The sequence below is a fragment of the Salmo salar genome, chromosome ssa09 (assembly GCF_905237065.1).
Source record: "Salmo salar chromosome ssa09, Ssal_v3.1, whole genome shotgun sequence".
Lineage (NCBI taxonomy): Eukaryota > Metazoa > Chordata > Actinopteri > Salmoniformes > Salmonidae > Salmo > Salmo salar.
Window position 1 is genome coordinate 118,589,617 of NC_059450.1, and position 72,089 is coordinate 118,661,705.

The 72,089-nt window shown below is 42.2% G+C and overlaps 1 protein-coding gene across 3 annotated transcripts; it reads right to left on the minus strand.

The window, feature by feature from the left end:
- Nucleotides 1-1,041: 1,041 nt before the first annotated feature.
- Nucleotides 1,042-36,438, minus strand: LOC106612693 (echinoderm microtubule-associated protein-like 2). Of its 3 annotated transcripts, none has more exons than XM_014214108.2 (22): nucleotides 36,273-36,438; nucleotides 20,919-21,125; nucleotides 18,490-18,622; nucleotides 18,120-18,224; nucleotides 12,286-12,308; nucleotides 9,469-9,598; nucleotides 8,869-9,018; nucleotides 7,963-8,032; nucleotides 7,556-7,666; nucleotides 5,712-5,807; nucleotides 5,348-5,482; nucleotides 5,117-5,216; nucleotides 4,777-4,931; nucleotides 3,831-3,956; nucleotides 3,494-3,625; nucleotides 3,190-3,257; nucleotides 2,898-2,986; nucleotides 2,632-2,729; nucleotides 2,441-2,528; nucleotides 2,250-2,345; nucleotides 1,762-1,892; nucleotides 1,042-1,533 (listed from the first exon to the last, which is right to left on the minus strand). In XM_014214108.2, exons 1-22 carry the CDS (start codon nucleotides 36,343-36,345, stop codon nucleotides 1,408-1,410), a joined length of 2,442 nt encoding a protein of 813 aa, XP_014069583.1. In that variant the 5' UTR covers nucleotides 36,346-36,438; the 3' UTR covers nucleotides 1,042-1,407. The 3 variants fall into 3 exon arrangements, with proteins under 3 accessions (XP_014069583.1, XP_045580349.1, XP_014069586.1); XM_045724393.1 differs by lacking the exon at nucleotides 36,273-36,438 and adding an exon at nucleotides 23,138-23,224; XM_014214111.2 differs by lacking the exons at nucleotides 18,120-18,224; nucleotides 18,490-18,622; nucleotides 20,919-21,125; nucleotides 36,273-36,438 and adding an exon at nucleotides 16,680-16,934.
- Nucleotides 36,439-72,089: the final 35,651 nt, after the last annotated feature.

Below are 72,089 nucleotides of genomic sequence, written 5' to 3' on the forward strand. Positions count from 1 at the left end.
GGAGGGAGCCGCTTGAGGCGGCCCGGAAAGAGGCAGAATAGTGTTCCCACACACCAGGGCTTCGACACAACCACAGCAGCATCAAAGATATGCACTTTCTCTTTGAAGATTAAAATCTACTAACCTTCCTGCTTGAGCTTGGGTTTGGAGAGATCCGGTTCACATAATACAGTACAGCAGGGTTTGGTATATGTAGACAGTCAACACACAATGCCCCACAATTTTCCTGTTTGTTTTCAGGAAAACATGGGAATGTTTTCAAAACGATGAGTGAGGTATTCTGAATAGTTGACAGATTAAAATTTGAAATGGGACAGCAATTACTTTGATGCACAAATAGGACTGCAGAGGTTTTTGATGCAAAGCACTTGAAAGTGCATTTGCCAACTATGACCTTTAAGTGTTTTGAAGTACTGAGTAAAATAGGATTCCAAATAGTCAGTGATCAAAAACATTGTCTGTTTACCTAGGGGTTACAGGAAAAAAACATGACTTCATCCATACGATTGAAGCACAGAGGGCAAAACAAATAGGATCCTGAGGAGACATGAATACTGTTTCGGAGGTTTACTATGACCTTCTTCCTCCTTGCTAATCAGGCACGTGTTGACAGTTCACCACCACATCCGCCTCACTACCAATAACAACAGGTTAGGCCTTCACCCTTCAAACAAATAGGTTAAAAAGGGATGTTATTGTTGTCAGCATGTTGACTGTCTAAAGAGAACATCAGAAATACACAGCAGGGGTCGCTTCTGAAAATACAATGAAGTACGTATCCTCTAGGCATGTGGAAAAAGCCTAGGGTGTAAATTGGAAACTTCTGTATGTTTCATTGGTAGGAAGTGATACGAGTATACTGTAGTAGATGATTGACTACATAACGGTAGCGCCAAAGCAAGTCAGAAGACCAGAAATGGTTTGCAATTGTACATTAAACATCATTATTTTAGCATTACCTTTTAAAGTTGCTGTTCACCGTTTGTATCACTGCCTCTGGTAAACAGCTCAGTATCAGAGTATCAGAGTATTCAAACATGATTGGGTTAGAAACTTTATTAACAAAACGAAGGCAAAGCACAGCTTAAGCTTACTCCTAAATATGTATTAAGTGCTAGGTGTCACACCACCACATTACAGTTAATATTAGAATACCACAGCCACTCAGATATACCTTTATAGACCTTTGCAACATAAATAGCAGCTACAACTGTGTTTAAATAGCCTTAAAATAGTCTCGACATGCTTATTCTCTGAAGTCAGTGCCCACCTAGTGGCACCTCAGGACAGTACCATCAAACGTATGTGCAGAGAGGAGAGGGTTAAAGGTGGGTGTTTTTATAGGCACAGCATTGCTGCCCCCTGGTGGGCAGGAGGCGACGGTGGAGACTGATGCAGCGGGGTTGTCTAAGCGACCACCCACTGGAGGATGCTGGTGTCCTTCCCTCCGGTGGAGATCAGGTGACTGTCGTCGTGGAGAAAGGCAACGTTGGTCACATGGCTGCTGTGGCCACCATAGGTATGGCTTGGGGCCTGCATGTCGTGACAAGGAGGGAGAAGGGAGATGGACACATAAGTAAACAATTAATCCACTGAGGGAAAAATCCTAATTTCCACTTTAATAAAAAAAATGTTTTATTGGAAGTTAGGATTTCCCCCTGAATGATTAACTTACATATGTTTAGATGCAAACAGGTTAACTTAGGTGGATGAGAAAACACTCAAATAAAGTGTATAAGATGTAAATGATGACAAGCGTACCCTTGGCTGGGAGCAGGGGTTGGAGAACAAGTGCACTTTGCCAAAGTCATCAGCAGAGGCCAGCAGGGAGGAGTCATGTGACCTGCACACGGCGTTGATGTCCGTGCCGTCAGCACCGTCAGGCCAAACACCTAGATAGAACCAGTGATATAGCAGTAAAACAAAATAGGTGGGTAAACTTTTTTTTCCCACCGGTCGCGGTGGTAATGCTTAAGTTCCTATACTTTCAATGCATACTTCCGCAAAAGGTGGGTAGACTGTTTACTTGCGAACCAAACCAGCCCAGAGGCAGGAAACAAGAGACTTCCACTTGATACAACTGCAAAAACTAACAGCTCCATTTTAAAGTGATTGGACTGCTGTCACAATCTGCAATTGCTAGAGTGACCTGAACTGACTGTAAAGAACTCAGTGAGTTACAGTTGAAGCATATAAGTTTCGTTTCTTGGATTTGCCATCATTACCCCAAACAGGAAGTGGTAACTCACCAAAGACGCTGAAGCCTAGAACACAAGTGGAGGTTGCCCACTCCACATTACGAACTAGATCCATGCTCGTCACATGTTTGCCGCTTGAAGCTTCCCCTTTACCAGAAACAGAAGACGAGCTTGAATGTACCACAACACTACATAGACTACAGTTATAGACAGAGTTATCCGTTTGGACAAAAGAGGCTCACAGAATAGGATCTCGTAGTCTCCTGAGTTGGTTACAATGTATTGGCTGTCGACGGACCAATCCAGGTGGGTGACAAAACTGGAGTGACCCTACGGAGGAAAAAAAGTAAAGAAAGCACAAAAATGTTAGTGTAATAGTTCAGAAAATAGAGGGATTTAATTTTCCATTAAAGGGATTGCCTTTCTTACTTACAGTGCATTTCCCCACGCGGCTGTACTTCTTGCCATTCTCCATCACAGCATAGATGTAAACAAAGTTGTCATGGGAACCTACGGCTAGGAAGTTTCCGTCTAAGAGCAGGAGAGTTATTTTTTTGAGATTGGGGATGTAGGAGGTGGATAAGAATACTGTATAATCCTGTACCGTTTTGTTCAGACTTATTGGAGCCATTAAAAATGTGTATATTTAAGGTGGGATACACAGTATTATATTGTAAATGACGGTGTCTTGTACAGTACCTGGGGAGTACTTGATATTAGAGATTATCTCGTTGCCATCAGTGTGCATGAACACCAGGTCTCGGGTGTCAGCGTCCAGCACCAACCACCTACAGACACACAGACAGGATGAGGAAGTATACTGTAGGTGAGACCATTTGATAGTATCAGGGGAATGACACCATGTACTCAAATTCCATACCAAATCCTTCATCCTGTCTAAATGAATTGGGGACATGTGCCGTTAGCGTTTCATTGTCCAATAAGAGACGATTGGTAAGCCAATGTGTGAGGGTCTGAGGATGTACAGTACCTTCCTGTCATGGTGCCCACTGCCAGCACAGCTCCACTGGGGTGGAACCCTGCAGAGCGCCCTGGGTCCTGGGGAATGGAGGGAGACATGCAGGATCAGCAGGGTTGCATGGTGCACCATCACATACAAGACACTAAGTCTGGACACTTACTATGGACTGATGTAAATTCACTAAACAGCTAGATGTTGTTTCAGGTGCCTTTGTCATTTCAGCAGGACCAACTATGTCAAACTACAACTCTCTTCTTGAAGCTGGTGTATATTCAAGAGACTAGCTACAGAGAAGAGTCGGAAGATTGAGAACCTCGATGGTCTTGCTCCAGAGAGGCTGATGGGAGTTGGCGTCCCATAGGTGGACCTGCTTGTCCTGGCCACAAGTCACAAACTGCTCCATGGAAGGATGGATGTCCAGACCCCACAGCTCATCTGTGTGACCCTGAGAGATTAAGAGAGAAGGCAAGAGAGGTGAGATTTTGAGAAAGGGTATTGCGTGTGCAGAAAAAGCAAAATGGAGACAGTTGAGGAAGAATGGTAAGAGAGGAAGGGAGAGAAGAGAAATATGGGGGTTATAAAACAGATATATACTTCCTACTGATGCGTAGGAAATAACTAGTTACAGTGGAAATTGAGAGGTTGTGTACCTGTACTATAGGGTTGAGTGTTTCAGGGAAGGAGCCTGTAAGGATGGTGTTCTTGGTGGTCCCCACTAACAGCTCCCCCTGCTTCCCCTCAGTCACGGCTCTCACTGGCCCAAACGCCTCAGGCACCTGAGAGAGGACATACGACAGCAACAAGCATAAAACTATACATCTCATCTGTCATTCTCAAGTTGCATTACGACTACCCAAAAGACACCTACACTACCGCTCAAAAGTTTGGGGTCACTAAGAAATGTCCTTGTTTTTGAACAGACAAGTCCTCAACTGGCAGCTTCATTAAATAGTACCCGCAAAACACCAGCCTCAACGTCACCAGCGAAGAGGCGAATCCAGGATGCTGGCCTTCTAGGCAGAGTTGCAAAGAAAAAGCCACATCTCAGACTGCCCAATAAAAAGAAAAGATTAAGATGGACAAAAGAACAGCCCACATCTGTAGTCCTCATGCCTCCTTGCAGCATGCCTAAGGCACGTTCACACAGATGAGCAGGGACCCTGGGCATCTTTCTTTTGGTGTTTTTCAGAGTCAGTAGAAAGGCCACTTTAGTGTCCTAAGTTTTCACAACTGTGACCTTAATTGCCTACTGTCTGTAAGCTGCTAGTGTCTTAACGACCGTTCCACAGGTGCATGTTAATTAACTGTTTATTGTTCATTGAACAAGCATGGGAAACAGTGTTTAAACCCTTTACGATGAAGATCTGTGAAGTTACTTGGATTTTTACGAATTATCTTTGAAAGACAGGGTCCTGAAAAAGGGACATTTCTTTTTTTGCCAAGTTTAGTTAACAAACAGTTGGTCTTTGTAACCGTCATGTGCTAAGGAAACAGTCAAGGGAAGTGATGACCTCAGCAGTCTGGATTTTGGCTCATATAGAGTACAGCATGTCCTTATCTGCATAAGGTTTACTCATCCACACCCTCTTCCCTCACCTCCATCTCACTCTGCTTGTTATAGTCGTGGTCCCAGAGCACCATCCTGCGGTCCTTCCCTCCGCCGGACACCAGTGTACCATCCTTCAGCACACACAGGGAGAAGATCCCGCCCTCGTGGGCCCTCGCCACCACCTGGCTGATCCGGTTCCCACCTGTCAATCACAAACCGCTGTCAAATAATATGCTTCAAGGAGGGACGTTTGTGGACTTGTGTGATTGGTACTTTATTCTTAATAAATTGCTTTCATGAAAGTAATGAAATGGATGTGTGAATTGAATGACTGGTTGCAGAGCACTAAGTTACAGTGGCTGAAAAGGCGATTGTCTTCAAACAGACCTTTGGCCCAGACGTAGATGTTCCCACTGGAGTCTCCTGTGATGGTGTCTCCGTTCTCAGCAAAGGCCACACACAGCACGTACTTGGGCTTCTCGTTTTTCTGGGAGAAAAGGTTTAACAGTTCTGTTATAATTCAATAATTACTTTGTGTACACAATATAATATTATTTTACAGTTATCAGTTGTAACAGGAAACAGAAGTTAACAGTTGTATTTCGGTCATCCACATACCTCAAACAGCCCCTGGCGCTTGGTGAGAGTGTTTCCGTCCATGGTCCAGAAGTTCAAGTGGGACTTCCCACAGGTGACGATCAGGTTGGCGTCCATGGGGTGGAAGGTTGCGGCCAGCACTGAGTCATTGGAGCACTGAAGGGGATGAGGGGAGACAATGGTGACTGACAATGGTGACTGACCGCACCACAGACTACAACCCTTACTCATACCCAGGCCTACACTGCTGACGCCTTCACTTCTCTTTATTTATGATAAGTGATCAATCAAGACTAGTCTTTATTGCAGTGATACACCATGAAATACTAAGGAAAGCAGCTCCCCTCATGCATACTGTAGTATATGTAGTCTGAGGATTCATCACCTTCACATCCGCCAGCTGCTTCTCCTTCTGCCAGTTCCACACAGACAGGGTGTGGTCATTGGCATCGTCGACGGCACAGAGATGAGCACCACCATTCTGTTGAAGCACAGGTATTTGTCAGCACTACATACATAACATTAATACACACACACTCTCATGTAAATAAATGGCTCTATTTGTTTCAGACAATTTATGGATATTTAACATATAAAAGGTGCATTCGAAAAGTATTCAGACCTTGACTTTTCCCACATTTTTACATTAAAGCCTTATTCTAAAATTGATTAAATTATCCCCCCCCCCCCCAATCTACACACAATACCCCGTAATGACAATGTGAAACAGGTTTTTAGAAATGTGTGCAGATTTATTAAAAACAAAAATATCACATTCACATAAGTATTCAGACCCTTTGCTATGAGACTCAAAATTAAGCTCAGGTGCATCCGGTTTCCAATGATTATTCTTGAGATGTTTCGACAACTTGGAGTCCACCTGTGGTGAATACAATTGGTTGGACATGATTTAGAAAGGCACACACTTGTCTATATAAGGTCCCACAGTTGACAGTGCATGTCAGAGCAAAAACCAAGTCATGATGTTGAAGGAATTGTCCGTAGAGCTCCGAGACAGGATTGTGTCGAGGCACAGATCTGGGGAAGGGTACCAAAAAATGTCTGCAGCATTGAAGGTCCCCAAGAACACAGTGGCCACCATCATTCTTAAATGGAAGTAGTTGGTAACCACCAAGACTCTTCCTAGAGCTGGCCGCCTGGCCAAACTGAGCAATCGGGGAAGAAGGGCCTTGGTCAGGGAGGTGACAAACAACCCGATGGTCAGTCTGAAAGAGCTCCAGAGTTTCTCTGTAGAAATGGGAGAACCTTCCAGAAGGACAACCTTCTCTGCAGCACTCCACCAATCAGGCCTTTATGGTAGAGTGGCCAGACGGAAGCCACTCCTCAGTAAAAGGCACATGACAGCCCACTTGGAGATTGCCAAAAGGCACCTGAAGACTCTCAGACCATGGGAAACAAGATTCTCTGGTCTGATGAAACCAAGATTGAATTATTTGGCCTTAATGCCAAGTGTCACATCTGGAGGAAACCTGGCACCATCACTACGGCAAGGCATGGTGGTGGCAGCATCATGCAGTGGGGATGTTTTTCAGGGAGTGGGAGACTAGTCAGGATCGAGGGAAAGATGAACAGAGAAAAGTACAGAGAGATCCTTGATGAAAACCTGTTCCAGTGCTCAGACAGAGGCGACGGTTCACCTTCCAACAGGACAACGACCCTAAGCACGCAGGAGTGGCTTCGGGACAAGTCTCTGAATGTCCTTGAGTGACAGCCAGAGCTCAGGTTTGAACATCTCTGGAGAGACCTGAAAATAGCTGTGCAGCGACACACCACATCCAACCTGACAGAGCTTGAGAGGATCTGCAGAGAAGAATGGAAGAAACTCGAAGCTTGTAGCGTCATACCCAAGAAGACTCAAGGCTGTAATCGGTGCCAAAGGCTCTTCAACAAAGTATTGAGTAAAGGGTCTGAATACTTATGTAAATGTGATATCAATATATCTCAATATTTTATTTTAAATTTGCTAACATTTCTAATAACCTGTTTTTTCTTTGTCATTATGGGTTTTTGTGTGTAGATTGATGAGGAAAAAACGATTGAATCCATTTTAGAATAAGGCTGTAACGTAACAAAATGTGGAAAAAGTCAAAGGGTCTGAATGCATAGTATGCTGCCCTATTGTCATGGAACATGCTTTCAAAGTAATAATGAATGAATATGAATTACTTTCTCAAAGTTAGGTCTGTAATCACGTTGTGGAGTGCTTACCGACTTGGAGAAGGCCACACAGGTGACCGCCCGGTCAAACACGCCCATCCCGATGACATGCAGGGTATTGAGACTGACCGAATCCCACACACGCACATGAGGAGGCAACAGCTGACAGAGAGAGAGTGTGGGTGTGAGAGAAGGAAATTGAATACAGTGCTGTCATGTATTACAGTGAAATATATAAGATGGTCATAAGAGGACATAACAGGTCATTTCTTCAGAATGTGTTGATTTTAAATGTACCTTGCCCTCTAACAGCTGATAATGAAATTAAGGAAAGAGAGAGAAAGAGAGTGGGTCCGAGAGAGAGAAATTGGAAACACCGCAGTCATGTACATACTACTGTGAACCACAAGATGTCATTCCTTCAGAATAGAAGAAAAATGTTGATTTTTAAAATGTACCTTGCCATCTTTGGAGGTTCCAGCGACTTGTCCAGTGGCTATGGTGACCATGTCTGGATGGATGCCTAAGCTGCCAGGGAAGACGCACAGTGACAGTGTTGTGGTCGTAAAGCTAAGCTAACCTTTCCCACTGTCCTCTGGGGACTTCTTGTTTGTTTTTCAGTCTCTGTACTCAATGGCCTGTAATGCAGTCTACGTCAACTCATATATTCCACCCTTCATTAGTAAGTTAATAATACTTCAAAAAGCAAATAATGGGCCCTACAAACAAACACACTGGTATAAAAGGCCCTTGAAGAAGTATAAGTGTTGTGACGATACATAACTTTCATGAACGCATTTGCACATTTTGAAGGTAAATTCGACGTTATTATAGCCATACTGAAAACATTAGTCTACAATACAACTGAAAAAGTATGCTGGTCAGGCATATCAAAGAGTAGGCTGTAGCCCAACATGTATGAAAATGATACTGTGCAAGTAGGATATTACCATATACAGCCCAACCTTTGTTTGCACAGGAGACACTGCCTCAAACAGGACCTAATTTAAATAGAGTTAGTTTATCCTGAATCAATGTGTCATTCAAGGAAGATCTCTTTGCACAGTAAGCCTTGGAAAATTCAAATCTACCTTGCCCCGGTTTCAATCAAATGATAGCTGATGATTATCAGATGAAACTGTGAATGCCATACAGTGAGCAATCACATTTAGCAAAATGTATTCCAAATGAAACCTCTTGCCCTTTTGCGAAGCCTATCACGTGCATTGCGGCATCACCCTCTGCAGTGAAAGCTAAGGCTAAGAAGAAAAGGTAGATTTCCTGAAGAAAAGTTGTGCTTGCGCCAGTCAACCAAAGGTTATAGTAGTGGGAGATGCTGAACCAAGCACACTAACTAGCCTTACCATTTGACATCGTCGTTGTGGCCCAGGTAATGTCTCTGCTGCTGTTCCTCCACATTGTAGAGCACCACCACGGAGGCATTGAAGTAGACTATCTCCCCTGTGGGGAGCAGGTAGAGGTTGGAGCGGCAGTCTCTGCCCCTGTACCCATACCTGGACAACCGAGGGTTAAGGACCACAACAGTAATCCTGTCTGAACAACCATAGTGCTGAACAGTAGGAGGCTAATGCCATCTCAGAACTTATGGGAGGTAAGTACAATACAAACCAAAGACGTTACTCTCCAGGGGCCATAAAGTCAAACACAAGTGATCAACTATACAAAATAGTAAAGTGGTCATATATTCTTGTGTGACATCAGTAATGAAACACTGAAATGTCCTTTCTCAAAATGTGCATTATACTTCTATAGCCATTGTCCCAAACCATCTGGGGTGTAATCATTAGTCCAACCCTAACAAACTGAAAATGTGTAACAAAAACAAGTTTATATTGGAAAAATTCAGGTAGGTCTCTTCCTGTTTTGTTCTGTTTAGTTCCTAGTGAATACACCCCTGCATGCCTAGCAGCACTACTCTCTGTTTGTCAGTCACAGAAGGATACACCCACTGCAGTTTCAGCTTGTGCTCAGGCAGCGCCCCCTTGTGGTCCAGGCTGTAGCTGTCCCTCTTCTGGTCAGGCATGTGCATGGTGACTGGCCGACCCCTCAGGAACATCCTCACATAGCCATCCTCTGACACAGGAGAGGGGGCGAGATAAGAACATGAAGGTGAGGGATTTTTTAAATATTTATTTTTATGGTGAAACACTCTATACCGTTCCTTGCAAGCATGATAGCGTGTATGGTAGGTAGTGAAATGTAACAGCCTTTTGAACATAAGCACTCAAAGAAATTCTGTTCCCCCACCCATGTAAGAGGCAGGACTTGTGCATTGAATCACTGAAGCAAAACACAGTGAATTCAGAAAGTATTCAGACCCCTTAACTTTTCCCACGTTTTGTTATGGGTGGCAGGTAGCCTAGTGTTTAGAGCATTGGGCCAGTAGCCGAAAGGATGGTAGATTGAATCCCCGAGCTGACAAGGTAAAACTCTGTTGTTCTGCCCCTGAACAAGGCAGTTAACCCACTGTTCCTGGCTGTCATTGTAAATAAGAATTTGTTCTTAACTGACTTGCCTAGTTAAACAATATTAATTACGTCACAGCCTTATTCAAAATGGATTAAGAACAAAAAAAAACTCAATTTACACACAAAATACCCCATAAATGACAAAGCGAAAACAGGTTTAGAAATTGTTGCAAATGTATTGCAAATTTAAAAAGTATTTCAGACCCTTTATTCAGTACTTTGTTGAAGCACCTTTGGCAGCGAATACAGACTTGAGACTTCTTAGGTATGACACTACAAGCTTGGCACACCTGTATTTGGGGAGTTTCCCCCATTCTTCTCTACAGATACTCTCAAGCTCTGTCAGGTTGGATGGGGAGCGCCTGTCAGGTTGGATGGGGAGCGCCTGGTCTCTCCAGAGCTGTTCGATCGGGTTCCATTCTGGGGTCTGGATGGGCCAATCAAGGACATTCAGACACTTGTCCCAAAGCCTATCCTGCTTTGTCTTGGCAGTGTGCTTAGAGTCGTTGTCCTGTTGGAAGGTGAACCGTTGCCCCAGTCTGAGGTCCTAAGCAAGTTTTCATCAAGGATCTCGCTGTTTTCATCAAAGATACTCCGTTCATCTTTCCCTCGATCGTGACTAGTCTCCCAGTCCCTGCCACTGAAAAACATCCCACAGCATAATGCTGCCACCACCATGTTTCACCGTAGGGATGGTGCCAGGTTGCCTCCAGACGTGACTCTTGGCATTCAGGCCAAAGAGTTCAATCTTGGTTTCATCAGACCAGAGAATCTTGTTTCTCATGGTCTGAGAGTCCTCTAGTTGCCTTTTGGCAAACTCCAAGCGGGCTGTAATGTGCCTTTACTGAGAAGTGGCTTCCATGTGGCCACCAGCATAAAGGCTTGATTGGTGGAGTGCTGCAGAGATGGTTGTCCTTCTGGAAGGTTCTCCCATCTCTACAGAAGAACTCTGGAGCTCTGTCACCTCCCTGACCAAGGCCCTTCTCCCCCAATGGCTCAGTTTGGCCGGGCGGCCAGCTCTAGGAAGAGTCTTGGTGGTTCCAAACAACTTCCATTTTAGAATGATGGAGGCCACTGTGTTCTTGGTGACCTTCAATGCGGCAGACATTTTTGGTACCCTTCCCCAGATTTGTGTCTCGACACAATCCTGTCTTGGAGCTCTACGGACAATTCCTTCGACCCCATGGCTTGGATTTTGCGCAGACATGCACTGTCAACTGTGGGGCCTTATATAGACAAGTGTGTGCCTTTCCAAATCATGTCCAATCAATTGAATTTACCACAGGTGGACTCTAAGTTGTCGAAACATCTCAAGGATGATGAATGGAAACAGAATGCACCTGAGCTCAATTTCAAGTCTCATTGCAAAGGGCCTGAATACTTATGTAAACATAGCTAAGATTTCTAAAAACCTGTTTTCGCTTTGTTATGATGAGGTATTGTGTGTAGATGGATAAAAAAAAGTGGAAACGGTCAAGTGGTCTGAATACTTTCCGAATGCACCGTATATAGCTTTAGTGCATGTCATTTCAAACTGTTCTAAAGCTTTGCAGATTTTTTTTTATTTCAGGCACTACAATTACTCAGGGTACCCCATAATACCGTCTCTCTTGGCTGACATGACATATAAAAACTAATTGCGGTTATGGTTTGCATTATAGTGCTGCGGCTGCTGTGAGTCAATTGAGCTCATTATCGGAGCAGTGTGCTGTCCTCTCTGGCTCTGACCATGCAGCTCTGCGGTCCCTAATCATTTACCCAAGCACTCAGAGGACAAGGGAAAATGCAGGTAATTGGCTTGTTAAAAATGAATACAGCCCCCAACAATAACAGACAGGCTATTGGTTGTTGTTTATTGGACATGTTCATTCTTTACTTCAGTGCTCCTGTTTCATGGATTTCCGTGTAGTAACCTGGGCAATGCTTATTTGTTATGGGGCGGCAGGTAGCCTAGTGGTTAGAGCGTTGGACTAGTAACCGAAAGGTTGCTAGATCGAATCCCCGAGCTGACAAGGTAAAAATCTGTCGTTCTGCCCCTGAACAAGGCAGTTAACCTACTCCTAGGCCGTCATTGTAAATAAGAATTTGTTCTTAAGTGACTTGCCTAGTTAAATTAAAGTTACATAAAAAATTAAAATGCTCAGTGCCTGGAAATTATGTTTTTGTTTGCATATAATGAATTATCTTGCTAGGTACACTGTATTCTTTAGTCAAACTGTGAGGTATAAAAAGGGTGCCGAGTATGGTAAAGGAATCACTCACACGCACGCCTGTGGCTGTGCTAAGACGTACCTGCATTGACAGCGCATTCTTTGCTGAAACAGAAAAAAAGAGAAAAGAACAGATATCAGTGGATTGTTATACACATCAAGGTGACTGTTAAAACAGTGTGAGCAGTCGACGTTCCTGAGATGCAGTTTAACTCATGGTGTTGCTGCAATGGACTAAATTATTCAGTGACCTCATCCTTTATTCCTGACCGCCTACTTTTTATTTATCTACATTAGAATTACAGTAGAGCCCATTTACCAGCTCCACAATGCACGTTTAGCATTATTCAAATAGAGCTGCAAGATTAAAAGCAATAGTTCATACCGTAGCGCATATAGACAACATAACCATATTACATATAGTATTCACAGGCGCAAACAATGCGGAAGGGAAATTACTGTATTCATGATGTGTTAGGGGTAGCCGTAAATACAACTGGTGCCATGCCGAGAAATGAAAAACAAGGAGAGTTATTGTGAGAGAGAGAGAGTGGTAGAGAATTAAATACAGAGCAAGAGAGATACAGAGACGACACGACAGTCAATATCCTATAGAGTGGCCTCTCCAGCACCACCCTACAGCAGCTGAAAAGTAATGAGTTTCTGTCAAGGCCACTGACAGATTGCCGAGGTAGGACAGTTTGAGAGTACCATGGCAACACAGTCACAGGAGTGATGATAAGCAAGATAAGAGAGACTCTAGGAGAAACAATCCCTCTCAGTTTGTAGGGAACATGAATTGCATGAAATAGCCATGAAGGCCATCTTAACCATCTGAAAGTATAGTGCAGTAGGTTTTTCAGTATGGAGGGAGACTGTGTATACAATTACAATACTACTGAAGATTGTTCTTTGACAGCTTGCTTTATTCATTCTTGCTATTCAAACTGAAAATGTATTGTAGTACATTCGGGACAATAAAAAAAAGTTTGGATACTCGCAAGGCACAACACACACCAAGTACCAAATTTGGTCAACAGACTGAGGACATAAAAGGGTGAAGTAAACAGTGAGGATTTTATATTTCTGTCCTTGGCAGAGCATTCATCCACTACAGTGTATTACATCTGGAGACTGGTTGTTTGTTGGGCAACCAGAGACAGCCGGGGAAGGGCTCTCTTTAAAGTGGCCAAGAAAATACCTGTTTGTCTCCCTGCCTGCTGCTTTCAAAAAGAGGAGAGGCCCTGTTGTGTCCAATGAGAGACACTGAAAGATCCAAAGCCACAAAGGCATTTACTTCGTAATTATTTATGATCCGTGTGTTTCTTTTCAAATCATTAAAACAAGTAACAATCTGCAGCATTTTGTACAAGATAGTTACTTATTATGTTGAATTCTTTGAAGTAAGTACCAGAAAATACTCTATCGCCTAGCATCATTATCGAGTAAATTCCAGGTGCTACTGCAACACAGAGAACACATCCAGAACGGCCTTCTGTACAGATTGTTGTAGCGTTACATCATTTTGAATAGACTTCAAAGAGCAAGACTACATTCCGCATGGAAAACGAGAGGACATGGAACGTGTGATACGATTGTGTTGTCTCAATTAGTAAAATACATGCATGTTGGAGTCTGTACTGATGTGGCCCTGTCCGGGGGTATCATCGGATGGGGCCACAGTGTCTTCTGATCCCTCCTGTCTCAGCCTCCAGTATTTATGCTGCAGTAGTTTATGTGTCGGGGGGCTAGGGTCAGTCTGTTACATCTGGAGCATTTCTCTTGTCTTATCCGGTGTCCTGTGTGAATTTAAATATGCTCTCTCTAATTCTCTCTTTCTGTCTTTCTCTCGGAGGACCTGAGCCCTAGGACCATGCCTCAGGACTACCTGGTATGATGACTCCTTGCTGTCCCCAGTCCACCTGGCCGTGCTGCTGCTCCAGTTTCAACTGTTCTGCCTGCGGCTATGGAACCCTGACCTGTGCACCGGACGTGCTTGTTGCACCCTCGACAACTACTATGATTATTATTATTTGACCATGCTGGTCATTTATGAACATTTTAACATTTTAACATCTTGACCATGTTCTGTTATAATATCCACCCTGCACAGCCAGAAGAGGACTGGCCACCCCTCATAGCCTGGTTCCTCTCTAGGTTTCTTCCTAGGTTTTTGGCCTTTCTAGGGAGTTTTTCCTAGGGAGTTTTTCCTAGCCACCGTGCTTCTTTCACACGCTTTGCTTGCTGTTTGGGGTTTTAGGCAGGGTTTCTGTACAGCACTTTGAGATATCAGCTGATGTACGAAGGGCTATATAAAAATTAATTTGATTTGAACAGTTGTCTAGCATAAAGCAAACAGAAATTGTGGCCAATAATGTAGTGGTCTTGCAGTTTGAGTGTTTCAGGCAATTACTGGATGGTGTTGCAGCAGCGGGGAGAGTGGTTTTAGTCAAGATCCTGTGCACTCAGACAATACGGCTGAGATTTTCAGAGCAAATTAATGCTAGGCACTCAGTGAGCTGTGTTATCCCAGCAGCGAAGTGATTGAGAGCCTACTGTATCAAACACTGTATGACAAGTCAGCATAGAGAGATAGAAAAGTGGTCAAACAGGATATCATGAGCTCTTCCTCAACCAGTATTTGCCTGCGTTCAGACCCCTGAATCAAATTTGCCATTCAAATACATTCAATCTGTTCCTCGTCCTCAGGCTCAGCTATACCATCGAGCCAGTCTGCAATCAGGGTGCGTCAGTCGATATGTTTAATGCACGTGGATGAGCAAAAGTGCTAATCAATAGTCATTCTGCAGAGCAAGAGGAATCAGTAATCCAAACCAGCCACACACGATCACAATGAAACTGAAACATTGCAACAGCGAGGGGGGAATGTTAAAAGTAAGCCCCTCTCTGTCATAGAAAATCAAGCCCATGTGGGAAAAACGCCCATTCTTTTTGGTTTGTTGACTCACACACCCGTAATGTAATTAGGATCTGCCCAAAACTGGAACGGGACAGCGCTCCCACTAGCCTATTCATAGACGCCAACTCTAGTGTCTATTCACAAAGGTATCTTCAGATCAGGGGGTTTAGTTAAGAGCCCTGATCCTCTGTCAACGTTAACACGCATCGCTTGCGATACAGTTTTGGTAACATAAGGACCTTATATATGCTATATCAGCGAAAAAATTATAATTTAAAAAAAAAAGGTCGAATTACTACACACTTTTATAGGGTCACCACGCACCCATACTTCCATGTTACAGCACTCGTTTACAGAAAACAGAGGGAAGACACCTGTGCTAAATCAACTATCTGCGTCTCTGAACACCTGTGTGTAAACAGAAGACAGACAAAACGTGTTGTCACTGAAAAATACTGTCAGCTGCAACTGTGTTAAAACCGGTTCAAACAGTGTACAGTGAGTGTTTTGTGAAATAATTTTGAGGTTATATGAAAGTAGAGGTATTTATGATTCTAGAACCGTAACGCAATTGAGAATCGATTCACGTCTAGATGGAGTATTTGGTTGTTTTGGCTTCCAGAGCCAATTCACCCTTTAAACAGAACATGTAAGGTCCTTGGACTAAGGAGTACTGTTAGGCTCCTTTAGTCCAATATTAAGCTAACCTGGGACCATGTGAACTACAATCCCTACACTGTTAATGTTTAGTAACGTTAATAATCCTCGCTTGCAATACGGTTTTGGAAACATAAAGCCCTCTACTTTCACATCAAATTAAAATAATTTCACAAATGCAAAATATATACTTATTGTACACTGTTTTAACACAGTTGCAGCCTATAGTATTTTTCAGTTACAACCCTTTTCTGGCGTACTTTTTCCGTTACACACAGGTGTTCGGAGCGTGCTAGAAAGCAAATTAGCACAGGTGGTCGCCTCTTTCTTCCGTTTGTCTTCAGTAATCAGCGCTGTAACATGGAAATATGGTAACCATAACCCTAACCTTATAAAAGGTGTGTATCAATTTAACTTTAAGCTTTTTTGAAAATAATTTGTTGCCGATATGAAAGATAAGGTACTTTATGCTTCCAAAACCATACCGCAACAATATGCATTTAGACCAAACGTTGTGGCTCTTAAAGCGCCAATATGTTACTTTTTGGGTGACCTGACCAAATTCCTATAGAAATGTGAGTTATAGATCACTCATTGAAAGCAAGTCTAAGAAGATATGTTCTCTGTGCAAACTATTGGTTTTTTTTCTACCAGGAAATGGCAGAGTGATTTCTGCATATTGCACCTTTAACAGTTTGTTGTAAATCACAATTGACCTTTGTTCTGTGCTGCCCCTCCCAAACCCCACTGAAAATAAAACCATCAAAAGGTCTGCATGACCACAATTTAAAAAAAAGTTACTGCTTCCTGTTGGAAAAAACGATCCATCCACTCAAAATGGCTTTTTAAACAATCTCCTTCCTAACTGAAGACTGTTTAAGTATAAAGCATTCCTTTACCTGGGTGATCTCTTCATGGTAACTTTTCCGTTAGGTAACAGCACAGTGTTGGCAAGGTGGTTCACAAAACAGAACCCTGTCGACAACTAACAGGCTTCCTTGTTGATTCAGTTAACTTTACTGGGCACTTTTTCCACCAATGGGGAGGCACTTCCTTACTCTGCTGGACCTCCCCTCTGCTCGGTAACCACACCTCCTTTACCTACACCCCTGAAATTTGACACCCTCAGCAGAGAGCTCATTGAGGGAGGAGGGAGTGGACGAGTGACTGTATCCATCTGTCTTTCAAAGCTTAATAGCACCTCTATAAAACCAATCAGATATTGTTATCTACTATTCAAACAATGAGCAGGTGTGGGGTGTTTATGTTCGGTACAAGCAACCAACCATGCATTTGACTGTGAATACACTGTTCCATCTTCCTTTATTAATCGACTGCTGTGTTCACCATTACTTAGATGTATGTCAATAATGATGCTGTTAAATACAGTAACCTACATAACACTGGACTAAAATGATGGAAGTACATGTTAAAACACATCAGCAGATCTGTATTTCTATACGTATGTTGTCAACATAGAGAGATCATATCACCTCCCTCCCTGGCTGTCTCCTCTCCTCCCTAGACATTACACATACACGAGTCTAAATGATTCAAGCCAGTCTAACATACAGCGTGCATTCACATGCTCTCTCCACAGAAATACAACACCACGGTGTTACACAGCAATGCATCCGTGGTGCATTCCCACAAGTGTTTAATGATCCTTTGTCATCTGATCTGAACAGCGAGAGGTTAAAAACAACGATCGGTCTACTGATCAGAGTGTCCTAAATTGGACAACAACAAAACCACACCGAGACCTTGGGACCTCTACTGTCAGAATACAATGTCAGCCCGAGGAAGAGCTGGGAAGAACACAGACACACACCATATGTCACCTGTCTGATCAAAAAGGGAGAAAGAAAGGGTATTTACAGTATATCTGGCAAGGGAGGCAGATATGGCTGCTCAGTATGTGGCAAGCGGTCTTGATATTTTCCCCTGAGATCAGAGATGAGCTGTACACCCATTCTCAGATGTCGGGTCGACTGTACAGATGTATATGAGGTATGCACAGATGTATATTAGCACCGACGTAAGCTACGGCTACAGATGCCTTGTGGATAAAAGAGGGACATAGTTAAGTGTAACACTGAGCGGCCTAAGCATAAACGTACAGTATGTGAGAATGCAGTGCTAAGGTGCTCCCTGCTTTGGTCTTCTCTAGCCAATGACTACATCATTGTCAGTCAGAGGGGTTGCTTGGCTGCACACCATGATCTCTCATTTAGCCAGAAAGAGCAGGAGTGATTGCTGTGTCAGTGTTTCGAGGTTTAGCTGAGTCAGTGTCTGTGTTGAGAGGGTTAGCGGTGTCTGTGCTTGTTTCAAACTGTCACCTGCTCCTGCCACATGCGGAGCTGCTGGATGAGGTGGTTCTGCTTCTGCTGTCAGACACCGTCTCTCTCCTGGCCGTGGAGAGGCGCTCCGTCGACATGCTCTTCCTGGTGGGGGAGGATAGGTGAGAGGGGGAAGAAGGAAGAGGGAGAGGAAAAAGATGAGAGGTGGAAAGAGGGGGAGGGTGAAGAGTGAACCAGGGTATTGAGAGGGATATGAAAGGCAAGAAATGTCCCCAGTCATTAGTTTGCAGTGCCTACTCTACAGTAGATGCAATGCCACACTGCCACCCTAAGGTTGAGTTTGGAAATGCACATTAGAAGTATACCAAGAAAAACAGTATTAGATCCACACATTCGGACAATGTCTTACCTTTTGATTGACAGCGACACTTCCTTTTTGGGAGAAGAGGGGGAGGAAGGGTATCCCCCCATACGTTTCTGCTGGACATAACCATTGCTGAGAGTGAGAGGCTTGGATGGTAAGGCTTGCAGGAGTTGGCGCACTGGCATCAAGAGGGAGAGAAGAATGGTTCAGTAAACAGATGTATGTTATTGTAGTTTTTCAATCAACACTGCAAATTCTTACCAAAGACTAAATACAGTACATGGTTTATCTCCATTGCAAGTCTCATCTTTAAATACATGTAAAAAATATATATAGTTTCCTGATCTTTCTTATATCAAACTTCCTTTAGATTTAAAAAATAATTTTTATTATCTGTTTATCCATGTATGAAGCTGTTATTCAATGCGTTTCTATGGGCCAAATTAAATGCTTAAATCAACAAATGTTTATATATATTTTTTGATACCTTAAGCTGATTCCAAATCACATAGCCAAATGATCCTTGGTATGACCATCTAAAAACAATTCCCCCTGGCTGGCAACCAACACTCTCCACGCCTTGTGCATCAGGTTTATAATGCAACATCCTCAGTAGAAGTAGCCTCACATATCAAGCTTCTAGACTCTCCTATTACAGCTAATACAGTTGAAATCGGAAGTTTACATACACCTTAGCCAAACACTTTTAAACTCAGTTTTTCACAATTCCTGACATTTAATCCAAGTAAAAATACCCTGACTTAGGTCAGTTAGGATCACCACTTTATTTTAAGAATGTGAAATGTCAGAATAATAGTACAGAGAATGATTTATTTCAGCTTTTATTTCTTTCATCACATTCCCAGTGGGTCAGAAGTTTACATACACTCAATTAGTATTTGGTAGCATTGCCTTTAAATGGTTTAACTTGGGTCAAACGTTTCAGGTAGCCTTCCACAAGCTTCCCACAATAAGTTGGGTGAATTTTGGCCCATTCCTCCTGACAGAGCTGGTGTAACTGAGTCAGGTTTGTAGACCTCCTTGCTCGCACACACTTTTTCAGTTCTGCCCACAAATTTTCATTAGGATTGAGGTCAGGGCTTTGTGATGGCCACTCCAATACCTTGACTTTGTTGTCCTTAAGCCATTTTGCCACAACTTTGGAAGTATGCTTGGGGTCATTATCCATTTGGAAGGCCCCATTTGCGACCAAGCTTTAACTTCCTGACTGATGTCTTGAGATCATGTTGCTTCAATATATCCACATAATTTTCCTTCCTCATGATGTCATCCATTTTGTGAAGTGCACCAGTCCCTCCTGCAGCAAAGCACCCCCACAACATGATGCTGCCACCCCCGTGCTTCACGGTTGGGATGGTGTTCTTAGGCTTGCAAGTCTCCACCAAAAAGGAACTTTGACTATACAACTTTGACTATACAAGAAAGAATATATCACATATGGAAAGTGAAAAAATAAACAGCATTTGTAGTTGGTCCCTTTAATTTAACAATTTCTCCACAGAGGGTTAGTTTTCATTATGACCAAACAGTTCTATTTTTGTTTCATCAGACCAGGGGACATTTCTCCAAAAAGTACGATCTTTGTCCCCATGTGCAGTTGCAAACCGTAGTCTGGCTATTTTATGGTGGTTTTGGAGCAGTAGCTTCTTCCTTGCTGAGCGACCTTTCAGGTTATGTCGATATAGGACTCGTTTTACTGTGGATATAGATACTTCTGTACCCGTTTCCTCCAGCATCTTCACAAGGTCCTTTGCTGTTGTTCTGGGATTGATTTGCACTTTTCGCACCAAAGTACATTCATCTCTAGTAGACAGAACCCGTCTCCTTCCTGAGCGGTATGACGGCTGCGTGGTCCCATGGTGTTTATACCTGCGTACTATTGTTTGTACAGATGAACGTGGTACCTTCAGGCATTTGGAAATTGCTGCCAAGGATGAACCAGACATGTGGAGGTCTACAATTGTTTTTCTGAGGTCTTGGCTGATTTCTTTTGATTTTCCCATGATGTCAAGCAAAGAGGCACTGAGTTTGAAGGTAGGCCTTGAAATACATCCACAGGTACACCTCCAATTGACTCAAATTATGTCAATTAGCCTATCAGAAGCTTCTAAAGCCATGACATCATTTTCTGGAATGTTCCAAGCTGGTTTAAGGCACAGTCAACTTAGTGTATGTAAACTTCTTACCCACTGGAATTGTGATACAGTGAATTATAAGTGAAATAATCTGTCTGTAAACAATTGTTGGAAAAACGACTTGTGTCATGCGCAAAGTAGATGTCCTAACCGACATGCCAAAACTATAGTTTGTTAACAAGAAATGTGTGGATTGATTGCAAAACAAGTTTTAATGACTCCAACCTAAGTGTATGTAAACTTCTGACTTCAACTGTATGTCGACGAGACTACGATGGTCTAACGTGGTCCCAGCCTCCTAGCTCCCCAGCCCCTCACTCTTGGTGGGTGCGGCCACGGTAGGCCTCCTCCCCCCAGCTCCGGCCACAGGCTGGGTCAGCTCCTCACAGTAACCCAGTCTGCGCAGCGCATCGGCTAGTTCAGCCTTCAGCAACTGGAGCTCATCCTCCTGCAACTGGACACGCTGCTCCAGGTGGGACAGGCGGTCGTCCACGTCCATGGTGCTGCCCGAAGACACGTTGTCATCTGGGAGATAGGGAGAGAGAGTGGGGGAAATGGGGAGGGAGAGAGAGAGAGCGGGAGAAGGAAAAACGGACAGAATGACAGATAAGAGATGGTGTCAGGAACATGGAACAAAGGTGTTTTGTTGTTCACCTAGTGCAGTAGCAGGAATTTGCATAATTCTCCAAACTTTATGTGTTTGTTTTTGCTAATAAAGATTACACTAGGCTACTTCCTTGACAAACAATATGTTGGTCTTAGATTCCTACACCAAAAATGACAGTGCTGGGGTTTCTGACAGAGATGAAAAGCTGTATTTGCTTGAAACAAAATTGAGGCCAACCCCGTTTTGAAGATTTTTTCTCTACATCACTGAAGAATAGCGGAGGTGCATAAAGATGATGGCCCCCATGCACTTAACACAAATGCCTCGGTTGCTAAGTTAACTGTATTGTACATTGGCCTCCTTTACTCTTTTGTGTGTTGTCATTAGCACATTATACCTGGGTACCCCAGTTCTAGCTCCAAGACACCGGCAATTTGAAAAAGTATATTGTGCTGATTCATTAGCGCGTTGAACCATGTCGCGCGCCGTACTTTAAAATCTAATTGAATAGTGGTAAAACAATGACGTCATTTCTGAATTACTACATCTTCATGCACCTTCGCCATTGTGTGATGCTAGATAGACCCTAACCCCTCGTCCTTCACTGGGATGACATTGTTTGGCTGTCCAATTTAATCCTCTGTTTCAGCTCCAATGCTTAACTGTGCAATATCAGATAGGATGCCCTGTAACTGAAAGGTCTGACAATGTTTTCAAATGTCTTTCAACAAAACAATGCTGTTAAATCAGATTTTGTGACAATGCAACAGCATGCTGTACATACAGTATAATGCTGAGTTGACGACTGTTTGTTAGTTGATAACATTCCCGTATTCGTTATCATCATATGCCATTCAAATGACCAAGAGCCATTTATTTGCATACGACAATTCTACCTGGACTAATATGCATCTCTATCATGCAGTACTACCAACATGATTTCTGAGTATAATGCAAACTCTGACTGACATGCCTCTTTACTCTGCCTGTCAGACCCAGTGGAACCAATGATCTCATCTCTCAGTCAGAAATATTGTGGAACAACACACATATTCAAAATTGGGCAGAGTGGAGAGTTTGACTTTAAAAATCCCAACATCTGTAAGAGGTTTTTATTCAGCAGGAGGGGAAATGAAAGAACATGTCAAACTGGATACTCCGACATGACAAATACCTATTGGATTTTATGGGGACTTAGGTATCGTTTTTCATTAGGGAAATAACCAGCAAGATTCTTTTCCCAAATTGAATTACTTGGCTGATGCTGTCAATTAACCATGGCGTGCTTTATAACCTTGGTCACAATTTGAAATCTGCTGAATAAAGCATTGATAAGATTTCAAATCGCCGCTGCAGCAAATGTAAATAACACTGCAAGTTACAAAACAACCACAGCTATGGAGCTTTACTCCACCCATCCCCATGTCACAAACTAAAAACACCTAATTGAAACGTTTCTGGTAATGAATTAAGTGTGATCATTCATTCATTTAAACCTACCTAATTATTCAACAATGAGTCCACATCAACACCATCACATTACTTTGTTAATGAAACAGCCTTCCCCCCCCTCGCACTTTACACACAGTAGCTGTCCGACAGACTGCAGGCTTATGATGCATACTCAATAACTTTCTCTTTACTGCCTCCACCAGATGACACAGCACAGGCAAAGGACAGCTACAGCTAGCACAGTTAAAGCAGGTGGCCTCAGTGTTACAAATGCATGGCTACTAATGATATAATATGAAAATGAGGAAATGGGGAGAGGAGAGAGGGAATGGGAGGGGAAGAGGGAAGATTAGCAATATGGCATAAGGTGGAGAGGGATGAGACCCTGTGTGATGCGAGAGGACAATGGAGGTCGGGGGCGAAACCAAAGCCTGCTGAAATATTCATAGGGCTCTGGGCTCTGCTTGCTTTCCCTTACCTGTCATGCTCAGTCACTCAGCCAGCCAGCCAGTCACTCCGTCAGACAGCCTGCTCTCCTCTCCTTAGCTCTCTTGGGGGCTCCCAGGATGCCAAGTCTGGGCTTCTTTCTTATGTAGGGTTTTCCCCTCCTCTCCTCTACAGCCAGTGCCTGTTCTGCCTCCCTCTTCCTGGACCAACACTCCCCCCCCTTATTCTCCTCCTCCTCCCTAGTGGTACGTGCAGCTCACAAAGAGACAGGCGAGTCACAGTTTGTAACAGGACACTGCTCCCTGCAGCCCTGCCTCCACAGCGGCAGCAGCAGTGGGATGCAGCCGGAGGCTGGCTTGGCTGGGGGCCAGACCTATACTCTGCTGCAGAAACAGCCAGGCACTACCAGGAAGTGAGACTGCAGTGGGTGGGATCCGAGTCTCCTCCATTCATGACTGTTACGCACGCCTCTAGAAAGAGGGAACGCAACACCCTGCTACAACTCAACTCTCCTTGTTGTGAATAAGGTAGGGAAGTGTAGGTGTGAACAAGTATGACGAATAGGCAGAGAATACCGTTAACAGGGAATTTATTCCTTCACGTGGTAAGGTTTGGGAAAAAGGGGCTTCTTTCTTCCGCTTCCAGTTGAAACTGTATAGAACGGACATCCCTTCTGGCATCACCAGTTGACAGTGGGGAGAGCGGATCAAAACGGGGCAATGTGGCTGGAGCTTTAGCCTCGCCTTCGGTCTCAGAAACCGACGGGCTTACAGGAGCAGCAACATCCCCTACAGGGGTAGTAGGTTCAGGCAGCGGTAACACAAGCACCTCCTCTTCTAACAATACATTTAACACTAGTTTCTTAACCTCCGCCTTAACTAAATTGTGCGAAATAGACAATGAATAATGGTCAGCCAAGGTCATTAAATCCCTTTTACGACACTTATTAAACACCTCCCACGACGGGTTATCCAAAAAGGATTGTACATCAAAAGTAGCCATTGTAAACTACTACACCAAACACAAGAGCCAACAAATAGCTAATGCTATGACGCTCAACACTGAACTAACCACAAACTAAACTAGTCACCCATACTCACAAATCACAGAAAGCTCAGTGCAGCAGGGTCCGGGGGGTTTTAATGGGATCCCGGATGAGCCCCCATTATGTTACGCACGCCTCTAGAAAGAGGGAACGCAACACCCTGCTACAACTCAACTCTCCTTGTTGTGAATAAGGTAGGGAAGTGTAGGTGTGAACAAGTATGACGAATAGGCAGAGAATACCGTTAACAGGGAATTTATTCCTTCACGTGGTAAGGTTTGGGAAAAAGGGGCTGGACGGAACCAAAGCAAAGAAAGTAAATATCAAAGCCCCCTCTCCTACCTTACCTGACTACCCACTACTTACCTATCTAGCACCACCTGGTGCACTAACCAAAATACAGGGGAGGGTCCGCCCAGGTCTTTCCTAGTGTGCATAGACAGCAAACTACTACGGGTATATGTATGCCCGCGGGCCTCTTGCCTAAACACTCCCTAGGTGCCTTCCCCTTCCCCCTGGGAACAAATGAAACAGAATTACACAAATGTAAGTCAATAATCAAAACACTGCATCCTATTGACACACACAACCAATCAGCTCCCTCAGCAACAACGGACACAGTACATACCAAAATTCTTGGAAACAACCTACATGCTATAACCCTCAGCCATTAGCCTTGTCTCTCAGCAATCATCTCCCTTCTGAGCAACAGAACTGGGGCTTATATAGCTTCAGAAGAAGTTAGTAATTGGAGACAGCTGCGTCCTGATGAGGGGGCGGGGTCAGCTCTCCAAACAATCAATGTTGATTGCCCAATCAGCTGCTCGTTGAGAACTTCAGGAATCCATCTCCTGAAATACATACATGATAATACACAAACCACAACAGAAACTGGGGAACGTAACAATGACACACAAACACACTCACTTACTAACACACAGATACATGTGTATGTGCTCACATCAGCCACACCATGGCATGGCTGGAATCATACTGTACATAATATCAATGACAGAATGAGAGACACAATTTAGCCCCCTGCCTTCATCTCCAAGGAAGTCACTGAGGTCTTCTCTATCAATAACACACACACACACCACTGGGACCAACATCTACATGAGTAACAATGTGAGTGAACCCTAGAGAGGGGATCCCACTACCAGCTGTCACACCATGAAAGTGGTTAAGACACCTGAACGCTGACCTGCTGACCTGTCTGAGATTTCCAAATATATGAGCCATTGTTGTGGCACGCCATCTGAGTCAGTCAATAAGACAAATGGGCCAGATGGTCACAAGTTAAAAGTACATTTACCTTTGCAAGCCATTTTACCTTCTATTGTTCGCATTCATAATAAATCAATAGCTTGTTGCGGGATAAAATACACCTGTACACTCAATTGCTATCTCAGCTGTTGAAGTGCTTAACCTCTAGTGACACTACGAGCTAAATCGTCAGCACCAGACCATTCAGAGTCCAGACTCGAGCTTTGGTCACACACACACACACACACACACACACACACACACACACACACACACACACACACACACACACACACACACACACACACACAGCAACCAGTAAAGAAGCTGGTCAACCCTGACCAAGATGGCTCCAAAGCCAATTCAACCTCCTTTTGGCAGAGGAGCTGAGCTGCTCCCCTCTGTATTCCACCGTCTGGGGTGATCCGCAGCCTGGAACAGATCCTAAGTCTGCAGCACATCCAGGCTACCCAAATAGCACATTAGCACAAGTTGTGGGAACATGCGTTTTTGGTTTCACATTGGTTGTAGGAACGAAGCCATACGTTTCATAACCTGGTAAAACTAAACTTTTAAAAATGTTCTGAGAACAGAAGTGATCATTTTGAATGTTTTGGGAACGTTCATTTTTAGGTTGCAGTGAGGTTCTGACAACGTTTTACTCTGGATCCTTCATTTCACTGCACCTATGTGACAATAAAACATAATGTATGTGACACTGTTTTGAATTTTTTTTTTTTTGGGGGGGGGTTATTAATGATTATTTTGAGGTTTTTGAATAACTTCTTTAAAACTTTCACTGAATGTTTTAATAAGAGACTTTAAATAACATTTACAGCTTATTTTTGGTAAACTTTTTGGAACTTCGTGCACAAATAGGACACATGGAAATTGGAGATATAACTTTGAAAGCATCATAACGGCTGTATTTCTGTATGTTGAAAGTTACATATCTTGAAAACTTGATTGCCAACATGCAAAACATTTTGGGACTATATCAACAATGGACTAACCCTAGCCACAACCAGATTCAAAGTCTAAGAGCTTTCCACACCTGGATTGTGTAACATTTGCCCATTATCCTTTTCAAAATTCTTCAGCCTCTGCCAAATTGGTCGTTGATCATTGCTTGACAACAATTTTCAAGTGGCGCCATAGATTTTCAACCAGATTTAAGTCAAAACTGTAACTCGACCACTCAGGAACATTCAATGTCTTCTTGGTAAGCAACTCCAGTGTAGATTTGGCCTTGTGTTTTATGTTATTGTCCTGCTGAAAGGTGAATTGATCTCCCAGTGTCTGGCAGACTGAACCAGGTTTTCCTCTAGGATTTTGCCTGTGCATAGCTCCATTACGTTTCCTTTTTATCCTGCAAAACTCCTCAGCCCTTAACAATTACAAGTACACTTCCGGTCCAAAGTTTTAAAACACCTACTCATTCAAGGGTTTTTCTTTATTTTTTACATTGTAGAATAATAGTGAAGACATCAAAACTATGAAATAACACATATGGAATCATGTAGTAACCAAAAAAGTGTTAAACAAATCAAAATTATGTTATATTTGAGATTCTTCAAATAGCCACCCTTTGCCTCGATGACAGCTTTGCACACGCTTGGCATTCTCTCAATCAGCTTCATGAGGTAGTCACCTGGAATGCATTTGAATTAACAGGTGTGCCTTTTTAAAAGTTAATTTGTGGAATTTCTTTCCTCTTAGCCTCTCTGGTCTAGGCGGGACGAATTCGTCCCACCTACGCAACAGCCAGTGTAATCCAGTGGCGCGATTTTCAAATACCTTAAAAATCCTATTACTTCAATTTCTCAAACATATGACTATTTTACAGCTATTTAAAGACAAGACTCTCGTTAATCTAACCACACTGTCCGATTTCAAAAAGGCTTTACAACGAAAGCAAAACATTAGATTATGTCAGCAGAGTACCCAGCCAGAAATAATCAAGACACCAATTTTTCAAGCTAGCATATAATGTCACAAAAACCCAGAAGACAGCTAAATGCAGCACTAACCTTTGATGATCTTCATCAGATGACAACCCTAGGACATTATGTTATACTATACATGCATGTTTTGTTCAATCAAGTTCATATTTATATCAAAAAACAGCTTTTTACATTAGCATGTGACGTTCAGAACTAGCATACCCCCCGCAAACTTCCGGGGAATTTACTAACAATTTACTAAATTACTCACGATAAACGTTCACAAAAAGCATAACAATTATTTTAAGAATTATAGATACAGAACTCCTCTATGCACTCGATATGTCCGATTTTAAAATAGCTTTTTGGTGAAAGCACATTTTGCAATATTCTAAGTACATAGCCCAGCCATCACGGGCTAGCTATTTAGACACCCGGCAAGTTTAGCCTTCACCAAAATCAGATTTACTATAACAAAAATGTTATTACCTTTGTTGTCTTCGTCAGAATGCACTCCCAGGACTTCTACTTCAATAACAAATGTTGGTTTTGTTCGTGCGTTCCAGACACTATCCGAAATGGTAAATCAAGGTTACGAGCATGGCGCAATTCGTGACAAAAAATGTCTAAATATTCCATTACCGTACTTCGAAGCATGTCAACCGCTGTTTAAAATCAATTTTTATGCAATTTATCTCGTAAAAAAGCGATAATATTCCGACCGGGAATCTCCTTTTCGGTAAACAGAGGAAAAAACACAAAGACGGGGGCGGCCAGTGCACGCACCTAAGCCCACTGTCCCTTGATCGGCCACTTGAGAAAGGCGATAATGTGTTTCAGCCTGGGGCTGGAATGACGACATTCAGGTTTTTCCCGGGCTCTGAGAGCCTATTGGAGCCGTGGGAAGTGTCACGTTAGAGCAGAGATCCTTTGTAAAAGATAGAGATGGCAAAGAAGTTCAAGAAATGGTCAGACAGGCCACTTCCTGTAAAGGAATCTCTCAGGTTTTGACCTGCCATTTGAGTTCTGTTATACTCACAGACACCATTCAAACAGTTTTAGAAACTTTGGAGTGTTTTCTATCCAAAGCCAATAATTATATGCATATTCTAGTTACTGGGCAGGAGTAGTAACCAGATTAAATCGGGTACGTTTTTTATCCAGCCGTGTCAATACTGCCCCCTACCCCCAACAGGTTAATGCGTTTCAGCTAATCTGTTGTGTTGTGACGGGGGGGTATACAGAAGATAGAGAGACCAGGTAAAAGACCAAGTCCATATTATGGCAAGAACAGCTCAAATTAGCAGTCCATCATTACTTTAAGACATATAGGTCAGTCAATACAGAACATTTCAAGAACTTTGAAAGTTTCTTCAAGTGCAGTCACAAAAACCATCAAGCGCTATGATGAAACTGGCTCTCATGAGGACCACGACAGGAATGGAAGACCCAGAGTTACCTCTGCTGCAGAGGATAAGTTCATTAGTTACCAGCCTCAGAAATTGCAGTCCAAATAAATCCTTCACAGAGTTCAAGTAACAGACACATCTCAACATCAACTGTTCAGTAACAGACACATCTCAACATCAATTGTTCAGAGGAGACTGTGTGAGTCAGGCCTTCATGGTCGAATTGATGCAAAGAAACCACGACTAAAAGGACACCAATAAGAAGAAAAGACTTGCTTGTCCTTTGGTCTGGAGTCCAAACTGGAGATTTTTGGTTCCAACCGTGGGTGAATGGATGATCTCCGCATGTGTATTTCCCACGGTAAAGCATGGAGGAGGTGTTTTGGTGTGGGGATGCTTTGCTGGTGACACTGTCTGTGATTTCTTTAGAATTCAAGGCACACTTAACCAGCATGGCTACCACAGCATTCTGCAGCGATACGCCATCCCATCTGGTTTGGGCTTAGTGGGACTATCATTTGTTTTTCAACAGGACAATGACCCAACACAACTCCAGGCTGTGTAAGGGCTATTTGACCAAGGAGAATGATGGAGTTGCTGCATCAGATGACCTGGCCTCCACAAACCCCCGACCTTAATCAATTTGAGATGGTTTCAGATGAGTCGGACCACAAAGTGAAGGAAAAGCAGCCAACAAGTGCTCAGCATATGTGGGAACTCTTTTAAGACTGTTGGAAAAGCCTTCCAAGTGAAGCTGGTTGAGAGAATGCCAAGTGTGCAAAATTGTCATCAAGGCAAAGGGTAGCTGTTTGAAGAATCTCAAATATAAAATATATTTTGATTTGTTGAACACTTTTTTGGTTACTACATGATTCCATATGTGTTATTTCATAGTTTTGATGTCTTCACTATTCTACAATGTATAAAATAGTAAAAATAAATAAAAACCCTTGAATGAGTAGGCGTTCTAAAACCTTTGACCGGTAGTGTATATCCATAACATGATTCAGCCACAACAATGCTTGAAAATATTTTTTTGCAGTATTACTTTAGTGCCTTGTTGCAAACAGGATTCATGTATTGTATTATTTTTATTCTGTACAAGCTTCCTTCTTTTCACTCTGTCAATTAGGTCAGTATTGTGTAGTAATTACAAATGTTGTTGATCCATTCTCAGAGTTCTCCTATCACAATCATTAAACACTGTAACTGTTTTAAAGTCACTATTGGCCTCATGGTGAAATCGCTGAGTGGTTTCCTTCTTCTCCGGCAACTGAGTTAGGAAGGACGCCTGTATCTTTGTAGTGACTGGGTGTACTGATACACCATCCAAAGTGTAATTAATAACTTCACCATGCTCAAAGGGATATTCAATGTCTTCTTTTCTTTTATTCTTTTACCCATCTACCAATAGGTACACTTATTTGCGAGGCATTGGAATACCTCCCTGGTTTTTGCGGTTGAATCTGTGTTTGGAATCCACTGCTCGACTGAGGGACCTTACAGATAATTATGTTTGGGGTACAGAGATGAGGTAGTCATTCAAAAATCATGTTAACCACTATTATTTGTTGCATGGACTCAATCTGTGTAACTTATTATGTGACTTGTTAAGCAAATGTTTACTTCTGAACTTATTTAGGCTTGCCATAACAAAGGGGTTGAATAATTATTGACGCAAGACATTTCAGATTTTCATTTTTAATTAAATTAATTAAACATAATTCCACTTTGACATTATGCAGTATTGTATGTAGGCCAGTGCCAAAAAAATCAAAATGCAATACATTTTCAATTCAGGCTGTAACAGAAGAAAATGTGGAAAAAGTCAAGGGGTGTGAATACTTTTTCATGGCACTGTACAGTACATAAGACAGAAGGTAACTTAAGGCACAATTTCTGCTGCGAACATTGTTGTTCTATAGTAGTTAGTTAGTTGAATGACTGCTCTGAAATGAGCCTTTGTTACCATCTGTATGTTGTTAGTTGTCCAAATGCAAACCGTCATAACTGTTGCTCAAGACTGTCAGTGGTGTCGTTTAATTTCAACATTATGAATTAATCAAGAAGCATAAATCAAAGTTAGATTTGTACTTTGTTAGACAGATAAAAGCAGACTAAAAGTTGTACTGATAAATACAAGTTAATAAGAAATATTTACAGTGACATTATTAGTGTATTTAGCCTACTCCTGCACCTTAACTCCCAATCACGGTCTACCTCTTAGACAGGGTTTGATGGTCAGACTAAGCCATCCACATCCCCAGCTAGCCTGGCACCTAAGTTGTTTTAAATCAAAAACAACTCACTGTACTTCACTTTTGAGAGAATGTTTCGGTTTAAATCAGGGAATGCTGTGAACTCTGCCTGGTTGGGTTTTGAACAACTCTGCCTCCCTGACAACCTCCACAAAGGCTAGAATGTCCCCAGTCTGGCAAGCAGCATGATGATGCCACTAGACTTTAATGCTGCTAACTCAGCATCTGTGGTGTCCATCAAGTCCTTGAGGACACCAATGGACTTGATAATCCTGTCTGCTGCTTGCTCAGTCATGTTTGTACCCATGCCCTTCAAAAATGACTTCAAGAAGCTGAGGTGTTCCAGGTGTAAGTCAAGGGGGATTTCTTTCCCTTCCCATTCCAGAACCTGTTCCATGTAAGACTGTGTGCCAACCGAGGGGAAAGAGTGGCAATGACTTGCAAGGGCAGTAGATGTCACGAATGCCGTATGAAGGAGCGGACCAAGGCGCAGCGTGTGTATCGTTCCACATTTTATTGTAACTGTGAAACTATGCAAGACATACAAATAAACTACTAAACAAAATAACAAACCATGACGAAGAGGTGAAACATACACTACCTCAAAATAATCTCCCACAAAACCTAGTGGGAAAAACAACAACTTAAATTTGATCCCCAATTAGAGACAACGATGACCAGCTGCCTCTAATTGGAGATCATCCCCAAAAAAACAACAGAAATACAGAAACTAGAACCACACAACATAGAAAATAAAACTAGACGAAACCCCCTGTCACGCCCTGACCTACTCTACCATAGAAAATAAAAGCTTTCTATGGTCAGGACGTGACAGTAGAAGGGTACTGTACGAATATTGGCTATGACCACAGATCTAGTAAAACAACAGAGCTACAGTGAATAACCTCAACAACAGGTTTATTACAATATTTATTACTTTCCAAATAAACTTTATATTTCCATGGAAATAAATGGGTAGCCATGAGAAAGACACATCAATATGACAACAAAAACAAAATCTCTCTCTCTCCAGATATACTCTAAACACCTAAATCAATCCTGCCATAAAGTTACAATCATTTATTAAAAGGTACATCAAAACAACTGCTAATGAAATTCAAGTTGGCCTACAATTTGAACACTGGCCTGAATGTCTGAGAAACAAATACAGATCCCTAAGATGGGAGATAAAACCTGAACATGGAGACTACGTGTGTGTGAGTGTATGTGTAATGCATAAACAGTTTCATTTTTTCTTATCTCAGGGCCCTATGATGCATTGCATTTGCCCAAATACCAAATTCGATAAAAGTCTGTCAGTCATTTGTGCACAAGGCCGCAGTATGATGCCACCATTGCTGAAGACACGCTCCACTGGGGCACTGGAGGCAGGCACTGCCAAGACCCTGATGGCCCTTCGGGACAGTGAAGGAAGAGCCTTCATGTTCATTGCCCAGAACAAGAGGGCATTCTGTCCTTAACATATGTCAAGGTAGTGACTTAGCTGTAGTGCTGGAGTGGTCCCAACAGCTTTCTTCTGCCTCTTACAGTATGCTGCAAACAGCCCTTCTTCTTGTCCAAGACTATGGTCCTCTCGCTCTTCCTCATGAACAAGAGGCAGAGCTTGCTCAGTCCCTGCAGCATCTTGCAGAATCAGTTCTGGCAAAACATGTAAAAGCAAAAACAAAAAGGCCGGTATTAGAGTATTGGTGATGCAGTGGGGTAAACTGAAAAAGTATTACTGTTGCAGTCAATTGGATTAAATTATGAGAAAAAGTTACATTAAACTCAATAATAATTTACCTTTCACTCTTTGTGCCACCTCCTCCTTGACCAGCACATGGTGCTCCACCCACATCAGAGAAAAAGCCGGATCCAAGGTAGCTGCTTTGAGGTAGACTGGATCTGAAAAGGGGGCAGTGATTCCATCTTGTGCCCTGGCCATTTTCACATTGATGAAGATTCCAAGAAATCTTTTGGTTCATGGATGCCTGGAGACTTCTGACCAGGCCGCTCAGGCAATGGACGTGAGGCTTCCACTGTTCCAGGTGGTGATTCAGGGACAGGACCGAGGGAACAACATAACTGATTGTGACTATCTTCACCCCCTGTGTCATATCTGTTGCTTCTCCAAATGGCTTCAGGATGTCCACCAACTCCTTCAACTTATTCCACTCCCGTACTGTGAACAACAACTCCTTGTGCCCAGCCTTTTCTAGAACATGACTGAGCTTTAGATGGTCACATTGGATAACTGCCTTCACTTGTCCCTTTGTTGAGTTCCATCTTGTGTTGACAGCAGCAGGGATGCCTCTTTCCCCAAATTCAGCCTCAAACACCTCTTTGAATGTTGTGCTTGTATGCAGCAGTGCTGATTTTTGATAACTTTGATAGAGAAGGAGTCATCACTTTTGTTTCTTTCAAACCATCTCCCACCACCAGCTGGAGAGAGTTGGCAAACACTGCAAGCGCAGTTGTTTTTGCAATAGCAGCATCCACTGTTTGCTGGTCTTCCTGGGTTAGGTCATTCCAGAGCTCTGGGTCATCAAGATGATCTTCGTCATGTACTTCATCTTCTTGTTCAATGGGGAAGCACACCGTGAATGCTTTTCTCATGTTGGCAGCATTGTCACTAATTATATAGTCCAATTTATCTTTAATGCTGTACTCACCACATATGGCCTCAAATTGCTCACAGATTCTTTTCGGCCGTATGTGGGCCTTTGAAGATTTGGGCCAAGAGATTGGACTTGAGCTGTATCCTCTCTCCACACAGTGCAGGAACCCCCTCATCTTTCGGTCAGATCAAATGTCCACTGTGACTGAAACATGGTCTGTGTTGCTCAACTGAGTTTTCGGTTTTGAACGTCTCTTTAGCGAGGTACTCTACTTTTGATGTCAATGTTCTACGACACACTGGGCTGTACTTACTGTCAACCAATGACAGAAAGTGACGAAAACTCTTGTTTTCCACAATAGAGAGAGGCAAGGTGCAATCGATAACCAGGTCAGACAGTATTGCATTATTGATAGCTTTCTGCTGTGGATGATTCATGCTGTACTGCCCTACACGGGTCTCCATGAACTGTCAGATTGGAGACTGTTGTGGTTCACTTGTGACACTTTTGTTCATCTGATATTGTTCAAATCTGTAATTGAGCGGCGGCAGTAGCCCCGCAAGTTTCTTCCCGCATGTTTTGCAAGTTGCAATCCATTTTTTCTTGACTACAGCGTAGTCTTTATATCCGAAAATAATAAATTTAGGGTATCATCTTTCCAAGGGCTCCATCTGAATTCACCCGCCGACGTTCCTCTGCACTTCCACGCACAACATTTTCCCCACTGGCACAATTTGATTGGCTGCTGTCCAAACTGTAATCCGTTAAATGAAGAGTTGACGCGCTACACACTTTTTTTAATAGCATAATTTTTAATTTTTGGGCTCGGGGAGGGTATCAAGTCAGTTCGAGTCAAAAGGCTCAAGTCCAAGTTAAGTCACGAGTCATTGGTGTTAAAGTCAGTCGAGTTGCAAGTCATCATATTTGTAACTCGAGTCCAAGTCATGTGACTCGAGTCCACACCTCTGGTATTAGGCGCATGTGACAAATAAAATGTGATTTGAAAACATCTCCCCTGAGAAAATCTTTCAGTGCAGTTATTTGCTGTTCTTTCAATGAAGCTAGGTCCTCCAGTTCTGATATAACTGCTCCTATAGCAGCATCAACACCAACCTCCTCAGGAGCAGCCATTGTTGTTATGATTTTCGACTTCTGTGCCCACAGATTATCAGAGGATGCTGATTGGTCTGGCCATACAGCGGATAGAATGGAGAGGCTCAAATGATTTGAATCTTGTCGTGACCAAACTGTATCCGTGTAGCGAAACAGAATGTAAGCTTGCGAGATCAGGATGGTTCGTACGAGACTAGAACATTACCAAAATTGAAATGAAATGTAACCATGTTTGAACTTTAAGGAAACGTTCTGTTAAAGTAATGAAATACCAAGATATTTTTTTTATAATGTCAAGTGACTTAAATGTGCTGAGAATGTTCCAAAGCCAAGCAACTGTCCTGCACCATTCACAGAAAGTTGTGGTAGGGTTGTATGCAAAATAACCATGGGACAACCACACTTTCACCAAGCTCTAAGAAACATATGGTTCTCAGAACGTTATGTCCTAGCTGGGTAGGCATTGGCCAACGGAGACCATGGCAGGACACCCCGGTTGGACCATGGGAAATATCTTCTCATGGTTACAGGGTCATTTGAACAGATGACATGCCTTTCTCCATGTCTGTCCACCTGTCACTCAATATGGTAGGCTATCTTCTACTTATAGGCTATTTTTAGAACTGCATGTAGCCCAATACACAGAACCTGAGTTTCACAGATTTTTGTTCTGCAATACATTAATTACCTTTCAAGTCTATTTAGGTACGTTTACTCACAGTTCAATTTTATCACACTGCTTACGTGCATAATTGGATTTGTGAGCCATGTCAAATTGTATTGGATAGCATGGGTGCATAAAATATAACTAAATACTGTAGAGTAAAAGACATTACCAGAGGTGTGTGTTTTCTTTTCTTCTCACGTGCATGAACCTGGTCTTGTGATGTGGCCAGTTACAGCATCATTGCATCAGCTTTTCTTTGATGGGCTGTATTGTTATGATCACCCTTTACACTACAGTCATGTCCAGCCCCTGCTGCCCCTCAAAAAGTGAACACCATTCTCTAATTTACAACAGACAGATGAAGCCACAAGAGTGTAATTAATTTGCCACTCTTCTCTCTAAGGCAATTACACTTCATCTGAAACAGTGAAACCATAAAATGCAAATAGTTCTACTATTAAATATCATAGAGATAGCCTATCTGTTTTCCCCCAGTAGGGAAATATTTTACATAAAGTCAAAGAGGGTTTGCAGGTCGGCTACAACAGAACCAAATATTTTTCTAAATACATGGCTCTGGGTTACACCTATCACAACATAGCAGTGGGTTAACGAAGTTCACGACAACCTGCTCTATGATGGATGGATAGATCGATCATAGATCATTCTAACGATGCAAGCTAACATTCTATTCAATAATCTGTAGCTCGAGCTACATCTCTGTTTCGTGTAAACTGGTAGGGAACCTGCAAACAGGTGCATGCAAACCTACAGTCCCAGCAGTGTGCCACGGTTAATATCAAAACCGGTCGACTCAGAGCTGCAAGCAATTCAAAGGTGAACTCACCATTGCAGTACTGGAGAAGGAGTGACGTGGTATCATAAAGGTTTCCACATGATGAAGCGATCCTCTCCGACATTTCTTTCTTTTCAAGCAGAGCCGTCACTTCCCCCCTTCTTGCAGCCTCCTTATCCGCACGTCGTTCCTCCTCACGCTTTCACATTCAGAAACCCTCAACACCTTTCGCTATTTGTCGCTCACCAGCGCCACTACTGTCTGCTCTCCGTATCTGTTACTATAGCAACAGCCTCACGGTAGAGCATGCAACCATTCGAAGCGGAAGGAAGGGGACGTGGTTGGTAATAGACACGCGATTCTTAAATAGCTTACATAGATAAATTGATAAAATTTGAAATGAAAAATGTTGTCTACATGAAATGTGTTTAACGTAGGATATATCCACAACTCTCATTTAAAGTTAATGCCGATTGTATAAGCCTACTATTGGTTTTGTTTACTATGCTGAATAATTATTGCAGTAAGGTGTCTTTTCCGAGCACGTGACACTTCATTAATACATGCATAGAAATATAATTACTAGAACTGACAACTTGGAGGGGAGAGAGGGTTGAAGGATGGAAATGGCGGCTAGTACTGCAGACGAAATGGAGGAAATGGAGAAAAGGTTGGTGAAGCAAAAGGTGTGGTGGAATGCTAACGATATGGGTGTCAGTTCTGATGGTATGGAGCAGAAGGATGAGGGTCAAGCACCGGAATGGTCGGTAGTGGAAAGAAGAGAGATCATGATACAGAAAGCTGTGGATCATCTAGTAAAGAAATGATAAAGAGGGATAAGGTAGGAATCAAGAGTAATGATGTGTTGGAGTGGAAAATGCTGATAGTGTTTGATGAGACCACAGGGTCTCACTTACACCGTATCCGTCTAACTAATGCTGTAGAGAGAGGTAGGTGAAGTGAAATTAGCTTGGTTAATTGGAATTGGTAGATTGTTAATATTGTGTGGTAGCCAGGCTCAGCAAGAGAAGATTCTGAAAATGGAAAAACTTAATGGAAAGAAGATTAAAAGCCATGTCCCTGGTGCTTATGCTAGATTGAGGGGAGTCATCACTGGGGTCCCAATATCTATGTCCACAGATGATATTAAAGAAAATGTGAAGGGAGGCAGAGTTATTGAGGCCAAAAGGTTGATCAGTAGGAAAAAGGGTCAAACAAGTGAAAGCTTATCAGTGATGCTGAGGTTTGAGAAAGTCTTGCCGGGAAAAGTACAGATAGGATTCCTTAGTTTCAATGTTAGAGAATTTGTCCCATATGCACTGCGGTGTTTTAAATGCCAAAGAATGGGACATGTAGCTGCTCAATGTAAAATAAATAAAAATGTGTGTGGAGGTGCACATGATTACAGTGAATGTGGAAGCAATGTGAATGTTAAGTGCTGTAATTGTGGGGGAGAACACAGTGTAACGTTTGGTGGATGCCAGGTACAAAGAGTTGCTAGAAAGGCTCAGAAATAGGATCAGTCATGATGTATCATATGCAGAGGCTGTAAAACAGAGTGGTAGAACTACAGTTGAAGTCGGAAGTTTACATACATCTTAGCCAAATACATTTACACTCAGTTTTTCACAATTCCTGACATTTAATCCTAGTTAAAATACTGTCTTAGGTCAGTTAGGATCATCACTTTATTTTAATGTGAAATGTCAGAATAATAGTTGAATGATTTATTTCAGCTTTTATTTCTTTCATCTAATTCCCAGTGGGTCAGAAGTTTACATACTCAATTAGTATTTGGTAGCATTACCTTCAAATTGTTTAACTTGGGTCAAACGTTTTGGGTAGCCTTCCAGAAGCTTCCCACAATAACTTAGGTGAATTTTGGCCCATTCCTCCTGACAGAGCTGGTGTAACTGAGTCAGGTGTGTAGGCCTCCTTGCTCGCACATGCTTTCAGTTCTGCCCACAGATTTTCTATAGGTTTGAGGTCAGGGCTTTGTGATGGCCACTCCAATACCTTGACTTTGTCTTTAAGCCATTTTGCCACAACTCTGGAAGTATGCTTGGGGTCAATGTCCATTTGGAAGACCCATTTGCGACCAAGCTTTAACTTCCTGACTGATGTCTTGAGATGTTGCTTCAATAGATCCACATAATTTTCCTTCCTCATGATGTCATCCATTTTGTGAAGTGCACCAGTCCCTACTGCAGCAAAGCACCCCCACAACATGATGCTGCCAACCCCGTGTTTCACGGTTGGGATGGTGTTCTTCGGCTTGCAATCCTCTCCCTTTTTCCTCCAAACATTCAATCAAAAAAAAAAAAAAGTTGGTATAGAATTGGTATTTTTGTCTTAGGCAACAAGAATAAAAATGTTAAAAAATAATTTCAATGGTCTTATCATTGCAATAGTAACATATCCTTCATGTCAAAAACATGGGTAGTGTTCATAATGGTAAATAAGTATTTTGCAAGGTTTCCCCAAAATGATAAATTTACATTCAAAGAATGAGACAGATTCTCACCTTTTTCACAGAAAACACAGATATCATCAATAGCCACTGTGGTAAACTGTGGGGTGTTGGGTTGAGCGTGCAGAGATTGACACGGAGACAGGGAGGCTTTAGTCCGCAAAAACAACTTTACTAAGACAGAAAATCACTTAGGTTTTGCTCGGTCCTTCACTACTTTTGCTTGGTGTCGGTCTCCTGCGGTGTGCCACCGTGCTCCTTTTATTTGGCCTCCACGGCTGGTTGGCACTTTCCTCTAATTACCTCCACTTAGAGCTGTCCCTGTCGGGGTGCCCAGCTCCCGTATTCCCAGCAGAGGGAGCCAATGTCGCCTCACGTACCTCGCCTCTATTACCATCCCCCGGGGTAGACCTCCTGGGATACTACACCACACATTTGGATATCATAGAATAACATGGATATATCTTATGTAAAATTTTAAAGTGCACTTCCTTAACTTTGTTTGGTAACAATATTTGTAAGGCCTTAACCATGCATTTTTCCAGACAATGTCAGGAATAAGCATGTTCCAGAAAAATGTTGTAAGTTGGTTTTGTGAATGAAGAATTTGCCTTATATATTTATTACAACAAGATTTCTCAAGTAAGCCCACGCCTTCCAATCTGAGTTCTGGATAAACTCTGTGATCATTACCAAAGCTAAGATGAGTTTTCATTAGTGTAGTTAGACCACTGGGAACGGCTTTGATCACAGAAATAAACTCTCTGAAAGGTATTGGAAACTCTTTCAATGTTATAAGTTGTTCATATGTGAGAATATTACCCTTGTTGTCGAAAACATCAAGAACAAAGTCAATATTCCTCTCATGCCAGCTGGGGTAGAACAATGACTTGTTCCTTACAGCAGGGGCGGAAATCCCGATGGGGACGGGGGGGGACACGACCCCCCCATCCTTGGAAAAATATGATTTGTCCCCCCCAATATATCACTGAAACATAACTATGTAATTTAAATAATATTAATAATACGCAATGAAAACAATTGTGCTGATTATAGACACTTAATAGAGCGTTTTTAAGTTTCAAAAGATTGCGACCCCCCCACCCTTTGCCTCACAATGGTTTGATCCACTGCCAGTTCCTTTCAATGAACGTAACTGACGTGAGGTTAATCCAGTCAATCGCGCACACACACTAGCTGAATATGCAGAGCTAGCGGGCAAATATTAACTATTAAGCTAGCTAGTAATTATTCCATTTATGTGGCCTCGTCAAACATGGAATCTTTGCTATCGTCAATTTATTCCAAGATCAGCACGCAGATGATGTAAGTTAGTGCTTCAAAGTCCCTGTGATAAGGTTAGCTATAAACTGAAGTCCAAACTGAACAGAACTATACTCTCTTCTACCATTGTCTTAAATATATTTAATGGTCTCGTTGCAAAAGCTAAATTGTCGCAAGGGAACTTTTATTTATTTATTTTATTTCACCTTTATTTAACCCGGGTAGCAAAGATTATAGCAAACACCACTGAAACGGAATTGGTGCTCGCTAGCTTTGCAAATTCAGCTATTGTTGGAAGCCAGCCAATATGAAACAAACTATTAAAATTACAAAAGGTTGCCGCATATGTTGTGTAAATGGTGAACTCATACAGCTGTCAACTCTTGTCATTTTAATCCGTTTCACATTTGCTAGCTACCTTTTAGATCGAAGCCCATATAGAATGATAAAAGATAAGATGATAGAAGCCCATCTCCTACTGTAAATAACCTACACACTGTGTGTGTGTGTAGCCAGCCAGCCAGCCAGGTAGAAAAATGGCAGAAAAATAAAAGACGGACATCAGAGTATTTTTCAGTACACCAAAACGCAAAGTAAGAACCCTAGTAGCCTAATATCTCAAAGACTAGTTGATAAAATGTTCATAAGAAAGAAATGAAATTCTAATGGAAATGTTTCACAATGATGTCATTAGGCAGAGCAGGCAACATATGGCACACAGACAGCAGAGTTGGGGACAGATATGCAGGGACAGACTAGCAGAGACAGGGAGTCTCAGGTAAGTTTGTTGAGTCTTTGTTTGGCAACATTATGAAAGGTTCTCAATTTTTTTGACTTGTAAAATAGGAACATAATTGGAAAATGCCATGGATAGCCCCACTCTCAACTTAAACTGGTGACTGAACTAAGATTTGTTAAAGGCAATGGTATTGCTGATTAGTTGTGTAGTTTTGGGTACCGGTTGTTAGGAGTACGGCAAACACCTTATTTCTTTGGTTCCTCAATATACATTTACCATATTACAATGTAGGCTATGTGTTACAGCACTACTTTTGGTGTCCCCCTCAGGAATTGCTCTTGAGAAAATTTAATGTAATTGTCCCCTCCAAAGTTGATATCAGATTTTCGCCCCTGCCTTACAGTTATGTCTGAAATATTCCACAAAAGAGCTTTTTGTGGGGAAACATTGTGCAGGAAACCTATTTTCCATTAAAGCATGTTGGTGAAACCTAGCCAATTTAGCGGGTAATCTATCAGGAATATAATTACCATTCAGTAAAAATTGAAGACCTCCTAACTTATTAAACACATTATTTGGAATGAAATACCATGTTGAATCAGTATTGATCAAATATCTTTTCAACCAGTTTATCTTGGAAGTGTAATTTATGTCACAAAATCCAACACTTCCAGACCTCCTCCAGCTCTTATTAGAAAGGACTGACTTTTTTAGTTTGTGAGACTTATTTTTCCAGATGAAGTCAAGAAAGGTCTTATTGATCTCTTTACAAGTAGCAGGATTTACAAATAAAGATAATGAGGGGTACACAAAACGAGACAGTCCCTCTGCCTTGGACAGAAGTACTCTCCCAAGTATAGTAAGATCTCTTTGTAGCCAATTATTAAATATATTTTTGGTTTTCTTAATTTTAGGAGAGAAATGTATATGTTGTCTGACTAAGTGTTTTTTTGACATATGTATTCCTAAATATTTAGCACAGTCCTTTACAGGAATATTTTCTATTTCTTTATCATCAGAGTCAAATAAACATAAGATTTCACATTTCAAAACATTCAGTTTTAATCCTGATGCAATAGAAAATGCAGTTATAGCATTAAGGGCATGGGTGACCTGGTCTTTGTCTCTTAAGAAAAGAGTTGTATCACCAGCCAGTTGGAAAATGTTGATTTCTTTGTTAAAAATAGTTAATTCCGTTGTTACGAGTGTACTGACATAAGTAGGACGCGTGACAGCACTGCAACTTTGTGAAAAAACACTATATCGGTGTTGTGCTTGGATGTCACTATTTACCACAGACACAAAGTCTTAATCCACGCCTATTTCTACAATTTATCTTCTTTTTTTAACCGTTATTTAACTAGGCAAGTCAGTTAAGAACAATGCACATTTTAGTTTTCATGGTTTTTTTACGATATAGCCACGATATCTTTTACTTTGACTGTGGTAACTAGTGGAAACCGTTGTGCCTGTTGTTCACACGCGTATCTTCCCTCTCATTGGTTAGAATGTTCCCACCTGATCTTGCCTCCTCTGACTGCCTTCCATTTTGGAAGACATTTATTTTAATTGTTAGAGCGGCCACTGGAGCATCTGGTCAATATAATGGATAATCTGTGATGCAGCTTTACTTCGACTTTAGCCAACAGAACGCACAAATATTTAATTTTAAGCTGTTGATGTGCCCATTAGACAACATGCAATATTTATTGTTACGAATGCGAAGTTACCAATTTTCTCTTATATTTTATCAAGGGCACATATTCCAAGACATTGATATATAATTTTATGAAAGGTTGCATGTCATACCTGATAGGCCCAAAAATGCCAAACCGGCAATGTGTCTATAAATAATATTGGTGATTTCACGGATTATATTTTCCTATCACTGGAGGGCGACATTGCACTTGTCTTTATCACTCCATTGAATCTCAATAGTCTACGGGAACAAGATTCAGACTGTCTATCCCTCTTTCCATATAACTATAGCAATGCTCTAAGGCATCTCCAGCAGTTGACTACAGAGATGATCAGTACACAGTGAGGATGTCATAATAGTTATTTTAGTCAGATGGGTTGCCTCCCGTAATATTCCAGCTAGGTCTGGGATTTCCGAGAGTACCCATCTAGCACATTTGGTTCCTTGGAAGTTGTGGGAACGTATGTTTTTGGTTTCACTTTGGGTGTGGGAACGAAGCCATGCATTTCATGATCTGTAAAACTAAACGTTTTTAAATATTCTGAGAATAGAAGCAAGCATTTATCCTGTTCTGCAAACATTTATTTTTAGAATGCAGGGAGGTTTCGATAATCTTTTACTCTGGTTCCTTGGAAGTTTTCCTTGGAGGTTTTATGAACACTCTGAGAACAGTTTTTGTTCCAATAAGACTTAATTTCACTGCTATCTTATGTGAACTTTTATTTTAACGCAATGCAAAGATAGATCATATGGAAATTCATTTCCATAGGATTTAATCATGCGTACACATTTATTTTTTATTGTGACATGGCATCAGTGAGATTCGAACCTATAATTTTCATTCTTGGAATTAGTTCACTGAGCCACCAGGATGGAAAGGGTGAAAACAAAGCGTGTGAAAAACATGGCCCACCTTGCCTGGCGAGGGTTCAGTCTCCTCGCTGCCCGAATGTACTCCAGATTTCGGTGGCCAGTCCAAATGAGGAAAGGGTGTCTAGCCCCCTCAAGCCAATGTCTCCACGCCTTCAGAGCCCCGACAACAGCCAACAACTCCCTATCCCCCACATCATAGTTTCGCTCCGCCGGACTGAGCTTCTTCGAAAAGAAAGCACAGGGGTGGAGTTTTGGTGGCTTACCCGAGCGCTGAGATAGCACAGCCCCTATTCCAGCCTCGGACGCGTCCACCTCAACTATGAACGCTAAGGAGGGATCAGGATGCGCTAGCACTGGAGCCGTGGTAAACAGAGCCTTCAGGTGACCAAAAACCCTGTCCGCCTCAGCCGACCACTGCAGTCGCACCGGTCCCCCCTTCAGCAAGGAGGTAATGGGAGCCGCCACCTGCCCAAAACCCCGGATAAACCTCCGGTAGTAGTTGGCAAACCCTAAAAACCGCTGCACCTCCTTTACCGTGGTTGGAGTCGGCCAATTACGCACGGCTGAAATGCGGTCATTCTCCATCTCCACCCCTGACGCGGAAAAACGGTACCCTAGGAAGGAGATGGACTGTTGAAAGAACAGACATTTCTCCACCTTGACGTAAAGGTCATGCTCCGACAGTCGACCAAGCACCATGCGTACAAGGGACACATGCTCGGCACGGGTAGTGGAGTATATTAGAATGTCATCTATATACACCACTACACCCCGCCCGTGCAGGTCCCTGAAGATCTCATCCACAAAGGATTGGAAGACGGATGGAGCATTCATTAACCCATACGGCATGACGAGGTACTCATAGTGCCCAGGAGTGGTGCTAAATGCTGTCTTCCACTCATCCCCTCCCCGGATACGCACCAGGTTGTACACGCTCCTGAGGTCCAATTTTGTGAAGAAGCGCGCCCCGTGCAATGACTCTGTCATACTAGCGATGAGAGGCAGCGAGTAACTGTATTTTAACGTAATCTGGTTCAAACCTCGATAGTCAATGCACGGGTGTAAACCTCCCTCCTTCTTCTTCACAAAAAAGAAACTCGAGGAGACAGGTGAAGTGGAGGGCCGAATGTATCCTTGTCCCAGAGAGTCGGTGACATATGTCTCCATAGCCGCCGTCTCCTCCTGTGACAGAGGATACACGTGACTCCTGGGAAGTGCAGCGCCCACCCGGAGATTTATCGCACAATCCCCCGGTCGATGGGGTGGTAATTGAGTCTCACGAATATGCCAAATCGGCATATAGATAGCCTATAGATAACCACATGTGAGCAACAGGGGGGTCTGGGTGAGTCGTGTGCCTACTCACCTGAGATGAACCACCAGTGTTCCGCCTGCCACCTCGACTTCCTGGAGAACCTCCCCAGCACCGACCAGCAGTGTGCCCTCTGCGGCCACAGCTAGTGCAGGGAATGGTCCCCCCTTCGGTCCCCCTCGTCGCAGCCCCTCCCAACTCCATAGGTCTAAGGGGCTGGGGGATGGAACTAACGGACCCCGATCCGGACGTCCGCGGGCGGCCAACAGGTTATCCAGCCGGATAGATAAGTCCACCAGCTGGTCCAGGTTGAGAGTGGTGTCCCTGCAGGCTAGCTCCCTACGAACGTCCTCTCGCAAACTACACCTGTAGTGGTCGATCAGGGCCCGTTCATTCCATCCCGCGCCCGCCGCCAGAGTTCTAAAGTCCAGCGCAAACTCCTGAGCGCTCCTCATCCCCTGTCTTAAATGAAACAAGCGCTCCCCCGCCGCTCTCCCTTCAGGTGGATGATCAAATACTGCCTGAAAGCGGCGGGAGAAGTCCTCGTAGTCATCCAGAGTCGGGCCTTCCCTTCCCCAGATGGCGTTGGACCACGCAAGGGCTTTACCAGTCAGACAGGAGATGAGGGGCGCTCACTCTCTCGCGTCCCGAAGGGGCTGGCTGGACAGCTGCCAGGTAGAGCTCCAGCTGGAGTAGGAACCCCTGGCACCCGGCAGCTGTTCCGTCATACGCTCCTGGGAGCGAGAGCCGAATCCCACTGGATACTGACGACGGATGGGTGGGCATGGGTGTAGGTAGAGGTGCGGGTGGCGGTGGTGTGGCTGGGTCGAAGGGAAATCCTCTTCTCTCCCATCTCTCCATGGTCTGCAGCACGCGATCCATGGCTGTCCCGAGACTCTGTAACATATTCGCGTGCTGCTGGACACGCTCCTCTACTGGGAGAGGAGGGCTGGCTGCTCCTGCTGACTCCATTAAAATGGTCCGTGATTCTGTAACGCTTTCGTTTGGAGAAGTAGCGGAGTCAGGCGCAGGATACAGGGATAAGTTCAAACAAACGTGTTTACTCAAAAACCACAATCAAAATTCTCCCACAGCAAAATAACAGGTTTGGGAGAAACACCTCCAACAACCACCAAACATGAACAATCACGGACAAGGAAAAAAGGGAAGCCAGAGGGTTAAATAAGGAACATAATCAGGGAATTGAAAACAGGTGTGTATAATTAAGACAAAAACAAAACGAACAGGGAAACATAGATCGGTGGTGACTAGTAAGCCGGTGATGTCGACCGCCGAACGCCGCCCAAACAAGGAGAGAGGCCGACTTCGGCGGAAGTCGTGACAGTAGTATGTACATGTAGATATGGTTAAAGTGACTATGCATATATGATGAACAGAGAGTAACAGTAAAAGGGGGGGTTGGCGGGTGGTGGGTTTTTACAGTGCATTCGAAAAGTATTCAGACCCCTTCCCTGTTTCCACATTTCGTTACGTTACAGCCTTATTCGAAAATGTATTAAATAATTGTTTTCCCTCATCAATCTACACACAATACCCCATAATGACAAAGCGGAAACAGGTGTTTAGAAATACCTTATTTACATAAGTATTCAGACCCTTTGATATCAGACTCGAAATTGAGCTTCGGTGCATCGTTTTTCCATTGACCATCCTTGAGATGTTTCTACAACTTGATTGGGGTCCACCTGTGGAAAATTCAATTGATTGGACATGATTTGGAAAGGCACAAACCTGTCTATATAAGTTCCCACAGTTGACAGTGCATGTCTGCGCAAAAACCAAGCCAAGGGGTCGAAGGAATTGTCCGCAGAGCTCCGAGACAGGATTGTGTCGAGACACAGATCTGGGGAAGGGTACCAAAAAATGTCTGCAGCATTAAAGGTCCCCAAGAACACAGTGGCCTCCATCATTCTTAAATGGAAAAAGTTTGGAACCACCAAGACTGTTCTTAGAGCTAGCCTTCCTTGCCAAACTGAGCAATCGGGGGAGAAAGGCCTTGGGAGGTGACCAAGAACTCGATGGTCACTCTGACAGAGCTCCAGAGTTCCTCTGTGGAGATGGGAGAACCTTCCAAAAGGACAACCATCTCTCAGCACTCCACCAATCAGGCGTTTATGGTAGAGTGGGCAGATGGAAGCCTCATTGAAAGGCACATGTCAGCCCGCAGGGAGTTTGCCAAAAGGCACTTTTTCATTAAAAAATGATATTCAACTAGGCAAGTCAGTTACAGTGAGGGGAAAAAAGTATTTGAGCCCCTGCTGATTTTGTACGTTTGCCGACTGACAAAGAAATGATCAGTTTATAATTTTAATGGTAGGTTTCAAAATCAATTTATAACATTTTTGACATGCGTTTTTCTGGATATTTTTGTTGTTATTCTGTCTCTCACTGTTCAAATAAACCTACCATTAAAATTATAGACTGATCATTTCTTTGTCAGTGGGCAAACGTACAAAATCAGCAGGGGATCAAATACTTTTTTCCCTCACTGTAAGAACAAATTCTTATTTGCAATGATAGCCTACCCCGGGAAAACCCGGACAACGCTGGGCCAATTATGCATCAGCCTATGGGACTCCTAACCACAGCTGGATGTGATGCAGCCTGGATTTGAACCAGGGACCTCTTGCATTGAGACGCAGTGCCTTAGACCGCTGCGGCACTCAGGAACTCCTAAAGACTCTCATACCATGAGAAACAAGATTCTCTGGTCTGATGAAACCAAGATGAACCTCTTTGGCCTGAATGTCAAGAGGAAACCTGGCATCACGTCTAGAGGAAACCTGGCACCATCCCTACGGTGACGCATGGTGGTGACAGCATCATGCTGTGGGGATTTTTTTCAGCACTAGGGACTGGGAGTCTAGTCAAGATTGAGGAAAAGATGAACGAAGGAAAGTACAGAGAGATCCTTGATGAAAATCTGCTCCAGAGCGCTCAGGACCTCAGACTGGGGCGAAGGTTCACCTTCCATCAGGACAACAACTCTAAGCACACAGCCAAGACAAAGCAGGAGTTGCTTCGGGACAGGTCTCTGAATGTCCTTGAGTGGCCCAGCCAGAGCCCGGACTTGAACCCAATTTAACATCTCTGGGGAGACCTGAAAATAGCTGTGCAGCGACACTCCCCATCCAACCTGACAGAGCCTGAGAGGATCTGCAAAGAATGGGAGGAACTCCCCAAATACAGGTGTGCCAAGCTTGTAGCGTCATACCCAAGAAGACTTGAGTTTGTAATCGCTGCCAAAGGTGCTTCAACAAAGTACTGAGTAAAGGGTCTGAATACTTATGTAAATGTGATATTTAGAAAAACCTATTTTTCATTGTCATTATGGGTTATTGTCTTTAGATTGGGGGTGAAAAAACAATTTCATCCCATTTTAGAATAAGTCTGTAACGTAACAAAATGTGGAAAAAGTGAAGGGGTCTGAATACTTTCTGAATGCACCGTAAATGTTCTCTAACACACCAAAACATTATGTTATTTTATTGGGTTAATTGATGTTCTCAGAACTGTGATGTTCCCTAAAGGTTCTCCTTTGGTGATTAGAAAAAATACTTTCCCACACATGAAGCATGGAGGAGGAGGTGTGATGTTTTTTTTTTTGTTGTTGCTGGTGACACTGTCTGTGATTTATTTAGAATTCAAGGCACACTTAACCAGCATGGCTACAGCATTCTGCAGTGATACGCCATCCCATCTGGTTTGCGCTTAATGGGACTATAATTTGTTTTTCAACAAGATAATGACCCAACACACCTCCAGGCTGTGTATGGGCAATTTTTTGACCAAGAAGGATAGTGATGGAGTGCTGCATCAGATGTTCTGGCCTCCACAATCACCCGATCGCAACCCAATTGAGATGGTTTGGGATGAGTTGGACCGCAAAGTGAAGGAAAAGTAGCCAACAAGTGCTCAGCATATGTGAGAACTCCTTCAAGACTGCTGGAAAAGCATTCCAGGTGCAGCTGGTTGAGAGAATGCCAAGAGTGTGGGAAGCTGCCATCAAGGCAAAGGGTGGCTACTTTGAATAATCTAAAATCTAAAATCTACTTTGATTTGTTTAGCACTTTTTTGGTTTCTACATGATTCCATGTGTTATTTCATAGTTTTGATGTCTTTACTATTATTCTACAATGTAGAAAACAGTCCAAATAACGAAAACCCCTGGATTGAGTAGGTGTGTCCAAACTTTTGACTGGTACTGTACAAGGTTGATTAAATGGTTCCTTAGTAGCTAGCTAACAGTCCAGTTTGCTTGAAATGGATGGCTATAGGCTCACTTATCATCTAGTTCATTATCATCAAACACAATTAAGCACAAGAACACACACAATGATTACAGTAACAAAGAACATTTCATTTAAAATCTTTGTCATTCATTACTTCGTCCTTTTCGGTTTCACGGGACGCAAAGTTCGAGCTAGAAAACAGCGCATGCTTCCCCCTGCTTAGCGATCGGCAGGCAGATACGACTGCTTCATGCGCTTTGAGAACTACCACAGACCTCAAACAAAGTTGTTTTTCTCATAATGTATTTATTAGAGAGATGTCAGTTTGGGTTCAGAAAGCGTTTGGCTTGTCATACAATTTGCCCGAAATATACTACCGTTACTGTGTGGGGGGGAAATCTGTAATATTTGGTTAAATCTTATGGCTCTCCCATGGGCACCAATACAATAACAGCTGGCTGAGGTCTACTTAACAGAAAGATTCACCCATATTGAATGTTAAATCGTATTTTGTGCATATCTGAGTGATGTTCTATCGATTCCCTACACCCAAACAAGGGCACTCCGTTCATCCACCTCTGGCCTGCTCGCCTCCCTACCTCTGAGGAAGCACAGTTCCCGCTCAGCCCAGTCAAAACTGTTCGCTGCTCTGGCACCCCAATGGTGGAACAAGCTCCCTCACGACGCCAGGACAGCGGAGTCAATCACCACCTTCCGGAGACACCTGAAACCCCACCTCTTCAAGGAATACCTGGGATAGGATAAAGTAATCCTTCTAACCCCCCCCCTTAAAAGATTTAGATGCACTATTGTAAAGTGGTTGTTCCACTGGATATTATAAGGTGAATGCACCAATTTGTAAGTCGCTCTGGATAAGAGCGTCTGCTAAATGACTTAAATGTAAATGTAAATGTAAATTCCCGGGGTCATGTCATGTGTCTCTGAGTTATTCGCCGTTCAAGCAGGCAGAAATAAAGCCGGTATGACAAGTTTTGCATCATATGATCAGATCATCATGTGATCATTTTCTGCCTGTATTTCTGCCTGCTTGAATGGCGAATTGCTCAGGTACACATGGCAACATGAAATGAACCCGGGAATCGATAGAACATCGCTTCAACATTCAAAATGGGTGAATCGTTCCTTCAATAAAACCCCCCATCCAACACCCCCGCTTGCCCCACCCGCCCCGCCCCACCAAAAAAACCAATGAGGTGTCTCGGTTTCTATACGGTGCCTGTTACAGCACAACAAGACTATGTTTTATGAATGTCCTATAGGACTGGTTACATTGTGTTGGGGGTTTATCTGTCCATATAGTGCTGTACAGTATATTGCAGATTACAATGCACTTCAACAGTATTTTTTGTGTGTTATTCATTAGAAAGTAACATACGTTGCTCTATGGTCTTTTTAAATCTCCAGTTGTTCTGAATTTCCATGGAGACTTTCAGGGGCGGAAATCCCGGGGGGGACGGGGGGGGACACGACCCCCCCCATCCTGGGAAAAATATGATTTGTCCCCCCCAATATATCACTGAAACATAACTATGTAATTTAAATAATATTAATAATGCGCAATGAAAGCAATTGTGCTGATTATAGACACTTAATAGCGCGTTTTTAAGTTTCAAAAGATTGCGACCCCCCCCACCCTTTTCCTCACAATGGTTTGATCCACTGGCAAGGTAACAGAGGGGTCGTAACCACTGTCTGAAAGGCACTCAATGAACGTAGTGCGCAAATATTAACTATTAAGCTAGCTAGTACCTATTCCATTTATGTGGCCTCGTCAAAGATGGAATCTTTGCTATCGTCAATTTATTCCGAGATCAGCATGCAGATGATGTAAGTTAGTGCTTCAAAGTCCCTGTGATAAGGTTAGCGATAAACTGAAGTCCAAACTGAACAGAACTACACTCTCTTCTACCATTGTCTTAAATATATTTAATGGTCTCGTTGCAAAAGCTAAATTGTCGCAAGGGAACTTTTATTTATTTATTTTATTTAACCGGGTAGCAAAGATTATAGCAAACACCACTGAAACTGAATTGGTGCTCGCTAGCTTTGCAAATTCAGCTATTGTTGGAAGCCAGCCAATATGAAACAAACTATTGGCTGGCTTTACACAACCATTTACACAACATATGTTGTGTAAATGGTGAACTCATACAGCTGTCAACTCTTGTCATTTTAATCCGTTTCACATTTGCTAGCTACCTTTTAGATCGAAGCCCAAATAGAATGATAAAAAATGGCAGAAAACTAAAAGACGGACATCAGAGTATTTTTCAGTACACCAAAACGCAAAGTAAGAACCCTAGTAGCCTAATATCTCAAAGACTAGTTGATAAAATGTTCATAAGAAAGAAATGAAATTCTAATGGAAATGTTTCACAATGATGTCATTAGGCAGAGCAGGCAACAGATGGCACACAGACAGCAGAGTTGGGGACAGATATGCAGGGACAGACTGGCAGAGACGGAGTCTCAGGTAAGGTTGTTGAGTCTTTGTTTGGCAACATTATGAAAGGTTCTCAATTTTTTTAACTTGTAAAATAGGAACATAATTGGAAAATGCCATGGATACCCCCACTCTCAACTTAAACTGGTGACTGAACTAAGATTTGTTAAAGGCAATGGTATTGCGGTTGTGAGTAGTTGTGTAGTTTTGGGTACCGGTAGTTAGGAGTACGGCAAACACCTTATTTCTTTGGTTCCTCAATATACATTTACCATATTACAATGTAGGCTATGTGTTACAGCACTACTTTTGGTGTCCCCCTCAGGAATTGCTCTTGAGAAAATGTCATGTAATTGTCCCCCCCAAAGTTGATATCAGATTTTCGCCCCTGGAGACTTTATGATTCTGTCTCGGCAGAATTAGGGACAGTAAACTCAACTGACTTCTTTAGACTTCCAAAATAGACTGAAGCTGAATCATTTTGTAATGCATCTTATCTCCAGATCGTTTAAAAACAGATGGGTGTTTATTAGAATGGGTGTAAAGAGCAAACTTGGCAAGCAGACCTCATGCAGGATATACAGAACACCAATCTTAGCCCCAAGATAAAGCTCAGACAGTCACACACAGTTTCAATGGAATCCCTGGTCAAATATATGTACAAATAAATATTGGGTTCTATTGTAATTCAACCAATATGAAGTAACAAGTGGAATCTATGTTAAATCACTCATCTAAATAAATATGAGTGGAGGGAATGATAACAGGCCTCGTTTAGGCTTCTGCCACGTCTCGATCGTGTACGGTGTAGAGATAACTGTAGAGGGAGCTGCCTCACAGCATATAGCAACCACTCTCCATTCCATTACTCACATCTCTTTTATCTCCTTTGATCAGAGGTCCATTACCTTAGTCTCTCATTCTGAGACTTTAGATGACGAGTGGAAATGCATATATAAAAGTATCACACTGGCTCTCAACAATTTCAGTGTGCATTATATGATCTTGATTGATCCTCCATTTTTCTCTGACCCACAGGTCCCAGGTCCCGAGAATCTTTTTTTTCTCACTCAACAGCTTCATCGTTACTCAAGGCCACAATGGAACAGAATATTGCACCTTGGTGGATCTTGACTAATCTAATAGCTGAGAGGAGAGTACTGGCGCACACGGAAGGCATCGCTTAAGAAAATCTCAAAGAAGGTGAGGCTCGCCGTATGAGAACAGCATGCTAACACAGCACTTAAAGTAAAAACCGAAAAGTAACACTATACAGAAATGGCCAGTGATAACCTTATTTCGGTACAGGAGGAGGAGATGCCAAAGTGCACTCAGACAACTGACCCTAGTTTTTGACTGCTTCAGATTGAGATAGATAACGAATGCTAGAGAGAGAGACATGGTAAATAATGTTATATGGTCTGGCAGTACTATTAGTAGTCCAGCGCCTCTACATACACCTCTCCCTGTGATAAGAATGAGATTCACATTTCATTGACTTGCTTTAATGCGCATGAATTTGTCTTCCGGATGCACTTAGTCAGTTTGATTTCCATTTTGTCTGTAGGAGGAACTTTGGGAAGTCACGCAGCGAGCCTCCCACTGAGGCCTTGGGCAGAAAAACCAAACCAGAGGCAGCTCTCCTATCTCTAGATAGGGTTTTAACAGGCTCTGATTACGCCTGCGTATGTGCATCCACCTCACAGACCTCTCAACAGGGAGCAAACAGACAGAAAGAGCACCAATGCTACTGGATAGACTCATGTCTGCTCCATGCTCCTGGCCATGATGGACATGTTTACATTTGACATGTTTATAGATCTTCTACAAAATCTATTTTTAGATCTTCAGGAGGTATGCATCCAACCAATGGGTAGACTAACATTATTTGTGCCTTCCCTGGATCAAACCCAATATTATATAAAGCCCTCTCGTTCAAGCGCAATGAAATGGATGCATACCTGTACAGTAGCTTTTTGTGCACAACGGGTTTTTTTACCAATGATTTTGTACTCATGGAAAAGTATACTGCTCAAAAAAATAAAGGGAACACTTAAACAACACAATGTAACTCCAAGTCAATCACACTTCTGTGAAATCAAACTGTCCACATAGGAAGCAACACTGATTGACAATAAATTTCACATGCTGTTGTGCAAATGGAATAGACAACAGGTGGAAATTATAGGCAATAAGCAAGACACCCCCAATAAAGGAGTGGTTCTGCAGGTGGAGACCACAGACCACTTCTCAGTTCCTATGCTTCCTGGCTGATGTTTTGGTTACTTTTGAATGCTGGCGGTGCTTTCACTCTAGTGGTAGCATGAGACGGAGTCTACAACCCACACAAGTGGCTCAGGTAGTGCAGCTCATCCAGGATGGCACATCAATGCAAGCTGTGGCAAGAAGGTTTGCTGTGTCTGTCAGCGTAGTGTCCAGAGCATGGAGGTGCTACCAGGAGACAGGCCAGTGCATCAGGAGACGTGGAGGAGGCCGTAGGAGGGCAACAACCCAGCAGCAGGACCGCTACCTCTGCCTTTGTGCAAGGAGGAGCAGGAGGAGCACTGCCAGAGCCCTGCAAAATGACCTCCAGCAGGCCACAAATGTGCATGTGTCTGCTCAAACGGTCAGAAACAGACTCCATGAGGGTGGTATGAGGGCCCGACGTCCACAGGTGGGGGTTGTGCTTACAGCCCAACATCGTCCAGGACGTTTGGCATTTGCCAGAGAACACCAAGATTGGCAAATTCGCCACTGGCGCACTGTGCTCTTCACAGATGAAAGCAGGTTCACACTGAGCACATGTGACGTGACAGAGTCTGGAGACGCCGTGGAGAACGTTCTTCTGCCAGCAACATCCTCCAGCATGACCGGTTTGGCGGTGGGCCAGTCATGGTGTGGGGTGGCATTTCTGTGGGGGGCCGCACAGCCCTCCATGTGCTCGCCAGAGGTAGCCTGACTGCCATTAGGTACCGAGATGAGATCCTCAGACCCCTTGTGAGACCATATGCTGGTGCGGTTGGCCCTGGGTTCCTCCTAATGCAAGACAATGCTAGACCTCATGTGGCTGGAGTGTGTCAGCAGTTCCTGCAAGAGGAAGGCATTGATGCTATGGACTGGCCCGCCCTTCCCCCAGACTTGAATCCAATTGAGCACATCTGGGACATCATGTCTCGCTCCATCCACCAACGCCACGTTGCACCACAGACTGTCCAGGAGTTGGCGGATGCTTTAGTCCAGGTCTGGGAGGAGATCCCTCAGGAGACCATCCGCCACCTCGTCAGGAGCATGCCCAGGCATTGTTGGGAGGTCATACAGGCACGTGGAGGCCACACACACTACTGAGCCTCATTTTGACTTGTTTTAAGGACGTTACATCAAAGTTGGATCAGCCTGTAGTGTGGTTTTCCACTTTAATTTTGAGTGTGACTCCAAATCCAGACCTCCATGGGTTGATAAATTGGATTTCCATTGATTATTTTTGTGTGATTTTGTTGTCAGCACATTCAACTATGTAAAGAAAAAAGTATTTAATAAGATTATTTATTTCATTCAGATCTAGGATGTGTTGTTTAAGTGTTCCCTTTATTTTTTTGAGCAGTGTATTTTGCTCTGAATATGTCTTCCTTTTTCATTTGGGGGATTAAAAGATGGAGAGGTCACTGGCACCAAAGAAAGGACATAGCTATTATAAGGGACAGCACCGTTGACATAAGCATTGGAAACACGCCATTGACTCCCTGTGTGGAAAAGTCTCCGTAGACCTCAAATGCTGCCTTACTGAAATCCAAGGTCACATCTGACAATTCACAGGAGTGATGTATGTCTGGCGCTGGCACTGTAACCACACCCAGTCTGGGAGGAGAAAGGTGCCAAATGACTTGCATATACGGCTTTTACATCCACTCATGTATATTTCTGAGCAATTTAGCATTTCATCTTCGCAAAGTGTTTACAAGATGTGTAAAACTTGGAAATGAGCTATCAATAAGACCGTACAAATCTGCAAAATGGCAATTCAACTTAATACAAGATGATGATAATAGCACAATACCTCAAAAATATTAGATTAGGAGTGACAAGAAAATGTGCAACAGTACAGGGAAATCATTCTAGAAAGCAGTTAAACGAATCCAATGCCTGCACAGCTCCAAAGCACATTATTACTAAGCCTGACAAAAATGTTGGATCTATGCTTTGACCTCTAAAGTTATACAGTTGGGATAGAAGGGGAGGCTCTATTGCACCTCTCTGCGGATAATGTAAGGGAATTGCCCCATGGGAGCTGGGGCTCTTGCTTTTCAGGGGATTTTGGATCCTATCCAAGACTGTCAGAGCACAGAGCAGCGGCAGTGTCTCTTCCTCCACCTTTAGAATGTACTGCTGATTAGTACTTCCTGTATTCAAATACGATTCTCTTGTGGGCCTGCTGTATGCAGATTTCAGACTGACAAAATCCTCTCCCATTTTATGGTGAAAATGCTTTCTTGTTAAGGTTGCTGTGCCTGGCGGAATGAGATTGCCTTGCAGGCCACAGTGCTGCTAAAGTAATTCAGGTGCACTAAACTGGTCCGGTGACACAGGCACGCATGTCTTGACCAACAGGCTGCTAGGTAAACCTTGCATGCCTTCCACCGTGTCCAGAATCATTTATGAGCGTGACATCATAATCACCTTTAACACACTCCACATTTCTCACACGACTGCCAAGATGTATCCTTTCCACCTCCTGAAGGAGTCTGTTCTTGTATCACCACGAGAGAGGATAACAAGTCTATTCAGTGGTTCCATTAAGAGGGTGGTTTGTGTATGGAGGATGAGTGATGCTCCGATTGTGCTGGCTGCCTGGATGCAGCTGTCTACTGAGCGGTGGGCCTGTGTTTGTATATTTCCCTCACTGCAGACTTTTATTGGCAATGCACATGCTCTAATTATCCCTCTGCTGGCTGTTTGCAGTTATTTACTGTGTGTACCCAAAAGCCACAGAATTTATGCCACTTTATACAAGGGGTGGGTCTAATCCTGAATGCTGATTGGTTAAAACCGCATTCCAGCCGGTGTCTATTCCACAGGTTACCACCTGCTAAATCTATGACTTTAAAATGCCTATTTACTCTGTTCCAACTGACTGCGCAATCCACTGTCTCATCAGCCTATCAGGCAATTTATAAACTTGATCTCCATTATAAAAGCATCTAGACATTATCTCACATTTCTTTTAGACTAATATTTATTTTTCAAGAGCAGAGATTTGTATAAACCTTGTTGTCTGTCTCTCCGACATTGTTTCAATATTCAAATTTGATATCCAGTTGTACCGTAGTAATGAACGTGTCGGGACGAGACAGACAGTCAGGTAGCGTTTCTCAGTCAGTCAAAATCATGAATCAGCTGGCATCATTTTTATGGATATATACAAATAAATGTAAATTGAAAAAAGCTAGTTTGCAGTCTTTCCAGCTTCAGTTTCAATTGATTTTGTTAGCTGTGTTGTTGGCTAGCTCCTCTAAACATCAGTATCCTGACTAGTGAGCACATTTTCTATGCCAGGCGAAATTCCGTCTCATTAGCTCATTGTTATGGATGTATCCAAATAAATTCACTAGAAAACAGCTTAAACAAATGCAAATGCAGCTACTATGCTGATAATCTTGCTGCACTTTTTGATGTGACTGTAAGTTAGCTGTAGTTGGCTAGCTAGCAAGCAAGGGATAATAACATTGCCAGTATGGCAATGGAATATTTAGAACGAACGACTGGGTCGCGTCCATAGATACAAAACAAAAAGACTGAATAACTGGGTCGCATCTCTAGCAACCGAACCGATAGAACGAACGACCAGCCGGCTTGGGTAGCAACCCTAGATTTGTGTCGGGACTATATCTTGTGGAAGGATGAAATATAGTATGATTAAATTCAGCAAAATAACGTTTTTAATTCAAATATGTCAATCATTATTTGAATATGTTGGTAACCCATTGTATAAAAGTGATAATGCCCTCGAAGCTGCTGTTTGGAGGATATATTGGCACGGATTGACTTCTTCTCGGGCCTAAAAACACCCGTGCCAATACTGTATATGCTCCAAACACCGGCTTCGAGGGCATTATCACTTAATTGACTGCTTAACGGAAAGCCTGCCATCACAGGATACTTGATTTAGTTGTGTTGGGAGAGGAGCAGGTTCAGTGAAGGAACCAATTCCACTTCCCCGCCTCGTTAGGTTAACATACGTTTATTGGACTGTGGTCTCTGCTGTATTTTTGTGATTATTACTATGTCGTACCTTTTGGCTGAACCCCATTACTTGTACATGTTTAGAATAGGGTGTCAGTATGTTCACTATATAACTGTACTGTATATAACTTTAGTATAGGGTGTCAGTATGTTCACTATATAACTGTACTGTATATAAGTTTAGTATAGGGTGTCAGTATGTTCGCTATCTAACTGTACTGTATATAAGTTTAGTATAGAGTGTCAGTATGTTCACTATATAACTGTACTGTATATAAGTTTAATATAGAGTGTCAGTATGTTCACTATATAACTGTACTGTATATAAGTTTAGTATAGGGTGTCAGTATGTTCACTATATAACTGTACTGTATATAAGTTTAGTATAGGGTGTCAGTATGTTCGCTATATAACTGTACTGTATATAAGTTTAGTATAGAGTGTCAGTATGTTCACTATATAACTGTACTGTATATAAGTTTAGTATAGGGTGTTAGCATGTTCACTATATAACTGTACTGTATATAAGTTTAGTATAGGGTGTCAGTATGTTCACTATATAACTGTACTGTATATAAGTTTAATATAGAGTGTCAGTATGTTCACTATATAACTGTACTGTATATAAGTTTAGTATAGGGTGTCAGTATGTTCACTATATAACTGTACTGTATATAAGTTTAGTATAGGGTGTTAGCATGTTCACTATATAACTGTACTGTATATAAGTTTAATATAGAGTGTCAGTATGTTCACTATATAACTGTACTGTATATAAGTTTAGTATAGGGTGTCAGTAGGTTCACTATATAACTGTACTGTATATAAGTTTAGTATAGGGTGTTAGCATGTTCACTATATAACTGTAACAATGTTTTTTTTCCTTTCAGGACACTGCGGCACTCTCTTGGACTGGCTGGGTCAGCAGTAGGGGACACAGAGACCACAGGAAGTAGAAGTGGGGCCCGAAACCAGACTTTATCTAACATTTCTTTATCCAATAAACTCCCCCGTTCATTCCATGCCTCTCCTTGTGCTGCGACCACAAACAAATCAGTTTCATAAACCCTGTTGCATTTTTGTCATCTCTCATTTTGAGTTAAACTTAGTCTGTTTATTGATGCTAATCATTTCAATCTGTTCAAAATTAGGCTGAACAGAAAGGTTGAGGTTTATTTAAAAAGTGTTTTAGGTGTCAATATGCCAAAATGCAATAGAAAAATATTTTTTAAATTGCACTGGAGTGATGCTTTGTATGATAAAATGTGGCCCAGTGTCAGACAACAGAGGAAGACTCACTCAGTGAGATCAAATACTGTATATTGTACTGTATCTTGAGGGATATGACAATATCCTGTGGCTTTAGAGGGCTAGAGATGTTTAGCTGTAGTTGGCTAGCTAGCAAGCAAGGGATAATAACATTGCCAGTATGGCAATGGAACATTTAGAACGAACGACTGTCCATAGATACAAAACAAAAGACTGAATAACTGGGTCGCATCTCTAGCAACCGAACCGATAGAACGAACGACCAGCCGGCTTGGGTAGCAACCCTAGATTTGTGTCGGGACTATATCTTGTGGAAGGATGAAATATAGTATGATTAAATTCAGCAAAATAACGTTTTTTATTCAAATATGTCAATCATTATTTGAATATGTTGGTAACCCATTGTATAAAAGTGATAATGCCCTCGAAGCCGATGTTTGGAGGATATATTGGCACGGTTTGACTTCTTCTCGGGCCTAACAACACCCGTGCCAATACTGTATATGCTCCAAACACCGGCTTCGAGGGCATTATCACTTATTGACTGCTTAACGGAAAGCCTGCCGTCACAGGATACTTGATTTAGTTGTGTTGGGAGAGGAGCAGGTTCAGTGAAGGAACCAATTCCACTTCCCCGCCTCGTTAGGTTAACATACGTTTATTGGACTGTGGTCTCTGCTGTATTTTTGTGATTATTACTATGTCGTAACTTTTGGCTGAACCCCATTACTTGTACATGTTTAGAATAGGGTGTCAGTATGTTCGCTATATAACTGTACTGTATATAAGTTTAGTATAGGGTGTTAGCATGTTCACTATATAACTGTACTGTATATAAGTTTAGTATAGAGTGTCAGTATGTTCACTATATAACTGTACTGTATATAAGTTTAATATAGAGTGTCAGTATGTTCACTATATAACTGTACTGTATATAAGTTTAGTATAGGGTGTCAGTATGTTCACTATATAACTGTACTGTATATAAGTTTAGTATAGGGTGTCAGTATGTTCACTATATAACTGTACTGTATATAAGTTTAGTATAGGGTGTCAGTATGTTCGCTATATAACTGTACTGTATATAAGTTTAGTATAGAGTGTCAGTATGTTCACTATATAACTGTACTGTATATAAGTTTAGTATAGGGTGTTAGCATGTTCACTATATAACTGTACTGTATATAAGTTTAGTATAGGGTGTCAGTATGTTCACTATATAACTGTACTGTATATAAGTTTAATATAGAGTGTCAGTATGTTCACTATATAACTGTACTGTATATAAGTTTAGTATAGGGTGTCAGTATGTTCACTATATAACTGTACTGTATATAAGTTTAGTATAGGGTGTTAGCATGTTCACTATATAACTGTACTGTATATAAGTTTAGTATAGGGTGTCAGTATGTTCACTATATAACTGTACTGTATATAAGTTTAATATAGAGTGTCAGTATGTTCACTATATAACTGTACTGTATATAAGTTTAGTATAGGGTGTCAGTATGTTCACTATATAACTGTACTGTATATAAGTTTAATATAGAGTGTCAGTATGTTCACTATATAACTGTACTGTATATAAGTTTAGTATAGGGTGTCAGTAGGTTCACTATATAACTGTACTGTATATAAGTTTAGTATAGGGTGTTAGCATGTTCACTATATAACTGTAACAATGTTTTTTTTCCTTTCAGGACACTGCGGCACTCTCTTGGACTGGCTGGGTCAGCAGTAGGGGACACAGAGACCACAGGAAGTAGAAGTGGGGCCCGAAACCAGACTTTATCTAACATTTCTTTATCCAATAAACTCCCCCGTTCATTCCATGCCTCTCCTTGTGCTGCGACCACAAACAAATCAGTTTCATAAACCCTGTTGCATTTTTGTCATCTCTCATTTTGAGTTAAACTTAGTCTGTTTATTGATGCTAATCATTTCAATCTGTTCAAAATTAGGCTGAACAGAAAGGTTGAGGTTTATTTAAAAAGTGTTTTAGGTGTCAATATGCCAAAATGCAATAGAAAAATATTTTTTAAATTGCACTGGAGTGATGCTTTGTATGATAAAATGTGGCCCAGTGTCAGACAACAGAGGAAGACTCACTCAGTGAGATCAAATACTGTATATTGTACTGTATCTTGAGGGATATGACAATATCCTGTGGCTTTAGAGGGCTAGAGATGTTTAGCTGTAGTTGGCTAGCTAGCAAGCAAGGGATAATAACATTGCCAGTATGGCAATGGAACATTTAGAACGAACGACTGTCCATAGATACAAAACAAAAAGACTGAATGACTGGGTCGCATCTCTAGCAACCGAACCGATAGAACGAACGACCAGCCGGCTTGGGTAGCAACCCTAGATTTGTGTCGGGACTATATCTTGTGGAAGGATGAAATATAGTATGATTAAATTCAGCAAAATAACGTTTTTTATTCAAATATGTCAATCATTATTTGAATATGTTGGTAACCCATTGTATAAAAGTGATAATGCCCTCGAAGCCGATGTTTGGAGGATATATTGGCACGGTTTGACTTCTTCTCGGGCCTAACAACACCCGTGCCAATACTGTATATGCTCCAAACACCGGCTTCGAGGGCATTATCACTTATTGACTGCTTAACGGAAAGCCTGCCGTCACAGGATACTTGATTTAGTTGTGTTGGGAGAGGAGCAGGTTCAGTGAAGGAACCAATTCCACTTCCCCGCCTCGTTAGGTTAACATACGTTTATTGGACTGTGGTCTCTGCTGTATTTTTGTGATTATTACTATGTCGTACCTTTTGGCTGAACCCCATTACTTGTACATGTTTAGAATAGGGTGTCAGTATGTTCGCTATATAACTGTACTGTATATAAGTTTAGTATAGGGTGTTAGCATGTTCACTATATAACTGTACTGTATATAAGTTTAGTATAGAGTGTCAGTATGTTCACTATATAACTGTACTGTATATAAGTTTAGTATAGAGTGTCAGTATGTTCACTATATAACTGTACTGTATATAAGTTTAGTATAGGGTGTTAGCATGTTCACTATATAACTGTACTGTATATAAGTTTAGTATAGGGTGTCAGTATGTTCACTATATAACTGTACTGTATATAAGTTTAGTATAGGGTGTCAATATGTTCACTATATAACTGTACTGTATATAAGTTTAGTATAGAGTGTCAGTATGTTCACTATATAACTGTACTGTATATAAGTTTAGTATAGAGTGTCAGTATGTTCACTATATAACTGTACTGTATATAAGTTTAGTATAGGGTGTTAGCATGTTCACTATATAACTGTACTGTATATAAGTTTAGTATAGGGTGTTAGCATGTTCACTATATAACTGTAACAATGTTTTTTTTCCTTTCAGGACACTGCGGCACTCTCTTGGACTGGCTGGGTCAGCAGTAGGGGACACAGAGACCACAGGAAGTAGAAGTGGGGCCCGAAACCAGACTTTATCTAACATTTCTTTATCCAATAAACTCCCCCGTTCATTCCATGCCTCTCCTTGTGCTGCGACCACAAACAAATCAGTTTCGTAAACCCTGTTGCATTTTTGTCATCTCTCATTTTGAGTTAAACTTAGTCTGTTTATTGATGCTAATCATTTCAATCTGTTCAAAATTAGGCTGAACAGAAAGGTTGAGGTTTATTTAAAAAGTGTTTTAGGTGTCAATATGCCAAAATGCAATAGAAATATATTTTTGAAATTGCACTGGAGTGATGCTTTGTATGATGGAATGTGGCCCAGTGTCAGACAAGAGAGGACGACTCACTCAGTGAGATCAAATACTGTATATTGTACTGTATCTTGAGGGATATGACAATATCCTGTGGCTTTAGAGGGCTAGAGATGTTTTTGTGTAGCATTATCTTCGGAGGGGAACATGAATGTTCTGGCAGATTAACTCATTTTGGCGTTGATGATATTATTTGCTCTTCCAGATCACTCACTTTCATAACAAATCACAAGTGAACACAAATGTTTTTGTTTGTTTATTTTTTGGTGCCTTTTCTTCCTGCCGCCAAGCCAACCCAGACAAAGCCACTGGTCCAATCACTTTGTGAAGCACCAATCGTGCTCAGTGATCCATGCTACCAGTCTCTTAGTTGATGAGGGCTGGACTAGATTAATTGACTGTCTGTCCATTTCAAGGGAAACCTATCCCTCCCCATCAATATCAGCATTTAGAACAGTTAGTGAAAACAAAGCTGAAGCTCTTTTCTCAGATATCGGGTCAATGCCCTTCATTACGCAAGTGTACACTTACCCTAACCCTAACCAAGTGCATTCGGAAAGGATTCAGACCCCGTGACTTTTTCCACATTTTGTTACGTTACAGCCTTATTATAAAATGTATAACATTTTTGTTTTTCCTTCAGTCTACACACAATACCCTATAATGACAAAGCAAAAACAGGTTTTTATAATTTTTTGGAATAAAATAAAAAAATTGAAATATCACATTTCTATAAGTATTCATACCCTTTACTCAGTACTTTGTTGAAACACCTTTGGCAGTGATTACAGACCAAAAAGGTGCTTCAACAAAGTCTCCCTGACCAAGGCCCTTCTCCCCCGATTGCTGTTTGGCCGGTAGCTCTAGGAAGGGTGTTGGTCGTTCCAAACTTCTTCCATTTAAGAATGATGGTGGCCACTGTGTTCTTGGAGACCTTCAATTGCATACATTTTTTGGTACTATTCCCCAGATCTGTGCCTCGACACAATCCTGTCTCTGAGCTCTACGGACAATTTCTTCGACCTCATGGCTTGGTTTTTGCTCTGACATGCACTGTCAACTGTGGGGCCTTATATAGACAGGTGTGTGCCTTTCCAAATCATGTCCAATCAATTGAATTTACCACAGGTGGACTCCAATCAAATTGTAGAAACATCTTAAGGATGATCAATGGAAACAGGATGCACCTGAGCTCAATTTCAAGACTCATAGCAAAGGGTCTGAATGCTTATGTTTTTTTTTCTTCCGTTTTGAATTTTTCATCAATTATCAAACATTTCTAAAAAACAGTTTTTGCTTTGTCATTATGGGGTATTGTGTGTAGATTGACGAGGAACAAAATGTATATAATACATTTTAGAATGAGGCTGTAATGTAAAATGTGGAAAAGGGAAGGGGTCTGAATACTTTCCGAATGCTCTGTACTACACTCAGTGTACAAAACATTAGGAACACCTTCCAAATATTGGGACAATTCGTCAGGACTTGGACTCTACAAGGTGTCAAGCGTTCCACAAGGATGCTGGCCAATGTTGACTCCAATGCTTCCCACATTTGTGTCAAGTTGGCTGAATGTCCTTGGGTGGTGGGCTATTCTTGATATACAGTGGAAACTGTTTAGCGTGAAAAACCGAGCATCGTTGAAGGATTTAACAAGTAACATCAATAAGGGATCATAGCTTACATCTGGATTCACCTGGTCAGTCTATGTCAAGGAAAAAGCAGTTTTCCTACTGTTTTATACACTCAGTGTACAAGTCACTGTATGCGCCTGTCTTTTGACTGCAGCAGTACAGAAGAACCCCCAACCTTACTAACGACAATATGCCCCTATGCATACACTCTATTGATGCAAATCCGCTGCCTTGGGTGCGGAAAGTGCTTTGCAAATTATATGAATTATTATTACTCACAGTTCTTTCCCTCCTCCTCATGCTCTTTTTCCACATGGCCATGCCACACTTCTCAGATGGCTGGTCAGAGAGACTACGCTTGCCATTGCTGGAGAGGGGCCAAAGGGACCCCTGAAGGACCCCCACCTGCAGGAAATGTGCTCTAAACAGGCAAAAATACATCTCAGCCTCATGGCAAAATGTGTAATAGCAAAATGTTCTCTCCCTCATGGCAGGGTGTGTAGAATAGCATGATATTGACAATAAAACGGCCCAAAAAAAATCTTTGGCCCATGGCAAAATGTGCAGAATTGCAGGAATTTAGCTGTTTTCTTTTGGGGTTGCCCCCCCCCCCCCCCTTCCCCTCCCTCCACACATACAAAACTGTGCTACACCACTGATGTGTGTGTGTGCATAAGTGTGTGTCGGTGGGTGTGTGTGTATGCATGTGAAAAGAACTGTAGCGAAGACCCACAGCTTAGAATGGAAATCCATTATTATGTGTGTTCAGAATACAGTATTATCTCACATTCACAGATACAGCGATAATGACACAACTGCTCTTTCTTTCATCACATCATTAGCTACACTGGAGTGTTTGACAGGACCCCAGGCCTAACATCAATCCAGTGAAGAAGTGTGAACGTGAATAAGAATATGAAGTCAATGGAAGAGACCAGCTTCATCCACAGTGTTTACATGCTGGCTTTGTTCCAGCACTCCAGGGCCACTACTATGACTCTTTGCATTTGGCGTGGATGCCCCACTGTGCTGCCCCCGGAACACCGGACTTTCTACCTTTAACATCCAAGAGCTTAACAGGGTGGCCGAAATTCCTCTGAGCACTGCTGCTCAACTCCACTCCACTGCACTAACACCAGCCTGGTCTCATAGGCTGGACGTAACATAGTAAATGTAAATCCGGGACACTCAAATGAGTATGATATGTTACGTTTGGTATAGTTACATGAGACAGAAGGTTACTTAAGGCAAAACCAAAAGTTGTGTGGTTGGTTGTGTATAATGCAAATGCCTAGAGGTTGCGTGTTCGAATCTCATCACGGATTACTTTAATAATTTAGCTAATTAATAACTTTGCAACTACTTAGCATGTTTGCTAACCCTTCCCCTAACCTTAACCCTTTAACCTAACGTTTAACCTTAACGTCTATTTATTTTATTATTTATTTAACCTTTATTTAACTAGGCAAGTCAGTTAAGAACAAATTCTTATTTACAATGGCGGCCAACACCGGCCAAACCCGGACAACGCTGGGCCAATTCTGCGTGGCCCTATGGGACTCCCAATCATGGCTGGTTGTGATACAGCCTGGATAACCCCTAGCCTAGTTTCAAGTTTTAATGTCACATGAACAAGTACAGTGAAATGCCTTACTAGCAAGCCCTAACCCTAATAATGCAGTAATCAATAATGTAACACTGTAACACTAAAAATAACAAGGTAGAACAAAAACACAAGATGTAAGAATAAGAAGAACACAAAGTAAGTAAACATACTATATACAGGGTCAGTTGCAGTACCTTATTTACAATGTGCAGTGATACTGGATCGATAGAGGTAGATACAGTTGAAGTCAGAAGTTTACATACACTTAGGTTGGAGTCATTAAAACTTGTTTTTCAACCACTCCACAAATTTCTTGTTAACAAACTATAGTTTTGGCAAGTTGGTTAGGACATCTACTTTGTGCATGACACAAGTAATTTTTCCAACAATTGTTTACAGACAGATTATTTCACTTATAATTCACTGTATCACAATTCCAGTGGGTCAGAAATTTACATACACTAAGTTGACTGTGCCTTTAAACAGCTTGAAAATTCCAGAAAATGATGTCATGGCTTTAGAAGCTTCTGATAGGCTAATTGACATAATTTGAGTCAATTGGAGGTGTACCTGTGGATGTATTTCAAGGCCTACCTTCAAACTCAGTGCATCTTTGCTTGACATCATGGGAAAATCAAAAGAAATCAAGTCTGGTTCATCCTTGGGAGCAATTTCCAAATGCCTGAAGGTACCACATTCATCTGTACAAACAATAGCATACAAGTATAAACACCATAGGACCATGCAGCCGTCATACCGCTCAGGAAGGAGACGCGTTCTGTCTTCTAGAGATGAATGTACTTTGGTGCGAAAAGTGCAAATCAATCCCAGAACAACAGCAAAGGACCTTGTGAAGATGCTGGAGGAAACAGGTACAAAGGTATCTATATCCACAGTAAAATGTGTCCTATATCGACATAACCTGAAAGGCCGCTCAGCAAAGAAGAAGCCACTGCTCCAAAACCGCCATAAAAAAGCCAGACTACGGTTTGCAACTGCACATGGGGACTAAGATCGTACATTTTGGAGAAATGTCCTCTGGTCTGATGAAACAAAAACAGAACTGTTTGGCCATAATGACCATCGTTATTTTTGGAGGAAAAAGGGGTAGGCTTGCAAGCCGACGAACACCATCCCAACCGTGGAGCACGGGGGTGGCAGCATCATGTTGTGGGGGTGCTTTGCTGCAGGAGGGACTGGTGCACTTCACAAAATAGATGGCATCATGAGGGAGGAAAATTCTGTGGATATATTGAAGCAACATCTCAAGACGTCAGTCAGGAAGTTAAACCTTGGTTTCAAATGGGTCTTCCAAATGGACAATGACCCCAAGCATACTTCCAAAGTTGTGGCAAAATGGCTTAAGGACAACAAAGTCAAGGTATTGGAGTGGCCATCACAAAGCCCTGACCTCAATCCTAGAGAAAATATGTGGGCAGAACTGAAAAAGCGTGTGCGAGCAAGGAGGCCTACAAACCTGACTCAGTTATACCAGCTCTGTCAGGAGGAATGGGACAAAATTCACCCAACTTATTGTGGGAAGCTTGTGGAAGGCTACCCAAAACGTTTGACCCAAGTTAAACAATTTAAAGGCAATGCTACCAAATACTAATTGAGTATGTAAACTTCTGATCTACTGGGAATGTGATGAAAGAAATAAAAGCTGAAATAAATCATTCTCTCTACTATTATTCTGACATTTCACATTCTTAAAATAAAGTGGTGATCCTAACTGACCTAGACAGGGAATTTTTACTCTGATTAAATGTCAGGAATTGTGAAAAACTGAGTTTTAATGTATTTGGCTAAGGTGTATGTAAACCTCCGACTGTATGTATAGATGTAAGGGGACAAGGCACCAGGATATATGATAAACAGAGTAGCAGCAGCAGCATATATAATGATTGTATGTGAGTGATTGTGTGCAGAGTCAGTTTAAATGTATGTGCATATTATGTGTGTGTGAGCAAATGATAGAGTGAGTGTTTATGTGTGTTGGGGTATCAGTGTGCATAGTGTGTAGGGCCTTGTGTGCATAGATTAAAATACAAAGGACAACTCAGTCTGTGTAGCCATTTTGTTAGCTAGTTAGTTAGCTAGTTAGCAGTCTTATGGCATTGTGATAGAAGCTTTTCAGAAGCCTGTTGGGATCAGACTTGATGCACTGGCATCGCTTGCCGTGCGGAAGCATGGAGAACAGAATGGCTTGGGTGGTTGGACTCTGGATTTTTGCCAGTGATTAACTTATTGTACGAAGTGCAATTCGCAACATATTGTAGGAATTGTAATTCGTAACATATCATACGAAATGGATGATGGACATCCACAAATTAATATATACCAAATGAAACGTAACATATCATACTATTTGGAGTGTCCCAGGTTTACATTTACTTTGTTACATCTACCCTGGAGTCCAGGTTGCTAACACAAACAATAAAGCTCATCTTCATGCATTATGGGCTGTAAAATGTGTTTTTCTGAAAACCATTAGCTGAGGCTGGTTATTATAGAGGGGGGTTGTATGTGTGGAGCAGAAGGGCTACCAGGCATGAAGGAAGACCAGATTCTAGACCCGTCACGCTCTCAGCAGGAGACTGGTCTGAAGCAGACAATGCTGGTTTTAGGAATGCGCGTTTCTCAATATCTTCCCCCCTGTCTGTTGGTTCATTGCTCTTTGGTGGGGTGGGAGATATGTTACAGTAGCAGTGTGTGATAACCCATAATGGCCCTTCACCACATGAGCTGCATTAATACTGATGACGACGCAAGCAGTGCGAGGGGACAGCCTAGAACACTGGCCAGTAGCTAGCTCGGTCAGTGCATCACAAAGGGAATGAGTCTGCCTCAGAAAACATGCAGGCGTTTTTAAAGGGTCACTGTCAAATTGTGTACCTGAGCGCTGAAAGTGGTGGAACATTTTAGACTTTAAATTACACTACTCTCTTTAACTTTTACCTCTAGCAAAATACCTGTGTATACTGTACGCTCAGGGCAAATTGAAATTTACCAAATTTTGGCACAGGGATGGTTATTTCAACAATGACAATTTCTGACTTTGACAAAGGTCCGAGAAATACTGCTGCTCACTGACCACAGACACCAAATCCAGCCAATGAAAAAGATTTAGCTGGATTACCTTTTAATTGAAGCAAAATGTATTGAGCATTGTCTCTCGACTCTCTAAGTCATGGTTGACTGGTGGGCCCTCAGCACGTGTAGGCCCACACAAATCTGCTCCATGATGGACCCATACTAAATTAACTAAGAGCCAGGTCTCTTTTGGACAGGTGTGTTAGTTGGATGGTACGCTGTGTGATCACTGATTAGAGCTGGGTTAAAGAGATCTGGGGCAACCCCGGATGAAGCCCTTAATTAAACCTTTATTAGTGAAAAGCTACTGAGGGTTTCATGCTAATGTGAGCTGAGGAACAGGTGATGTTGAATAATGAGTGTAAATCACTTTTAATCCCGTTTTTCTCTTGTGCAAGTGAAGAATTAATTATAAATTATAAAAAAGATTTTTGCTCTGAAGAATGCATGACAAGTAGGCATGATTGTTTTTTGTAATCTGTAGCTATAGAGAGCAATAGTAATGGCATCTTTTTGTAGGCACAAACTCTGCCGTGGCTCTTTGAACAAAGCCTATGGGGAAATGAATGGGCTTTTGTGTTGGGTTTTGGATAAACACTGAAAATAAGGTCTGTGGTAAACACAGACTTAGAAAATCTTATGTTTTGTTCTATGAGATAATCTTCATCAAATTTTGAGGCATTTATGTAATCAAAACAAGCACGTAAAGGCTTCATATTTCATAAAGGTCATGTTAACTGACTGATATTATCTGGCGAGCATTTGACAGCTCGACTGTACAGTAGCTGTCAAATGCTATGTGGTCCTATGGCTATTCACATGCATAGATGTCATGACTTACTGAACTTTTACTTCATTAACTCCTAGTGGAGCAAAGGGCCTCTGCATAGATGTAAACAACAACATACAAGTGATACCATGTGCCCAACCTCTTGATGTGCTAAACAGTTACATTGAGGACAACTAATGTCCAATTTCACTGTGACCGCTTATGCTGTTTGGCTGTTTGCTCTTGATTCCATATACATGTGAAACATATGGGCTGATTAAATTGAATTAAGATAAGTTAATGGCAAGTATTAACCAGTAAATTTAACGCGGGCAACAAGAGCTGTGGAGAGTGAAGTGGAGGACAGCACATTAAAAACAAGATTTAATGACTGATAGCATAGTAGGCCCTAACTGTTATCTGTTGAGCCACTGCCAGGCTCCATCTCATAACACTGTAGCTTTGTGGCTTTGTGTCAATGCCACAATGACAATGAAACACTAACTCAAACATAAACCTCACTAGAAAGACAAAAGCTTCTCAGAGGGATTTTCCATGTGTCTGATAATTTAATGTGGGTATTTTGGTCTGTTCCACATTGCATAATGTACAGTAGACTATTATAGGAGACAAGGGCTTTCCCGTACACAGACAAATGACTGCTACCTTTCTCAATCACCATAGTGGGAGTCCATAAAGCTTGTGACTTTTGTTTGAATCTGTTCACTTCACAGCAGTGCATATTCAGATCAAACAAAGTGTGGTAAGGCGAGCTTGTAATTGAACATGTTTGCACAAAGAGGCTTGTCAACGAGTGGTTGAGTTGGTCACAAACATTCACTACAGCCGAGAGGCAACAACTGAGAGGTGCTTGCCTGAAGACATATTTTTCCTGCGTGCTGTGAATCGTTCTGGATTAGAGACTAATTGATTGATGAAATATCTATAGCTTCTAGTCAGGCGAAGGGGGAATCCGTCTATCAGTAGGCTACATCCAGATATTTCAAATGGTTGCATTTCACATGAACATCCTGTCATTTTCTAAAGACTGCTTTTACAGAGTCAAGTCCTTTGCTGTTAGTTGGTATGTGTGTTTGCTTCTGTGGAGCAGAATACAGTACAAACAGAATTTAGAGTATGCCGCTAAGAAGAGGACGCCTTGTAGTAGTTGTTGATGGCTTGTAGTTGATGTTTACACAACTGACTTACTTTTCTGCATATTTTGCTTTTGGGTCAATACATCTGTGTGTGGCATTAAGAGTTAGCCGTCTTTGGTTGGACAGCACCTCCCCAGACCGCTAATGGGCCACCGACCTTTGAGTATTGGAGTTCTGTGGCTGTAATAATGTAGACGGCTAAGCTTTGATTTAGAAAGAGAAACGGAGAGGAAGAGAGAGAGAAGGAGCGGGAGGGAGAGAGAGAGAAAGATACAGGGGGAGAGAGAGATTGAACCATTTTTCAGCCTCAACACTTAGGGATTAAACTACAGTTCACCACCACAGCACTGACACATGGAGATGTGGGAGATCTAGAGAGACCATAGTGTTTTCACATGGAGTTGGCTTTGAGAGAAAGCTGAACCTGAGCGCTCGGTCGGTCTTTGATGCCAGTCCCCCATCTGGCAACATCTAGTGTGAACTGCAGCCAATCTTTGTACCTATTGCAAGGTAGCAAATTAATTTAGTATTAACGTGATAGCCTATTTTAGCCTAACTTAACAAGTTAGCATTGGCTTGCGAAACTACCTCTAACTTCCTTCATTCTGGACATAGAGACATAAAATGGTATCCACAAGTTCATCTGACTCTGATAAAGGGATTCATTGCCAAAATCTCAAACTAACCCTTTAATCAATATAGATGAAGAGGTGAACCATTAAAGGTTAACTGCCCTTTCCAACTTGAAAACGGCCTATGTCGCATCGATATGAGTCAGAAACATTTATTCTAGTGTCAAAATTTACTACAAAGTGTAAATAGGAACACTTTGGTCATAAAGTCAATCTTGGTAAGTGGCTGCATCATGACTTACTTGAGGGTTTGGATTACAATTATGTCAACAAATCATGCCCCCTGTTGACTATTAAGACGTGGTGGCACCCGTGTTTTCTAGGAAAAGACAGGGCGAGTTCGCTTTACATGGCCGGTGCCCTGGGTGGGCAGAGACCTCTCCTTAGGAGGACCAATGGAATGATTGAAAAACAAACTTACCCACTGGAACGTCTTCCCCAGACAAGACGTGTGGTTGGTACTTGCCCTTACTCGGGAAATAGCTACTGTAGTGAAAATGGGCTTCCATAAACTTGCTCAACAATCTTGGGGAGATGGCCAGGATATGGATTACATCTGACTAGCTTCTACTTGGGCTGTCAAACATCAAACCTGAGACTGGTGTGTTGTTGTTAAGTAGCTAC

Excerpts from the sequence above, each read along its gene's own strand:
- LOC106612693 (XM_014214108.2), bottom strand. The coding sequence starts at position 36,345 with ATGTCGGAGAGGATCGCTTCATCATGTGGAAACCTTTATGATACCACG. Across the intron at positions 18,623-20,918 it reads CGTGGCCGCACCCACCAAGA|TGCGCCAACTCCTGCAAGCC; the intron begins GTGAGGGGCTGG and ends TCTTGATGCCAG. Across the intron at positions 7,667-7,962 it reads GAACCTCCAAAGATGGCAAG|CTGTTGCCTCCTCATGTGCG; the intron begins GTACATTTTAAA and ends TCTCTCTGTCAG.